General features: G+C 44.8%; 1 long non-coding RNA gene across 1 annotated transcript; it reads right to left on the bottom strand.

Moving 5' to 3' along the window:
* Positions 1-19,295: 19,295 nt before the first annotated feature.
* LOC129525772 (uncharacterized) lies at positions 19,296-35,843 on the bottom strand. The gene is made up of 3 exons (XR_008670241.2): positions 35,748-35,843; positions 35,488-35,610; positions 19,296-19,426 (listed from the first exon to the last, which is right to left on the bottom strand). It is a non-coding gene; the product is annotated as an uncharacterized lncRNA (long non-coding RNA).
* Positions 35,844-72,089: the final 36,246 nt, after the last annotated feature.

Raw genomic sequence — 72,089 nt, 5'->3', positions numbered from 1 at the left:
TAGCTGGGATTACAGGTGCCCACCACCACACCTGGCTAATTTTTTTTGGTATTTTTAGTAGAGACGGGGTTTCACCATGCTGGCCAGGCTGGTCTCGAACTCCGACCTCAAGTGATCCACCTGCCTTGGCCTCCCAAAGTGCTGGGATTACAGGCATGAGCCACTGCACCCGGCCAACTGTACAAATCGTAAGTGTTCAGCTGAACGAATCCCTGCATCTGTATGCATTCACAGAAGTACCACCCAGTTCCAGAGAGAGCAGGGGTTTCCAACCCCTGGGCATGGACTGGTACTGGTCCGTGGCCTGTTAGGAACCAGGCTGCACAGCAGGAGGTGAGTGGTGGGCAAACAAGCATTACTGCCTGAGCTCCACCTGCTGTCAGATCGGCAGTGGCACTAGATTCTCATAGGAGTGCGAACCCTATTGTGAACTGCACGCTCCATAATTCTTTGCTGTGGGGCAGTCCTGTGTACTGTGGCATGCTATCAGCAACCGTGGTCTCTACCTACTAGATGCCAGTGGAACCCTCCCAAGTTGTAACAACCAGTAATATCTCCAGGCATTGCCAATTGTCCCCAAGAGAAATTGTCCCCAAGAGAAATGGACCCCAGTTGAGAGCCACTGACATAAGCAATATGAAAAACCAGAAAAGTCAAAGATCCATGCATTATCTGCCTGACATTCACTCCATGTTTGTGGTTTACCATCCTGGACTCCAGTGGGTCCTTATGAGAATCTAATGCCTGATGATCTGAGGTGCAAGTTTCATCCCAAAGCCATCCCCCCACCTCCACCTCAGCCTATAAAAAAAGTTTCTTCCACAAAACCAGGCCCTGATACCAGAAAGGAACACTGAGATATAGGACATTTCCAGCATCCAGAAGTCTCCCCTGAGCCTACCCCCCAGGGGAATCACAAATCCGACCCCCGAGACCCTGAGTTCATTTTGCCTGTTCTCCAATGTCACATAGGTGGAATCGAATACTCTGTGCTCCTTTGAGTCTTCTCCAGGACTGCCTGCTAGGTTCATACACATTGTTGCTTGTATTAGCAGCCCAGTCTTTTAAATAAAGGAAATATTAAAACTTAAAATGAGGAAGACTAACAGAATTCTAATTCTCCCAGTGGTGTCTACTTGGGTGCTGTACTCATCTGTTTTCATGCTGCTGATAAGGACATACTTGAGACTGGGCAATTTACCGAAGAAAAATATTTAATGGACTTATAGTTCCATGTGGCTGGGGAGGCCTCACAATCATGGCGGAAGGCAAGGAGGGGCAAGTCATGTCTTACGTGGACGGTGGCAGGCAAAGAGAGAGCTTGTGCGGGGAAACTCCAGTTTTTAAAACCATCAGATCTCATGAGACTTATTCACTGTCACAAGAACAGCATGGGAAAGACCTACCCCCATGACTTGATTACCTCCTGCTGGGTTCCTCCCATGATATGTGGGAATTGTGGGAGCTACAATTCAGAATGAGATTTGGGTAGGGACACAGCAAAACTATATCAGGTGCCTTTTTTCAATGTGAAATTTTTTCTTTTCAAATAAATGTATGCATTTGTTGGCACCCCAAGCCTGTGTTTTCTCTGCCTTCAGAGAGGGAGACCTGTCTCCAAAGCCCACCGGAGTCCAGGATGGTAAACCACAGATGTGGAGTGAATGTCATTCCGATAACGCATGGATCTTTGACTTTTCTGGTTTTTCATCTTTGTTTATGTCAGTGGTTCTCCACTGGGGTCCATTTCTTTTCCCAGGGACAACTGGCAATATCCGGAGATATTACTGGCTGTTACATCTTGGGAGGGTTCCACGGGCATCTAATGGGTAGAGACCAGGTTTGCTCATAGCATGCCACAGAACACAGGAGTGCCCCCACAGCACACAGGAGCGCCTCCACAGCAAAGAATTATGATGCAAAATGTTAGAATGGTGCAAAATGTTGAGAAACCTGGCTTATGCCTTTTATCCATCTCTAATGGATCTCTTTGAACCTCTATCTCTTTGAGCTTGATGTGCACCGAAGTCTGGCTCAAGCCCTGGTCTACCCTGGAAAGCCTCCTCTGAAGGCCGATTGGTGGCTCTTAGCCCCTCCCAATGGGTGAGACAATAAGACCCTTATCATTTACCATGGCCAAGATGCTAAATCAGTAGTTCTCAACCCTTGATGTTCATTAGAACCACCAGGAAGGGGCCCCAGCATCTGAGATTGGTAAAAGTTCTCTAGGTGACTCTAGCGAGGCTGAGGTCAAAAACCAAATCTCTGGCCCTTGCTACTCTAGGCATGGTTGAAAGTGTGGCAGCCCCATCACCTTGTTCCAAATGCAGAATCTCATCCCCCAACCCGTGCACGCACTTTTGGAACCAGAATCTGCATTTTGACTCCCATGCCCGTCAGACACGGGAAACTCCATGCTGGATGATGTAGCCCTGCCTCTCTCCAGCCTCGCCCTCAGCCCTCTTCCAGCCTGTTCCCAGCCTCAGACATCCTCCCTGGGGCTTCAGTGCCATCTTTCCAGAGGTGCTGGCATATCACCCCCACCCGCCCCTCCCACCTCATTGCTCTGTTTGCTCCATAGCTCATGTCACTGTCTGAAATTACATTTTTTTTCTGGGTTTTTTTTTTTTTTTTTTTTTTTTTTTAGATGGAGTCTCACTCTGTCACCCAGGCTGGAGTGCAGTGGTGTGATCTCGGCTCACTGCAACCTCCGCCTCCCAGGCTCAAGTGATTCTTCTGCCTCAGCCTCCTGAGTAGCTGGGACTACAGGCACCTGCCACCATACCCAGCTAATTTTTGTATCTTTAAGTAGAGACAGGGTTTCGCCATGTTGGCCAGGCTGGTCTCAAACTCCTGACCTCAAGTGATCTGCCCGCCTCGGCCTCCCAGAGTGCTGCGATTACAGGCGAGAGCCCCCGCGCCCAGCCTGAAATTACATTTTTATTTGTTTGCATGTTTGCTTTCTGTCCTCCATCTCCTCCCAGGTAGCCTTCACTATAGCAGAGACTTTGCTTGTCTTAGGAATTATATTCCTAACATGAGGAATAACTTTGCTGTTTAATTTCTGAATAAATGCTGCTGCAACTCTTTGACATTTAATGATTAATATCCTTTTCTTCTTATACACCTCGTCTCCCCAACTTGATTAGGATCTTACCTCCAGGAAACATCTTTCTATTGATGGGCGTTGCTCTTGAGTGCCTGGCCTGGAGGCTTCCTGTAGGCAGTAGATACACAATAAGTATGTATGGATGGTGAGCAAGATTTTGTTGATTCAGGTCATTTTTTAAATAGTAAATACATTCAACGACCAATCTTCCACGGTGAGGGAGAGCATGTGCTGTGACTGAAAGCCGCATGTCACCACCAGTCCCATTCGAATACTGATCGTCAGCGCTGTGAACTAAAGCAGAACTAATACTTTTACCTTTCACTCTTCTCCTGACCCCATTTGCCAAGATAAAGATGGAAAGACCCCGGCATTGTCCAGTGGGAGGGAAAAATCAAGCTCCGCAGAACTTTTCTAAATTGGATTAGCATCTCCTGCCTTATGCGCTTATTTATTCAGGGAATTTCCAAGTCAGTGTTGCAGACATGAACGTGGCAGGGGATTGCACGCTTTCAGGATGAAAGTATTTGGGCTTCCTAAGTGCGTCGACGAGAAGAGACCAGTTACCTCACGTTTCTTCTTATTTTATCTTTAGCCTCTAAACATAGCACACAGTAAATCACCTTGGACATCTAGGGATCCCTTTCTTCAGATGATTATAAAGACTCAGCTGAAATTGTCGTATCCTTATTTCACGGGGAGGAAAACAGAACTGTTAAGCTCTGCCTCTTGCTGCTGATCAGCCAACAGAAGCCAGGTGGTGGGTGTGGCCCAGGAGGCACGACGACTCCACGGTTCTCTAGCTATGTGGCCATCCCCAAGAATCACACGGTTTCCAGACACTTAAGCGTGTGTTCCATTCCCCACCTTACAGCCCATCTCTCATCTCATCAATGCTTGGAGGAAACAAGGAAAAAATTGGTGCAAGAAGTCCAGAGAAGGAATCTCAACTTTTCACTCTTTGCTCAAGCCCCGGATTACGTCTCTGAACAGCCTGAGCCTTAAACAAGGGTTTAAAATAGCAGAAAGACAGATGGTAAATGCAACCCCGCCCGTTAGGTGCTATTCAAAACAAAAATGCCGGGGGTGGGAGGTTTGCCTATGAAAAAGCCATCCAGGGCGGTGTCCGTTCAAGGAGCCCCTCCAGAGGGAGGAAGGGGGTGAGAAACTTTGTGAAAAGTGTTTGGGGGTGGGGGAATAAAGAGACCTTAAAAGGAAGCTGAACGCTTTGCTGCCTGGCGGTGGCGGTGAGCAGCGGCTCCCCCCTGCCGGGGGAGTTGATGAATAGCGCTGCAGCGTCAAGCTGGGCCCAGGCTCGCGGGCTGGGAGGCCAGGCTAAGGCAGCGCACGCGGGGCTCAGCCATTCTAAACGCAAATGAAGGGGACCCTTTCCACCCAGGCCCAAAGGGGGAGGATTAGAACAGGGAGTTCAAAGCTCTAAAATGGCTTGTTCGTTCTTTCTTTTTTCCTCCCCCCCTTTATTTTTTAAAGGGGCCAGAAATATGGCTGGTTATTATCCCAAGTTATTGCTACAAAGAATTTCGAAATTAAAAGATAAGCACGCCGAGGAAGCTCAGTAATTTTCATAAAAGGGGACTTAAAACAGATGTGCCCTCTTTAATCGAAGCATGCTTGAAAAAATAGGAATGCATTTTTAACATAGCAGGGGGAAAATCACATGGCTTCGCATTTGTCCCCTGAGAGTTGCTGTGTGTGGATATCTGTGGGCACGGGAGATGGTACTAACGCGCTAGGGCAGCCGCAAATGGCGGGTCAACGTGCTTTCATCTTCCTGGCCCTGGGGTAAATGACCAGCCTCTGTGCTCCAGACCTTTTGCTAACTAGATAATTTATTTATTTTTTTGAATTTCTTAAACAATCTGCCATCCAAAATGTGACGATGGCATACAAGCAACAGACCATTATTTGCAAGGAAACCCAGATTTTGTCAACAACGTAACCCTTTTCTTCCTCTTTGCAGGAGACGGCTTTTCCATGTTTTCTTTTTGACAATTTGCACAAAGCAAATTCACTCTTAAACAAGGTTGGTTTGTTTTTATTTCAGGTTGTTGACATGTCAGCCGTTCAGCTTTAGCCCCAATTCGTCCGTTCACCAGATGAGGGTAGCTGTGTGTCAATTCTTACCAAAACAGGAGTGTCACGTCTACTCATTTCCTGCATGGTGAGAAGGAAATGAAAGTGCTCGGTCTGAGATTCCCTGAGAAGAGAAACCAAAGACCGTCAGACCAACAACAGTGCTTTTAACCAGTGAAAGAGGCAAACGTTGAAGCACATTTAGGAGTAGCAGGGCACTAAAGCCAGCAGTTGCTTGATTCTCTGTTGTCGTTTAGCTGAGCGTGTGTCCCACACTCCCTAGCGGCTTCCCTAGTGATGCAGAGACTATTGGTGGATACTTTTGGTTGTTGTTACTTTAAATGTTTCCTTTTTATTTTCCATAAAAACGATTTAGCTCATCTTTCTCACGGAAAGTAGGCAAATAAAACCCCAACTCCATGCCTTGGCTATAGTAGATAATAAATATCGGCTGACTTTTATTGCTTGAATACTTTTAGAATTATTTCTTTTCCTTTTTTTTTTTTTTTGAGATGGAGTGTTGCTCTGTCGCCCAGGCTGGAGCTGGAGTGCAGTGGCACAATCTCTGCTCACTGCAACCTCCGCCTTCCAGGTTCAAGCAATTCTGTCTCAGACTCCCAGGTGGCTAGGACGACAGGTGCGTGCCACCATGCCCAGCTAATTTCTGTGTTTTTAGTAGAGACCGGGTTTCACCATGTTGGCCAGGCTGGCCTGGAACTCCTGACCTCAGGTGATCCCCCTGCCTCAGCCTCCCAAAGTGCTGGGATTACAGGCATGAGCCACCCCGCCCAGCCTCTTTTCCTCTTTTAACTTGGAAATTAGGCTATTCAAATCCATTTCCACCAGACCTCATAGTGAGACATTTTACAATGTCGGGTTTGTGGAGACTTTCTTTGAATCACCTCCTTTCTTCACCTCTTCATCCACACTTCACCTAAAACTGAGCTAAAGAAACAGCCATGGTCAAAGGGAACGTAACCTTACCTGGGATGCTTCGGGTCTGTGTTTATTTTGGTTTTACAAGCATTAATTTATTCTTTGGGCATCTAAATTTTTCTATTATTTATTTTAACATGTAAGTAATTATCCTTAAATAGATACTACATTGACAAGATAGCAAATTTAAAATGTAACAATTTCACCCCAGAACAGTAACAGCTTATGGACTGCCATTCTCATCAGTGGCTAGGCCTACTTCTGGAGATTATTTTCGTCCATATAAGAAGATATGTCTGGGCCGGGCATGGTGGCTCACGCCTGTAATCCCACCACTTTGGGAGGCTGAGGCAGGCGGATCATTTGAGGTCAGGAGTTTGAGACCAGCCTGGCCAACATGGTGAAACCCTGTCTCTACTAAAAATACAAAAATTAGCCGGGTATGGTGGCACATGCCTGTAATCCCAGCTACCTGGGAGGCTGAGGCAGGAGAATCGCTTGAACCCAGGAGGTGGAGGTTGCAGCGAGCCAAGATCATACCACTGCACTCCAGCCTGGGTGACAGACTAAGACTCTGTCTTAAAAAAACAACAAAAAAAAGAAGATATGTCTGTCTGTCTGCATATATATCTTTTAAAAAATTACTCCAATAGTGGCACACTGTAACACATATACCTTCACCCTAATTTTACTCTGCATTAAAAAATTTTTATTTCTATAGGTTATTGGGGAACAGGTGGTATTTGGTTATACAAATAAGTTCTTTAGTGTTTTGTGAGATCTTGGTGCACCCATCACCCAAGCAATATACACTGAATCTGATTTGTAGTGTTTTATCCCTCACTACATTTTTTATCATGCCACACTCTGAAATTATAATTTTTAGGAATTGTTTTGAACATGTAAAAAATATTGCATAGGTGACAGAGGAATTAATGCTCATTGTAAAAAATGTGAACAATATACAGGGTATAAACCCTGGAGGCCTCCCTGCTCTCTCCCTTCCATCCCCACAGCAGGTCTTCTTCCCAAGGGGCTGGTGGTCAACACCCTGCTGTTTATCCATATCCACCCCTGCGCCTTTTCCTCTCCATTTACTTGGATTTGTGTAAATGTATCCATAGAGAGCAATCATCTGTGATTTTTATTTTCTTATGTAACAATTTGTTCTATGGATCATTTCTTGGTGGTGCAGGTGGATCTCACTCCATCTTTTTGCTTAACTTTTATTTTAGGTTCAGGTTGCTAGGCCTTTTTCTGGAGATTAGTGTACGGGTTTGTTATAGAGGTAAACTGATGTCACAGGGTATTGTACGGATTATTTCATCACCCAGAGACTAAGCATAGTACCCTACCCAGTACTTATTTTTTCTGTTCCTCTCCCTACTCCTACCCTTCACTCTCGGGTAGGCCCTGGTGTCTGTTGTTCCCCTCTTTGTGTCCATGAGTTTTCATCATTTAGCTCCCACTTATAAATGAGAACACGTGGTATTTGGTTTTCTGCTCCTGCATGAGTTTGCTTAGGTTAATGGCCTCCAGCTCCATTAATGTTCCTGCAAAGGACATGACCTCACTCTTTTTTATGGCAGCATAGTATTCCATGGTGTATATGTACTGCGTTTTCTCTATCCAGTCTACTGTTGATGGGCATTTAGGTTGATTCCATGTCTTTGCCATTGTGAATCTCACTCCATCTTCCTAATGCCCCAGTGTATTTAGCTATGGGAGGTTGTTCTGTCTGGGGACTTGCAAACCAGCATCTAACATTCCCAAGGCAATTACCAAGAGTCACCTGAGTCCAGCTCCTTCCTAATCATGGTTTGTATGTGTATATGTTTGATCATTCCTGTTTAATTCATAGTTAACCAAAACGGTTATTCAGTTCATCTACAATGCAGTAGCAAAAGAGAGCTAGGCATTTCTCTTGGTATTAAGAGTGAATCATTATAGTTGCCATTTATTAAGCAATTATGATGTTCTGGGATTTTTAGCTACATTCTCTTGGTTCCTCACCATAAACCTTCATGATAATATTAATGTTCGCATTTTATAGAGGTGGGGGCTGATATGAGGAGTGATTAAGCAACTACCCTGTGTTGACCCAGCTGGTGACCGGACTTGAGTTCAGGCACCTCTGACATTCCAGTCCAGGCTTTCTTCACCATTATCCAGTGACTCTTAAAATTTTCAGGAAAGAATGTTACTCAATGTCCTTGGGTCGAGTCTTTAGTATTTTAACTTTCACAGTTGAAACACATCTCTTTTTTTGAAAGTTTTTCCTGATATGTAACGTAAGGCTCCCTGCATCCAGCTGAACTTTTCTCAGCAGGGAGAAGGATCAGCTGAGCGTACAACATCATCACAGCCATCACTGTCCATCACGACACCGAGTGTCTTGTACATTCCCTTATCTGCTATGTGGCATACTTGGACTTACTGCAATTTGACGAACTTCCAGACAGAAGCTGGTCCCGACGGCTAACACTTGCAGTCTACCGAAAATGAGAAGAGGCCCCTCCAGTGTTTTGGGTGGGAGAGGTGCTCACTGAACCCAGGCCACAGCGTTATCCTGGGATGCCTGGCGAGCAGCTAGGAGGAAGTTAAAGTGGCAAACCACGTGCAAGGCAGCACCAGAGAGTGGATGACCAAGAGGCTGGATTTGGGGGCTGGATTCCTGGGCTCTATTTGGGCAAAGGACTTCCAGTCTCTAAGCTGTTTCTCTTACTGCCTTGGAGGTAGTAGAAGGAATTTATGAAGCAGCCAGGTATAGTGAGCTTTTACATATTAAGAAGTTCATCAATATATTCAATTTTGTAGCTTACATTTCATGAAAATTGATAAATTTTAATAGTTTTAAACTGATGGGGTCCTGGTTTAGAGATGGTTTCATGCATGAGCCCCACATTACAGCCTCCTCCCCTCTGGGGAGGTGTGAAAAGTGTCATGAAGAGGGTGATTCAGTGTGCTCAGGGCCAGTCAGGGTGGAAACAGAGGGTCGAAGAAATAAAAACATCAATCAAGGACTGCATTCAATCCTATGCTTCAAATTCAGCAAGTTCAGAAACATGGACCTATATTTACTCCTGTCCAAAGCAAGTCCTGTGTGGGTAAAATGCATGAAAGGGCAGAAGGGACCGGTCATCGGACTCAGCATGAACTGTGTATGATGTCGTCCTTCATCCAAATCTATGTATGTGAGGCACACTTTGATTGTGTTTTAGGCAGTGTGTGTGCTCAAGATCTCCAATTCTCAGAGAAAAAGCAGGTGTATTTGCAATTCCTTACCTGAATGCAAGCTCAAAAAACATGTGTTTTTGACCTCTGGAACCCAGTGGCTAGGGCTGAGCTGGACCCACAGTGGGGGCTCAGGAGAACTTGGTAAGACACGTGCAGGTCAGCTTCCTCCATGGGAAGGGTTTCATCTCTTTCTTGCTTTCTGATGTTGTGGGTTGACTTTGGTAATTGCCAACTTCTCAGAAGAAATGGGATGCTTAGAAATGATGGTTTTTATCTGGAGGGGGTGAGGATGCTCCTTTCTGTTGAAATGGCCGTAAAGTAAACGCTATAAAGGATGTGTCTTCTCTCAGATTTCCAAGGACCAATGGCTAGTTGGCTTTGGTGCTTTGACTATGTCACCAAAGTGACTCATGATCTATTCATGAAGTTCAGCAAGTTGAATAATGATAAAGCACAGTTGCTATGCACCTGCTGTATGCGTATCCCCTATTTAATCCACACCATGAGCAAGGTACCATTATCATCCCATTTTATAGAAAGGCATAACCTGCCCAAGAAGGATGGGGAGAACTTGACCCCAGTGGTCTGGCACCACTGTACACACCTAACCACAGAACCCTACAGCCATTCTGTAGCAGAGATACAGCACAATTTGTCTCCACCGTTGAAAATTGTATCATAAAATATCAAATAAGAAATAAATAAATGGATGTTCATGGACAGGAGGGCTCAATATTGTAAAGATGTCAGTTATTCTAGACTTGATCTATATATTTAATGCAATACCAGTCAAAATCTCAGCAAGTTATCTTGTGGCTATCAACAGACTGATTCTAAATTTTATATGGAGATGCCAAAGACCCAGAACAATCAACGCAACCAATATTGAAGGAGAAAAACAAAGTGAGAGGACTGACGCTACCCAACCTGAAGACTTACTACAAAGCTACAGTAATCAAAGCTGTGCAGCATTGGTGAAAGAACAGACAAACAGATCAATGGAATAGAATAGAGAGTGCAGAAATCAGCCCACGTAATTATAGTTGACTGATCTTTGACAAAGGAGCAAAAGCAGTGCAATGGAACAAGATCATCTTTTCAACAGATGGTGCTGAAACAATGGGTCATCCACTGTGAAAAATGAAGCCAGCCACAAACCTTACACCCTTAATTCAACACACATCACAGACATTTATAAACACAAAATGCAAAACTGTAAAACACCCGGAAGAAAAAGCAAGAGGAAACCTAGATGGCCATGGGTTTGCTGATGACTTTCATATATAACGCCAAAGGTGCAATCCATGAAAGAAATAATTGATAAGCTGAATTTACTAAAATTAAATTTCTAGGCCAGGTGTGGTGGCTCATGCCTGTAATCTCAGTATGTTGGGAGGCTGAGGAGGGCGGATCATTTGAGGTCAGGAGTTTGAGACCAGCCTGTCCAACATGGTGAAAACCCATCTCTACTAAAAATACAAAAATTAGCTGGGTGCGGTGGCAGGCACCTGTAATCCTAGCTACTCAAGAGGCTGAGGCAGGAGAATCACTTGAAACCAGGAAGCGGAGGTTGCAGTGAGCTGGGATCCCACTCCTGCCCTCCAGCCTGGGCGACAGAGTGAGACCCCATCTCAAAAAACATAATAAATTAAATTAAATTTCTGCCTTGCAAAAACAATGTCAAGAGAATGAGAAGATATGCCACAGACTAGGAGAAAACATTTGCAGAAGAAACATTTGATAAAGAATGTTATCTAAAATATACAAATAACTCTTAAAATTCAACAATAAAAAATGAATAACCCAATTTTAAAATGGAAAAAAAAATCCTGAATAGGTATCTCACCAAAGAAGATAGGCAGATGGTAAATAAGCACCTGAAAAGATGCTCCACATCATGTCATTAGGGAACTGCAAACTACAACAACGAGATAGTACACACCTATTATTATAAAATGGCGCAAATCCAAAACATTCACAACGCAACGTGCTTGCAAGGATATGGAGCTCTCATTCATTGCATGTATTTTCACCTGGGAAGACCATCATGCTTCTTGGTATTTACCCAAATAAACTAAAGACTTAGGTGCACACAGATGTTTATAGCAGCTTTATTCATAACTGCCAAAACTCGAAAGCAAAAGCCACCAAGACATCCTTCAGTAGGTGAATGGATAAACTGTGCTACATTGAAAAGATGGAACATGATTTTGTGCTAAAAAGAAATGAGCTATCATGTTATGAAAATATGTGGAAGAAACTTACATTCATATTACTAAGTAAAAGAAGTCAATCTGAAAAGGCTACGTGCTGTATGATTCCGACTATGTGACACTCTGGAGAAGGTAAAATTATGGAGATAGTAAAACATTCGGTGGCTGCCAGAGGTTGCAGGGGAGGGAAAGATGGATGAGCAGAACACAGAAAGCTTTTAGGGCAGTGAAAGTACTCTGTATGATAATAGAATGGCAGATACACATCATTATACACTTGTGAAAACCCATAGGATGTGCAACACCAAGAGTGAACCCTAATGTGAACTATGGACTGTGGGTGATACTGATGTGTCAGTGTAGGGGAAGTGATTGTAACAAATGGACCGCTCTGGTGTAGAATATTGATGGTGCCTCTGTGGATACAGAGGGTACATGGGACCCATCTGTACTTTCTGCTCAATTTTGCTGGGAACCCAAAACTGCCCTAAAAAATAAAGCCTATTAATTTAGAAGGAGGAGGAGGAGGAGGAGGAGGAGGAGGAGGAGGAGGAGGAGGAGGAAAGAAGGAGGAAAGAAGGAAGAAAGAAGAAAGGAAGAAGAAAAGAAAGAAGAAAGAGGAGAGGAGGAGGAGGAGGAAGGGGAATGGGAAGGGGAAGTGGGAGGAGAAAGAGAAGGGGAGGAGGGGGAGAAGGAAGAAGAAGAAGGAGAAGGAGAGGAAGACGAAGAAGGAGGAGGAGGAGGAGAAAAGAGGAGGAGGGGTAAGGGGAGGAGGAGGAAGAGGGGGAGGAGGAAGAGGGGGAGGAGGAGAGGAAGGAGGAGAGGAAGGAGGAGGGGAAGGAGGGGAAAAGGGAGTGGAGCAGGAAGAAGAACAAAAATCACAATTTATTGCAGATTTCAAAAATCTCAACACAGCCTTCAGGGTCAGCCACGTCTGAATTTAAATGAGGCTCTCCCCGACACTTTGTCTCCATGAATCTTTATTAGAAGAAAGGGAAGGGGGCCTACACTAACACTTTGCATTTCTGTTGCATGGATTCACCATAATGTAGATGGGATTCTGGGTACGGTGGCTGGATTCTGCAGGCATCAGTCAATACCTACAATATTGGAGTCACCAGGTGAAAGCACTCACACCCTGGCCCATTCATGGTCAGCCCTAGTTTTGAACTCACTCAGCAACGACCTGCTCTAACCTGCCTACCTGCCCAAATCTAAACTGCTGGATAAATCGCTTTGCTAAAAAATTCTCATAGTTGAGCAATTTGACCATTAAAGGTCTCTGATCTATGTGTTCTTGAAAGAATTTTTTTAAAAGAGCTTTTTCATGTATCTACTATATTATTCAACTGTATGAATATATTTTCACAATAATGTTAGGCCATTATTTTAAACATGTATGCCTTTTTTCTGGTCTGACCAACATCATGGAAGGAATATAAGGGTTTAACTATATGGCAATCACTAGAATTATGAAAATGTTAGTCATGCTCTAATTAAGATGGATATAATCTTCAATAGTATAAGATCTGTAAACAAATTTCAAGATCTATCACTTTGATAACTGTGGTTACTTATTTATTCTGTGTTCATACTTTATGAAATTTTGAAAAGACTTCAAATTATGTCAACGAGTGATCATTAAAAACAAGAAAGCTTTCTGTAGCTTAGATTACTAGGATTTTACGGTCAATTTATATGAAGTTACATTATGCAGAAGATGAAAATGTTTTGAGACTGTTTATCTGTAACAGATTGCTTTATAATAACTATTTCTAAAGGAGAGTAAGCTTCATAAATCACAGCAAGCATGTGATATAACACAAATCAAAGGAAAACAGAAATAAGAATACTAGCATTTCGTTCCAGCTCTTAACGACTCTTTGACCTCTGGCAAGGCAATTAATATTTTTGAACCTCAGTTTTCTTATCTGTAAATAATAGTGTCTGTCTGGTTTCCAAACTCTGAGGATGAAATGAGACAATATTAATAAAACCCTCAACAAGTATAAAGCATTTTATATGGGTAGAGTATTATTATAATTAATGCAGGAAAATACCTAAGCTGTGTGAACAAATATGAACTTAGCCTTTGGATGAATCCTGAGTGGCTAACGGAGCCCAACTTTAAGACTGAGCCCAGCGTCCATTTGCTGGCTAGAGGCCACACACGTGTTCTAGTGTGACAGGGCTGATGACAGTTCTGCTGAGTTTCATGGCCTTTCATGATCACTCATTTTTATCTCCTGAGTTACCCTACAATTTTTTTTTATCTTTGGGACTTTCAGAGCTCAGATGAACCAACCAACCAGAGTTCACCTGCCTTGGCCGATCAGGGCTCAACTGTATCAACCAATCAGGGCTCAAATGCATCAACCAATCAGAACTAAGCAAGTTTCAATTCTTCATTTGCATAAACAGATCTGATTGGGAACCTGGGCAGGACATTTCGCTTTAAAACCTGAGCCTTCCTTTTTTTCTTTGCAACACACCTTCATTTTATAGGAAAGACTCCATCTCCCCAGTTTGCAAACTATTCACTGGAATAAAGTCTCTTTCCTCCAAATTCCTTTTCAGAGAACTTTTGTTCACAGCTGTTTAGCAAACCAATTCATTTTCTTTCTGGGCTTCACTGCATCTCAGTGGTGCCTTGTTGCCCTTCTAGCCGATGGAATGTGAGCAAACAGACACAGACACTTCCAGGTGAGGTTGACAAAGCTTCCAGGAGATCTTCCAAATTGGCTGTGCCCTGCCACCACCAAGATGTGGAGAGTCAAGGGAGCACTGCCATTCAAGAAGATAAGGAGCCACTGGACTCTGGGAGCCAGTCCTTGAGGACAGCTGTCCAGGAGGGCTGCCCAACCAGCCACCTTCGCAGCACTTCCATGAACAAAAAGTACACATCGACTGTGTCCAGCCACCGAGGTTCTGGGCTGTTCTATCCTAACACAAGCAATGTGAATTCTATATTATACACAAATTGCATAATTAAAACATTTTTAACTTTCCTTTGTCAAGAAGAAAATAAGCTGCAAGTATCTGGTCTTTATATTTTACATATGTGATTTTTTTAAAAGACCATAAAAATAGAAATTCCTGGCCAGATGTGGTGGCTTATGCCTGTAATCCCAGCACTTTAGGAGGCTGAGGAGGGTGGATCACCTGAGGTCAGGAGTTCGAAACCAGCCTGGCCAACATGGTGAAACCCCGTCTCTACTAAAAATACAAAAATTAGTTGGGCGTGGTGGCAGGCGCCTGTAGTCCCAGCTACTTGGGAGGCTGAGGCAGGAGAATCGCTTGAACCTGGGAGGCGGAGGTTGCAGTGGGCCGAGACTGTGCCACTGCCTGGATGACAGAGTGAGACTCTGTCTAAAAAAGAAAGAAAGAAAGAAAGAAGAAATTCCCCATGGGCATTGTAATTTAGATTCTGAGAAGGAGACAGACAAAAAAAGAGTTCATTTACCTTTGCTATTTGTAAATCTCTTTTCATTTATGGGTTGTTTTTCCCAATGGAGTAGCTGAGAATGCATTTTTTTTTTTTTTTTTTTTTTTTGCTTATGATCTAAAATCTTAGAAATGTAAACTACTTAGTAAACTCAGCCAATGCTTGTAATTCTGACACTCAATTCTTACTTCGTAATTTTGAAATTACTTGAGTGCTCAAAGATTGCGGCTAGTTAGTTAGTTGGTTGAAGAGTTGGGTGGTTGTATTCAGATTGGCCCGGTAATTGTCTACATATCAGACGAACTCTGTGCTCATATTTTCATAGCTAAAAACAGGGATTGGAGCAAATCTTATCTGTTGAATGCTCTGGCCAACCACTGAGATGTCTGTGTGTGTGTGTGTGCATGTGTGTGTGTTGTGTGAACAAGAGAGTTAATGGAATCCACTCCTAGTTTCCATTTCAAACAGGGTGAGAACATCTGACCTTATTTGATAAATAATGGCACCTTTAAACATTTCTATTATCGACTGTCTGCAGTAACAAAGGGAATACTGTTAGAAATGTTTAAATAGTTTAGAGCGATAAATATAATATGCACCTACAAATGTGCAGATAAATAAGGTTTTAACTAAAAAATTTCTATCATGACTTTGAAAAGAAATGAAACAGCCTGTACTAGAAATCTCCCAATTCAATTAAATATTTTATTATTAACGGAAAGCCCATGCTGGGAGTGTGAGAATGGGTATTATTTGAGTATGAAAGTTCATAGACATTTTGGATGTCCAATTTCCCTTTCGGTGTAAGGGCAGGCATTAAGAAACTGGATCCTCACTGAGCAATGATGGTTGAAGAGGGGAACCTGTGCCAGGTTACGCCAATAATTGCCAGCCCCCCAGGATTCTAGCTCAGAAATTTTTGTATGTTCTCAGGAGACAAAAATGAGTGATCATCAAAGGCAGTCGAACTCAGCAGGACTGTCATAAGCCTGAAGTTACAACTTAGACATGCAATAGAAAATATCATCGGTACCTCTCCAGTGCATCGCCTGTAGTAATTAAAAACTTGATCCCTGCTGTTTTATCATCTCATTAGCAATGGGGGCACACGACTTTTATCCTTGTTTGTCAGGAATCAAACATACCAGAGGAACTCTGATTATAAATTGATGAAAGTAAAGTTAAACTTTTAAATAAGAGAAGTGACTGTTCACAATGTTTTTTTTAAAGCTGATTAAAGGGATCTAGTTTTTTCTCTTAAGAGTAATCTCTCTGTCCAGCCTAGAATTGTAGAGGTCATCTCCAGGATTGCTACATGTGACACATTTTATAAAGGGGGTTTGCTTTGTAAGCCGTTCTGATTTAAAATAAATATCAGCTCTGAAAAACTTCCTGAAAGCACAGATGCAAAGAGTGTCATCCTTTTCAAGCCTTTTGATGAAGTTGAAACACCTTCTATCCCTCTCAGTTATGTGTATTATAACGCCTTTTATTCAGGGCAACTGACTGGCCTCATCGTTTAAAAGCCCAGGCAAGCTTTCTGCTTGTTTTAATAACTTGTTTTTCACAGAGGACAGGTGAAGGACCTGGGGACCCTTTTATGCAGCTAATTTCTCCAACATTTGCCTCCAAAATGGAAGTTTTTCATCCTAACCTACATTGTTTCCTTTGGGTCCAAAAAAAAAAAAAACCCCAAACAGGTAGAGCTGTATTTCTCTATGGTACTCGAATTCTAATCTACACTGTAGAACAATTGGGAGGTTCAGATTTGAAGACAGAACAGCTTACTGTACCTTTCATCTTATGTTAAATGCCCTTCACCCATAATTAACAAATTGCCTATGCATTTAAAGCATACTGCCGGAGAGACTTCTAAGAACCGTGTTCTCTGGCAGGTGCTAGGATATCGAGAAATAAAATAGAGCTCCGGTTCACCTGCAACTTTAAAACTTTCTTCTCATCCTGCCAAGTTGCTTGAGGAATCATAGTCCAAACAACTTAAGGAGTTAAAGATAAATAAAAGCGAGATATTCTTAACCTCAGGACTAATGTCATTTTGGGTCAGACGGTGCTGTGTGGTGGGGGCCGTCCTGTGCACTGCGGGACGGTGAGCAGCCTCCCTGGCCTCCACCTACCAGGTGCCTGTGGCCCCCCACCTCCAGTGTGACAACCAAAAATGTCTCCAGACATGGCGAAATGGCACCGGGAGTCAAAACTGTCCCCAGCTGAGAATGACTAGAACAATGTGTATATAGCATATTACATGTGTGTGACACACACGTGATTGTGAACACGGAAGCCATCCTGAAAACCAACGTGCTTTCTGATATCATCAAAAGTCATTGCCTCTCCTAGGTCAAGGAGAAGAACACGGGAGAAATGGCAACTTATTTTCTCGTTATACTCTTTTGTACCTTCTAAATCCTGTGGCCTGTGTGGATATTACCCATCCCAAGCAAACACCCAAACAAATGAACACATAATTCAAGCCAGGAGTTCCCACTGAGGTCAATAAGTAGAGAGCTAAATTAATAAGTAAACCAAGTGCATGAATGGGTAAGTCAAGATACTATGCCGAGGCATCCTACAGATGAATGAACTAATTGAACCTGATGGCCCAGTATAGAACTCATCAGAATTATTCTGTAATAGTGAAATGAAAGTGTATGCTTATATACAGTGACTTAGATAGGTGTTTCTGATTTTATTATTATCAGCAACACCAATAAAGAACTATTCTCTCATTCCTTCCAGAAAATGAAAGGTTTCTCAGCCTTCAAAAGCCCTGCAAAGTCACTTAAGACTTTTAAGCCTCAAGACTTCCTTGAAGGAGAAGGGTTTGCCTCATTGTACGGGTTTGTGTTTATAATGCCAACATTTGCTCTGATGAGCAAAAAGAACTCTTCTCATGGGGCAGCTGCCCCCATGCCCCAGTGAGGGTGAGGCCAGTGTCCTGTCCCAGGTAGAAAGCAGGTCCTGGCTGCCCCATCAGGGGCATCACAGAATGCCTGGAAGCTTTCAAAAAGCTGCCACCAAACTGGAGGTCACGATGTAAGTGAAATAAGCCAGGCACAGAAAGACAAATATCACTTATTCTCTCTCATGTGTGGGAGCTAAAAGAAGTGGATCCATGGAGGTAGAGAATAGAATGATAGATACCAGAGTGGGGAGTGTGTGTGTGTTCGGGGGCGGTGGGGAGATGAAGAGAGGTTGGGTAATGGGTATAACACCCATTCGATATTGGATGGGTATTGGATGCATATTAGGTTAGTTATTGTATCCATTACTAATGGGTACAGTACTCACTGGGAATTGGTATGGGTACAATTACCCAACAGTTAGAAGGAATAAGTTCTCATGTTTGATGGTACAATACGGTAACCATAGTTGGCAGCAATGTATTGTACATTTCAGGATACCTAGAAGAGAGGACTTTTAACATTCACAGTACGTAGAAATGATAAGTGCTCAAGGGGATGTGCAGCCTAAAACCCTGACTTGATCATTACACATTCCGTGCATGTCGCAAACTACCACAGGTACCCCATCAGTATGTGCACATATTAGTATTCAAAAAAAAGTCATAACTGTTCCTGCTATCCCTCCCCGTCTTAAAAGCTGCCTAGTGTGAACACCATCCTGCGGTCATGGGCGGGCCTGGCTCTGGATCAGACGCGGAGAGCCAGCCTGGTGTTGTAGGAAGAGCTGTGAACTAGGAGCCCGGAGACTTGGCTCTGTCACCAGCGGAGGGCGATCTTGGTAAGAAGGTTCATTTCCTAGGGCCACGTGGATTCATCTCTAAAGCAGAGACAAGCAGGAAATTCTACACGTGCCATCCAAGGTCCAAAGTGCTACATCCCTTCCTCTTTCCTTTTAATAGGTGCTCAATAAATCTTCATTTAAATGAACGGAAAAATGAATGAATGAATGAATGAATGAATGAATGAGTCCATTGTCATCAACTTTTTAAAAATAATTGCAACTTTTACTTAAAATTCAGGGGGTCCACGTGCATGTTTGTTTCATGGGTCTATTGGGTGATCCTGAGGTTTGGGGTACAGTTGATCCCTTCACCGAGGCAGTGAGCACAGCTCCCAACAGGTGGTTTTTTCAACCCTCGCCCCCTCCCCTCCCCGGTAGTCTCCAGCACCTACTGCTTCCATCTTTATGTCCCCGAGTGCCCAGTGTTTAGCTCCCACTGATAGGTGGGAACATATGGCATTTAGTTTTCTGCTCCTGCATTAATTATCTTAGGATAATGGCCACCAGCTGCATCCATGTTGCTGCAAAAGACATGATCTTGCTCTTTTATAGGACAGTGTAGTATTCCTTAAGGTGTCTTCTTAAAAGAAGATTTCAATAACCAGAAAAAAAAGTGTCTTCTTCCTAAAGCTAAATTGAAAAATACCTAATTAAGTCAATAACATGACTTAAAATTCATTATCATACTGAAAACACTTTATCGCACAGGAAGTGCCTTTTTCATTTTTGTAAGGCCATCTTTCAGAATATAGCCTTTCACCTCAATGATTTATGGATATGCAGTATTAGAGTCTCATCAAAATCACGGGTAACATGAGGATTAGAAATGTCAGATGTTAGGAATAACAGAATCAGAATCAAAATATTCTGAGAGTCCATAAAACTTAACAGAGAATTGCAGTCAGCTCTGCTTTAACGCGACATGTGCGCACCTGAGAATGTCGGTGCTATGCAAAATCATGCAACGCAAATCACAGGGCTGGTAAGAAAAGCGGGATTGGGGCACAGCGCTCAAAAGCACGTCAGTGACACATTTGAGAAAAAGACGGAAAGCTAATAAAAATTCCAGCGTGGTTTTACACGTGTTAAGTGGTTAAGAAATAACATAAATACCACCATGAATATGGCTCTTCACCCAGAGGGAACCCCAAAGATTGCTCACGGGAGTGGGTACTGGAAGGACTATAGTCCATGGGTTATTGTGAAGTGGTGGAAATGGCATTATCTGCAATTGGAAGAACCGAGTATCGGCAGGTGTGGATGGAGTAGTTCCTAAAATCTCAGTGAACTGAAATCGTTGGTAGATGTTTGAGGCGTGGACATGTGTGGGTTTTGTACATTTCTTTGTTGCTCTGTTCAGCCCATGCAATTTTCTGTATTCAGCTAGTGTTTATCACAGATGAAATTGCCCACGAGCAAATACGACTTTGGGGCCGAGCTCAAATCGTTCCCTACTATCTCAACTGCATTGGAACAAACGTGTATCTTCAAAACAAGAGTTACAGCAGAACTGCGTAATATTCTGCACTTAGGATAAAATAATATTGTTAGAATAATAGGCTGGGCGCAGTGGCTCATTCCTGTAATTCCAGCACTTTGGGAGGCGGAGGCGGGTGGATCACCTGAGGTCAGGAGTTTGAGGCCAGCCTGCCGACATGGCAAAACCCCATCTCTACTAAAAATACAAAAATTAGCCGGGTGTGGTGGTGGGCACCTGTAATCCCAGCTACTCAGAAGGCTGAGGTGGGAGAATAGCTTGAACCCAGGAGGCGGAGGTTGCAGCGAGCCGCGTTCACACCATTGTACTCCAGCCTGAGGGACACAGCAAGACTCCATCTCAATAATAATAATAATAATAATAATAATAATAATAATAATACTGCTAGGTAACATTAGTATCAGGCATCAGGCTTACTCTCTGCTGGGCACACTGCCCAGCACTGACATACATTAAACCTTCTTCATCCTCACTCCCTCTGTGAGACAGGCATGGTTATCATGATATCATTTCATCACGGGGAAAATAAGGCACACAGAGGTTGGTGGGATGAGCTGGGAGGTGACACAGGGAGTTTTTCCACAGAATCGTCACTCCACTGCGGATAGGCAGTGTTGCTTCAGGGACTGTCGTGTATTCCACATGCTTTAGCCATGGGCTGGGACCGTAACAACGAAAAAGCAACGGTGTTCTTAGGCAGCTCTAGCGAAACTTCAACATAAGGAAAACAGGAAGCAATAAGCCCTCTCTCTGTCTCTCAGGACATACCATCCTGGAGTACTCAGTCCTGTTCCGGGCACCACACTGCTAAGGGGAGGGGTATAAATAAATGGGATTTAAGGGGATATAAATAAAACCATGTTCAAAGGAGTGTAAACAAGATGGCGAAGGAATTTAAATTCATGTCAGATGAGACGCTGTGAAGGAACTTAGGATATTTAGAAGAGAAAAATGCAGCCACATGAGAATTTTCTTGAAATGTTTGAAGGGTTAGAACATGTCGAGACTATTAGATGTCCCTGGTGTGTTTGTTTTCCCTTCATGCACCCATGGAGTTGAACAGGATGGGTGTGATAATGGCTAATGCTCACCGAGTGCTGAGTCCCAGGTGCTTTGCATGTAGCACCCAGGTTACTCCTGGCAGGGGCCTTGTGACGTCGCCTCTGATCGTCATCCCCGCTGTACAGATGGATACATGGAGACAACAGAGATAGGAGACTCGCCCATGTCACATGATGTGTTAGTGGCAGAGCAGGGGTTTGAACCCAGGAAGTTTGACCTGAAAAGTTACATTCATCACCCCTAAGCAGAAGAAGGTATAGGGAAGCCAATTTCAATTCGACATAAGGGAGAACTTTCTAGAAATCAGAAGTGCTTTAGGACAGAGCAAGCCACTTCTGAAATTTGTCAATACCTGGTCCGCAGAGCTTTTCAAGCACAGGTTGAATGACCTCTTGATGGGGATACATAAAGGAGATGCAAGAACAAATCAGATAAGATTAGCTTTAAAGGCTCTTTCCAGTGGGTTTCTGTGGTTCTAATAGGGAGTGTTCAATGCATGGTCTAACAGTGTAAATGTAAAAACAAACAAACCCACAGCAGCCACGCCCAGGGACCATGCTGGGTTTGCTAACATCTTCATTACTCAGATATTTCTGCATAGGGTTTTGCAGTCACTGAATCTGAATTTAAAAAAAAGATCAATTTCCATTTTGAGAGATGTAAATTCATTGTGTGGCTCTGTAAATATATAATCTAAAGTGCAGTGAGTATTAAATGTATGTTTACAATATCTTTGCCCTGTGGAATCTTGCAGGTATCAGTTGAAGGACCTTTAAAATAGTCCCTCCCATCTTAAAACAAAGCACTCCCGCCAAGTGATTTCCCTTCAGCCATCGCATAATCGCTTTTCTGCCTTCGCAGTTCACTCCTTGAAGACGCTGTGTAGATTCCCGCCTCGGCTCCCTCTCTCACCAGTCTTCACTCAACCCGCCTCTGTCAGTGAACCTCTGGCTTTCTCCCCACCCATCCTCTCCCGTCACTGAACCCAATGGACAGTCTTTAGTCCCTGTCCTTCCTGGTCACGCTGCCGTATGGGAACCATTCTTCTTTTTAAGGCGCTCGGTTTTTGAGTTTTTGTTTGGCATCACACACTCTTGGTTTTCTTCTCACCTCTCTGGCTACTCATTCCTAGTTTGTTTTGCTGACTCATTTCTTTCACCTATCTGCTAACATTGTCTATCTTCACAGTTCCACCATTTTTATCTTGTTGACTTATTTGACACTCTCCCCATCTCAGTGTTCTTTGAGTGTTCTTCTGTTAACCTTTAAACAACAGGTGCCAAAGGGTCCTCTTTGGTTCTTACTATAGCAAACGGGACGATGTGGTCTCCTTCCACAGCCCCAGACACCAGTCATTGAGGATGACTCTCAACTCATGGACTCATATGACTCTGAGCTCCAAAGTCATGTATCCAGCTGAGAACTGTACATCTTCTCTCAGACATCTCTGGATAACTCAGCAAGTCCAAAAGGGAGCTCTTTCCTTCCCTGCCACCTCCCTCCCCTTTGTTCCTTATCCTGGTCCATCCTAAAATCTGTGAATCATCTCCACTCTTCCCCCAGCCCCTCTACTGACCCAAGCATCTGGTTCTGTTTATTCTATTATCAGACCCAAAGGCCTCTCAAGCTGGTGCACGTTTTCCTTCCTTATCGCCATTGTTCCAGCTACAAATCTCTTCACTTCTTTATTGCCTGTTCTCTGCTTCTCTCTCCAAGGTTATCTTTGCTACCAGATGCACAGACTCTTCACTCCAATCACTTCATACTGACATTTTTTTCGGTCCCTGAAATTTGTTCTTCTCACGTGCATGCCAGCTTTTGCACATATGGCTTCCTTTGTCCGGAATAGTTAAAGTGACTTTTACTTTTTGCTTGGCTAAGTCATGTTTACTCCTCAGGTACCAGTTTAAATGTCATTTCTATGTTAAACTTTCCAACTTCCCTATAACATGCTCTTTTACACATTCCCATCATACCCTATTCTTTCGCCCAATAAAAAGAATTTAATGTTGGACCTTCTTGTTATGCCTGTTTATTCATTTGTATGTCCGCTGCAATTGCTAATTTCATGAGAACAGAGACAGTCTTATGGCTAGCACGCAGTAGGTTCTCAGTAAGTGTTTGTTGGATAAATATGAAAATTGAGATTCTATGCTGTGTTTTCCAGCCAATCAACTTTTGCTTACCATTAGCTATTGTACATGACTTCATGGCTACATATACAGAAGTCACGATATTCAGAGTTTAGGCATGAAACTAGTCCTTCATACATCTTCTCTATGTTTCATAAACTTCATCTCAGACTTGCATGATGTTTTGGTTCATTAGCTTTGCATTTTAGATTTGTTTTTATGGAGCACGTAATAAGACTTCATGGCAGTGAATTTGTTGAGAAGTTGTTGAAAAAGTAATTACATCCCGAAGAGTTTATTTTCTAAAGCCATGAATCAATGGAATTTATTCATAGCTTAACAATGGGGAGATGAACCTATTTATAATTACAAAGGATCTTTCCATTTTAAAGGAAATACTGCACAGCCTTTTACTCAAGAAACATTTTGCATGTATTAAAAAGTCATAAAAATACGGTACTAACAGAAGACAGGTAGACTATTTCGGGAATTTAGTCAATGAACAGTTTCCTTTTAAAATTGAATCATACATAGTGCCCATTCACCTGTGGGGAATGCCAGTTAAATTCTTCAGTAGTGGTGTAGCTTTCTAGGTTAGAGTGGTTTTAGTCGACAAAGAAAATCGAGATATGACTTCCGTGTCACAGGCAGTTGCTGTATTAAAGAGCTCCTTTGTATATGTAATAAAATAGAAGACGTTTTAAGCACTTAGAGAGTTCCACATCTAAGATAGCAGTCCCTGTAAGACTAGATCTAACTTACCCTATTGTAATGGAGCAGAAATACATGAGACATGATTTTGTTTGAAATATTGGATCATTTTCCTTTGATTCTGTGATTTCTAAGCTACCCCCACCCTCCTGTGTGACTTTAATGCAGTCTCCCTTCTGTATCCTGGTGCCTTTCCAAACCAGGCAGGTGTGAGAACAGTTCTGCATGCGTAAGTCAGCTCCCCAAGGAGACCGTTTCAAAGCAAAGTTACTTTCTTGATCCCAGGGAAGATAATATTAAAGAATACAGTGACCAGACCAGGAAATAAAGATACACTGAATTTTGAATCAATTTGCAGACCTAAACATTTGTAAGAAGAAAAAGAAAACATCGAAAGTGAGTAAAATGGGCTATGGGAGAAATTTAAAAGTAGATAAATCCACCGATAAGAGCATACATTTCCTTTGCTCTGCCTTCCAAAGGAGCTTCTGATGCAAAACTTCACGCCGGTCAAGAAAAGGAGGCCAAGAAAAGCTTGTGCTAAAACTCTTACAAGGCTGCCTTTTAAAAGAAACTTTACTGGCCAGGTGTGGTGGCTCATGCTTGTAATCCCAGCACTTTGAGAGGCCAAGGTGGGTGGATCACCTGAGGTCAGGAGTTTGAGACCAGCCTAACATGGTGAAACCCAATCTCTACTAAAAAAAAAAAAAAAAAAAAAAAAAAATTAGCCAGGCGTGGTGGTGCATGCCTGTGATCCCAGCTACTTGGGAGGCTGAGGCAGGAGAACTCGGGTGGCAGAGGTTTCAGTGAGCCAAGATCATGCCATTGCACTTCCAGCCTGGATGACAGAGTGAGACTCCATCTCAAAAAAAGCAAAACCAAAACAAACAATAACAAAAACAAAAAATACTTTACCATATTGCCTCTTTTCATCTGCTAATATAAAAAAGACAAATGATCTCTCTACTGCTCCAAAAATATGTGTGCTTAATACAATCTCTCTCAATGCAAGTGTTTACACTTTCCTATCCAACTGCCTCCCTCTTGTAGAGTCCCATTCTTGACTCAACCGTGAGCATGAAAAGGCGAACGCTCCCCCTGCCCTGAACACAGCATTGACGCAGTTAGGATACAGGCTGAACTGCTCCAAGAGAGAGCATAAAATAGAGGCTGCCCCAAACAAGAGACAAGAAAAACACTTATTTCTATCTCTCCCTATGGGACAGAAGGGCGATCTGGGGTGGGTCCTTGTCTTCTATCCCTGGGCCACCAGCTGCACCAGCTCTTGCCATTCCTGGCCAGGGCTAAAGGGAGAGCTCCAAAATAGAGTTTCTAGCTGGGTGCACGTGTCGAACCTAGGGATAACTGAGGATAAATCCCCTTGGCTGCCCTGCACTCCATGCTTTGGGTGAAGCCCACTCAGCCCCACCCTGACAAATGTGCCTCTCAGGAGGAACAATCGTTTGTCCCCTTCCAGGGCACTACTGGCCAATATCTACCGCTTTTCCAAAGATTTTAGTGTTTGTAATCCTTACTTACAAAATTACAGGTCACATGGCCCAGGCGTCAACTACTAGTGAATATACAGCTATTCATTCATTCATCAAATGTTTACTGACCACTGGAAGGCAGTGAAGGACAGAACACACAGGTAGCTGGAGGAGCAGGGGCCAGGCAGAGGGAGCTGCTTGTAGAGCCTCTGGATGGCGGTGCCTGGAGGGTGGAGGAACAGAGTGGCCTGGAGGAGCAGGTGATGGAGAGAAGGGAAGCAGACGCCCTCAAGAAGGTGGTGGGAGATCAGGGCACTGGGAACCTTGAAGGCCATTGTCAACTCAAAATCCTCTACACTGGTGGCCCTGGGAAGCCTTTGGAAGGTTTGAGCAGAGGTGTGTCTTGATTTATCTTTAAAAAAACATCTCATGTTGCCATGTTGAGAATTAGACTAAAGGTTGCAAAGATGGCAATAGAGAAGCTGGTTAGGATGCAATTGTGAACATCTGGGAGGAGAGATGGTGGCTTGTACCAGGGCAGTAAGCAGCAGCAGGGGAAGGTCACATTCTGGGTCTTTTGAAGGTGGAGCTTATAGGATTTGCTGATTGTTTGGATGTGGGTTTTGAGCAAGAGAGATGAGTCTAAGAGTTTTAGTCCAAGCAACTAACTAGAAGGATAGAATTAACCACCAACTGAATTGGGGGCATTGTAGGAGAAGCATGTTTGGGAGAAAGACCAAAAGTTTGGGTTTGAATATGTTAGATTTTTCTTAGATTTCCAAACAGAAGTGTTAAGGAAATAGTTGAATACGTGGGTCTGGAGTTCAGGGAAGTAGTCCAGCCTGGAGAAGAAAATTTGGGTCTGGAGTTCAGGGAAGTGGTCCAGCCTGGAGAAGGAAATTTGGATGGATTGGGGAGTAGCTCGCATATTGGTGGTAATCCAGGTCTTGACATTGGACATGTCCAGTGAGTGCCCGATGTGGGGCACAACTGTGCTTCCCCTTTGCTGCGAGGTGGGGTCCTGGGTCCAGTTCTGACCAGGCTCACACCGTGGTCAGGTCCTGTTACACTTCCTTTCCCTCTGGCATGGAGCCTGGCCACGTGTCAGCAGTTCTGTTAACCTACATCCCCCCCTCCCCGGGGGCAACATGGGGCAGAACTCCCCCGGAGATCCGTGAGGAGTCTGGAACCTCAGCAAGAAAGGAACCTTGTTTTTTCAGTCATGTTGGGTTTCAGTTGTTTATGATCTCAACTCACCGAGTCTGCCCTGGCTCTGGACATGGGTATGGTTCAGATGCTAGGTATAGTAGTCAAATTATAATGTAGGGAAATGGATAATTAGGGATTTATTTTTGTGATTTCTTTGACATACAGTTTGAGCCAGGAAATATTTTCATTTTCCAAACTGAGATGGAAAGAAGTTAACTGGAAGTTAAGAAAGTTGGTTATGGCTGGGTGCAGTGGCTTACGCCTATAATCCCAACATTTTGGGAGGCCGAAACAGGGGGATTGCTTGACCTCAGGAGTTTGAGACCAACCTGGGCAACGTAGTGAGACCCCATCTCCACAAAAATAAAAAGAAAATTAGCCAGACGTGGTAGTGCACACCTGTAGTCCCAGCTACTCAAAGAGGCTGAGAGAGGAGAATCGCTTGAGCACGGAGATTGAGGCTCCAGTGAACTACCATTGCACCACTGCACTCCAGCCTGGGCAACAGAGCAAGACCCTGTCTCAGTGAACTACCATTGTGCCACTGCACTCCAGCCTGGGCAATAGAGCAAGACCCTGTCTCAAAAAAACAGTTATATATCATGACTATTTCACTAGTAGCACGGAATGGCTTATCCATAAGATCCTTGAAGGTTCGGTGCTGTCTGAGTGCCTGCCTCAGTCTCCCCCAGCTTTGGAAAGCAACTGGCCCCTCTTCTAGTGGCCTGCTTTGAAACACATTCTATTATCTATATCTGTATCTATATATCTACATCTATGTTTACATCTATCTCTATATATCTATATTCATAGATTTTCTTACTAAATGCAGCAATGATGTCAACAGCTCACTTTAACTGAGTGTGTACTATGTGCTGGCCCCGTTCTCTATTTTGCACATTCACAGAAGCCCTGCAAAGAAACTACCACATGCTTTAGAGTTCCCACGTGCTGGAAGAAGGCACCCCAGAGCTGCACCCCCAAACCCCGTGGCAGGCCCTCAGCAGGCGAGGTTTGCCTGGCACCACCACTCCCTCCTCCTAACTTATTTTTGTTTTGTGGTTCTCTCCACAGAGGTAAGCTATTAGAAACATTTATTTCAGCCTACATACATGATGTTTTCTAAAAACCATAACATTCTTCTTTCTAAACTCAATGCTTTGGACAAGCTAACATTCCCTGCCACTGTTCCCCATTGTGTTTTACGGAGGCAGCAGATGTTTGTGACATGCAGATGGGGTCTTGTACTCTCTCTCAATTAGTCCCCACAATAACCCAGGAAGAATGTTATTCTCACCATGGGCCAAGTGGAAGCAGAGGTTCTCAGACTGTGAGCAGCCTGCCCAGAACTCACCAGGGATGACGATGGAGCCAGGACCCGACCTGAGTTAATCCCACTCAAAATATTCAGTAGATTGAATGACGATACTTGCAAAGCAGTGAAAGTCGAGGGTTTCAGAGGCTGTTAACTCAGCGATTCTAGAGCCATCTGGGGATGCTGGTGAGAGGTGACAGCGTGCTGGCAGTCCTCAGAGCCCTCGTTTGCTCTCAGCACCTCCCCTGCCTGGGCTCCCACTTTGGCGGCATTTGAGGAGCCCTTCAGCCCCCCACTGCACTGTGGGAGCCCCTTTCTGGGCTGGCCAAGGCCGGAGCCCACTCCCTCAGCTTGCAGGGAGGTGCGGAGGGAGAGGCGCGAGCGGGAACTGGGGCTGCGTGCCGCGCTTGCGGGCCAGCTGGAGTTCCGGGTGGGCGTGGGCTTGGCGGGCCCCGCACTCGGAGCAGCCGGCCAGCCCTGCTGGCCCCGGGCAGTGAAGGGCTTAGCACCCGGGCCAGCGGCTGTGGAGGGTGTACTGGGTCCCCCAGCAGTGCCAGCCCACCAGCGCTGCTCTCGATTTCTCACCGAGCCTTAGCTGCCTTCCCGCGGGGCAGGGCTGGGGACCTGCAGCCCGCCATGCCTGAGCCTCCCACCCACTCCATGGGCTCCTGTGCGGCCCGAGCCTCCCCGACGAGCACCACCCCCTGCTCCACGGCGCCCAGTCCCATCGACCGCCCAAGGGCTGAGGATATGCGAGCACAAGGCGCAGGACTGGCAGGCAGCTCCACCTGCAGCCCCGGTGCGGGATCCACTAGGTGAAGCCAGCTGGGCTCCTGAGTCTGGTGGGGACGTGGAGAGTCTTTATATCTAGCTCAGGGATTGTAAACACACCAATCAGCACCCTGTGTTTAGCTCAAGGTTTATGAGTGCACCAATCAACACTGTATCTAGCTGCCCTGGTGGGGCCTTGGAGAACCTGTATGTGGAAACTCTGTATCTAACTAATCTGATGGGGACGTGGAGAACCTTTGTATCTAGCTCAGGGATTGTAAACGAACCAATCAGCGCCCTGTTAAAACAGGCCACTCGGCTCTACCAATCAGCAGGAGGTGGGTGGGGCCAGATAAGAGAATAAAAGCAGGCTGCCCTAGCCAGCATTAGCAACCCGCTCGGGTCCCCTTCCACAGTGTGGAAGCTTTGTTCTTTCACTCTTTGCAATAAATCTTGCTACTGCTCACTCTTTGGGTTCACGCTGCTTTTATGAGCTGTAACACTCACCGCAAAGATCTGCAGCTTCACTCCGGAGCCCAGTGAGACCACGAGCCCACCGGGAGGAACGAACAACTCCAGACGCACTGCCTTAAGAGCTGTAACGCTCACCGCGAAGGCCTGCAGCTCCACTCCTGAGCCAGCGAGACCACGAACCCACCAGAAGGAAGAAACTCCGAACACATCTGAACATCAGAAGGGACAGACTGCAGATGTGCCACCTTAAGAGCTGTAACACTCACCGCGAGGGTCCGCGGCTTCATTCTTGAAGTCAGTGAGACCAAGAACCCACCAATTCTGGACACACTGGGACCTCTGGTCACCCTATCTCTGGATCTGAAGTACTTAACACTGACTTGTTATGGCACCAATAGGCAAGGCCAAGCACCCACTTACTTTAGGAAATCACATTTATGGCGTGTTTCCTAAAAGGCAAACGTGTCTTTTTTCCCCAATCTCTGCCTTCGTCATTAAAAGTAAACCAAAGCTGGGCATGGTGGCTCATGCCTGTAATCCCTTCCAGCACGTTGGGAGGCTGAAGCAAGAGGATCACTTGAGGTCAAGAGTTCAAGGCCAACCTGGGTAACATAGTGAGGCCCCATCTCTACAAAAAAAAAAAAAAAGTAGTTGGGTATGGTGGTACCGAAGAACCACTTGAGCCCAGGAGTTGAAGGCTGCAGTAAGCTATGATCAAACCACTGCATTCCACCCTGGACGACACAGTGAGACCCTGTCTCTTAAGAAAATGAAAATAATGAAGTACAAAAAAAAAAAAAAACCAAGGAATGGACACGGAAAAACGGCCTTTCAATATGGCGGGACATTGATAATGGCCTTCAGAAACCTCTGCTGGGCTTCCAGCTCTGGCCTCCTCCGCAGGTCACCACACCCTCCCAACAAACACAGACCTTGCCAGGAGGGACAGCTTGCCCTGCCCCTGCAGCCACAGCAACACAGAGCCAAGGCCTAGCCACAAAGCCCTGCCACTCACTGCCAATTAGTTCTGTTTTCAGTATAAACAGCACTGCCTTAAAGAAAAATACAGCCTCCCAGAGCGCAGAACTGTTTATCCCCCCATTCGCAAACAGGTGAGGGATTGTCCGCTCACTCACTCTGCAGGAAAAGTGGGACACTTGGCTTGCTTTCCTGCAAACTGCATTTTGAGGAAGGCCACCAGGAGCCCTGATGCCGAGTCACAGAACAGGCCTGACTCTACAGAGGCGGAAGGCAGAGAATGAACAGAACAATGATCCTATTCTCTACCCTCTTTCTGGCAGATTTTTTTTTTCCTGTGATGGTTGTTGGAGTCTGTGACAAATAGTCCACAAACACCGCGGATTGGCAGAGCCGCCGCGAAAGGCCTCTGCGCCCAACACAAAGGCATCTGTTACAGGTTGCACCTCCCATCAATGAGCGTCCGACCCTTATGCTGTCTTTGTTTAAAAGGAAAAAAAAGATCCTACTTAAGCAAAAGTAAACCACAGCCTGATACTGTGCCAACTATATTAACCAACTTCTCTTCGCAGCCTTTGAAGTTGGCAGGGGGCAACATGCTTGTGGTGCGAGGAGAGAATGATACTTTAAGCGATTCCTTTTCATCCCTTTAACTTAATGAAAGATTAATGGCCTTGTTATTTTTGTTTCTGCTCTTTTTTTTTTCCTCTTTAATATCCACCCCCACCACCCCTACCACCCCTGCCATTGAAATTGAAAATCCTTCCCGATCGTGGTTTTCTGGATCAGTGGGTTTTGTGAATACAACTCCTGCCCCTTCGTTACCATCCGCAAACTGGGTCAATGACTCCAAGTCCAAAACATCCAGGTGTCTTCAAGGAGGAAGTCCCTGGTGGATGAACAGGTGGGTGGCAGCCCAGGAGAGCTGGATTTTCTTCAAACAAACCCCACCTCCTTTGAGTCAGGCTGGAATGCCTTGGCAGGGATTTATTTATGTTTTTCCTTGAAGATGCAGTGCGGTGTTTTTGGCACCATCTTGGGAGGCGGGCCGTGGACTGATCAGGAGGTGGTCACACGTCACAGGCCCAGTGAATCCTGCTGGCGGGGAGGCAGGAGGGCACCAACACAAAGTTGTTCAGTCAGCAAGAGCCTTCCTCTCCCCCCTCAGCCACTCCATTTTCCAGGCTTGTTCTCCTCCCCGTCTTTCTCTTGCTGCTGAACGCTAACTCCATCCACCAACCGTAGGTGCCAAAAAACATAGGTGTCGTTCCGGATACCAACTCACACTACCCTCCCCACCCATATTCAGCCGATTAGCAAGACCTGTTGGTTCAGTCTCCAAACATATTTCAAGGACAGCCCTTGCTATTCATGCCCTCTTCCACCCAAGCACACACCACCTCACACCTTGCCTGGAGGACATTTGGAGTCAGCATCTTCTTTCTTACTCTGCAGCCAGTGGGACCCCTCTAAAATAAACATCGTGCTACTCTCTTGCTTAAAACCATCTGTGGACCCAGGATTCTCTTAGAGGAAGATGCCAACTCCCTCCTGGGGGCTGGAAAGTCCTGTGTGACCTGGTTCCTGCCCAGCTCTCCTGGGCTCCACACAGTCCTCTGTCTTCCCTGGGCCCCGTGGGGGCTTCAGCATCAATGCCATCCTCACCTCCTCACAGGATGGGCTTCTGTGGTCATCCCAGCCTCAGGAAAGTGCACCCTCTGAGACTCACAGCATCCACACACCATCTACAGCATCCTCCTCACCCTGCCTCCTTGTGCTGGTGTTACCTCTATCCCTTTACCCCTGTTTTATTTTCTTCTAAACATTCATCTTTATTGGAATGTATTTGCGACGGATGGCCCAGCCCCTTCTATGGGAATGCCAGAGCCGTGGAAGCAGTCACGGTAAGTTGGACTTACCTGCCCCCTGGTGACTGATGAGTGCCCTCCTTGTGCCGGGCATGCTGCTGGGTGGTGATCTGGGCCACCTCCCTCTATTCATGGGGAACAAATGGCATTTGCCTTCATGGTGGCCCCAGTATTCAAAGCACCATGTGAAAAGAACAATTCAGTAGCCGAGCCCCATTGAAGACTCCAGAAATGGTCTCAACTATTTGGCCAGCTACATCCAAGAAAAGTGGATGCCCATATGAAGACACCAAGGAGATATTTAGAACATGGCCAGAAGTCCCAAGCTCATTCAGTTGGATAGAGTCGCACATTTAGTTTGTACCTGGCCAGCTTCTGCAAACTCAGAGATTGATTACCAAGTGAAACTCAACACAACAACCTAGAAATTATGTTACCTAGAATGGGGTAGTACCTGGTTACTCACCGGTTCTGCTAATTCAAGAAAAATCTAATGATATCTCATTATGCAAGGCAGTAAGAGGCTGCATTTATTCAAAATTTCTATTGCAGATAAATTCCATAAAACCCGGGAAGGCTCAGCTCCTGGTGAGACCCCCCAGGTGGGGTGGAGCTGATGAGACCCCCCAGGTGGGGTGGAGTATATGCCTCTCTGCACCTTCTCAGATCTGACTTGTACATCCCGTATTTCTTGTGGATCTTCGATAGATAATTGTCTTCCAGAATATTTTAAAACCTCCTCTAGGGCTGAAAATGAGTCTTACTCATAACATAGTAAGAACTTGGTGAGTGCTTGTTTATTCTAAGATCTGTGAAATCCTGTAACTCAGGGTAAGACCCTCCCAGCAGCAGAGGGATAAGCAAAAGGCAGCCAGGCACAGTTGTTTTGCTCCTTCGTGGGCACAAATATTGCTCACGTAATTATAATTTCATGTATGTGATTGAAAGTTTCTGACACATACCATGCTTACCCCAGTTCTAGCTACATCAATGATTCTCACGTTTTGGTCAATTGTATTTTAAAAACTCTTAATTCCAGTGAAAATGTATGGTAGAGAATTATTTGGGTTCTATGATTCTTTAGCTTGGGATTTTCAGACCCATTTTTAGCATTTTATGGCTGACTTTCCTGCCAATCACTAAAATGGAAGAGTATTGGGCTGTGCACACCTGACACAGACTGTCCTAAGAAAGGGCTGTTGTCTCGTTTCCAAGCAAACAACAGCCATGTTGCATAAATGCTTAAACCCTGTAGTTGGAAGAATTTAATGAAGACAGACCCTGATGCACGACATTAAATACATTCCGTTCTTTTAATAACTCAAGTAGATTTCAGATCGGGAATCACAGTCGTCTAATACTATGAAAATTAAACAGAAATTTTCTGCCATTACACCAAGCAGCCTGCTTAATAAATCAGTAATGAAAAAGAATAATTTATTACGGCTTGTGAATTCTGACAGCTCTAAAAAGATGTCCTTCCTCTTCCCCCAGAGGGAGAACGGAATTTTCTTTTTACCTTCAATACACTGGCATTAAGCATAATTTCTCTGTCTGTAGGACTTTACTATTGAAGAGTAGAAGGGATTAGATTTTTACATCACAACCTATTTTAAGCAATTATAATCCACAAGTAATCTTCCTCATTCATCCCCCCTGGGGCGAGGAAGATGTAAGAGACTGTGCTGGGGCCTCAATTTAGATCAGTGTTTGCATTCCTACTCGCTGAATTAGCTGGGATTCTGGAGTGTGGAGCCCATTTATCTCAGACGCTGTGGGAATGTAGGCCTCACTCACAAAAGGAGGTTTTTGCCAATTGAGTGCCATTAGTGCAGTCAAATAACATATGACCCCCATCCTTTGCCCTCAGACATGTCTTTTGGTCTTTGGCCTCCTTGTGCCAGTGCAGGAAGAAACTTCTCGCTTTGTGGGAAGCCATTTGGGAGTTAACGACCTGGCTTTCCTTCAATCCACTTACATTTCTGGTCATTCTCAGCATCAGGGAGTTGTGCACTGGAGTCTGTTCATACAGGCTTTTTTTTTTTTTTTCCAGGAATTTTGTGAGCCAGTTGTAAACACAGAATTATTAAAAATTAAATTACATAAATGTACATTTAAAGAAATTGTATTGGAAATAAAGGTAGAAGAGAACTCAGCTTCAATGCACTCCATGATGACCTGTGCTCCTGAGGCTCACTGCGTGGAGGAAATGCTCGCCGGGGGCTGCGTGCATCTCTTCCCATCTCCGTCTGGTGAGTCATGTTGGTAACTTGACGTTGCCCACGATGGGAGTATTTACACCATGGAAATTGGCAAACATGACAAATCAAGTGTGTTTATTGTATTTATTGTATTCTGGTCATTTTGTTTTCCTGAAGAGTTGATTGTTAAACTTTTACTAGCACACTGCTGGCAAAGGGGGAGGGGATGGATGAGAGCAAAGACATTCCTAGGCTTAAAATTAGCCGTGGGAGGCCAGCACCTGCCTCTGAGAGCCACTAAAAGTCACTTATTTATTTACAATCTCTTTTATTTGTCCAACAGCTATTGTGTCTACAGCACTGGGGACATGGCCATAAGCAAGGCAGATGAGGGCTCTGCTCTTAGAGAGCTGACATTCTCATGGATTAAGCTCAATGGGTCTGATAAATTGACCAACGTGTTAGAGAATAGGGGTCCAGGTTAGATCAGACAGCCAAGGAAGGCCTCCCTGAAGAAAACTTGTTTTATTTCCTTCGTAATGCTTATCAAAATTAAAATATGCTTCTTTCTGTGTCATCCTATTGATGATCTGCTCCCCATGCCCCCAAGCCTTGAGTGTGTGCCCCATGAGGACAGGGACTTGTCTGTCTCACTCTGTATCCACAGCGTCTGCTGAGTCAAAGTGAGAACACGAGGCACGATAGATATTTGTTGAATGCATTAAATGGGACTTGAGCTGACACCTATGAAATGAAAATTACTCCTGGTAAGAGGCAGGATAGGAGAGGCCCAGGCAGTGGGAATGGCACCTAGGAACCTCTGAGGTGGCAGAGGTGGCCACAGCAAAATCGAAAAGGAAGAGTGAGGTTAGACCAAGCACTCCCCCCCAGGGGAATGGTTGGCAGAGCCCACGGTTCTCCTCTTCCTTTCCCGTTCCTTCATCTCTATGTGGTTCATGGGGGAAAAGGCCATCAGCTTTACCTTCCAGTCCAATAGTTCTTTCTTCCGCTGTATCTGATCTGATCTTCAATCCGTCTGAAGCAGGGCAGGCGAACCCCACACTGGGCTTAGCCCGGGAAGGATTTGGCTGTGCTTAGGAGCGAGCTGGTGGTAGGAGGAAGCAGCTTTATGGAGGTGCAGGGTAGCAGCCCCGTGACCACCACACCACAGCAGAGCAGGGCCCACAGGCAGTGCCTGAGAGCAGCAACCCAGGGCAGTTCTGCATCCATATTTATACCTACTTTTAATTCCATCCCAGACAAGGGTGAGCTTATTCAGAAATTTCTAGAAAAAGGGTAGGAACTTCTGGGTCGTTGTCTTGCAAAAGGGGCAGTAACTTCTGGGTGTTGCCATGGCAATGGTAAACTGACATAACACTGGTGGGCGTGTCTTATGGGTGTTCCCATGGCAATGGTAAACTGACATTGCACTGGTGGGCGTGTCTTATGAAGGGCTGCTTTCACCTCCTTCCTGTTTTTCAGCCAGTCTTTAATCTGGTCTGGAGTGCGGACCCTGCCTCCAGAGCTATGCACCGCCTCCTACTTCACATCCGTTGACTGTTTTGTTTCCAACACTATTTTTTTAATCTTAGAATTTCTACATGCTTCTTTTGCAAATCCACACATTTTTAAGGTGTTCTATTCTTTTATAGTTTTCCATCCCTTTCTTTATGATCATTCTAAAGACTTCTGGGATACATAAGTTCAACTTTGACATGATATATTATCCTTTTAATGTGTTACTAGACTCAGTATGCTAATATTTTGTCTATTTATAATTATATATAAGATTAGCCCATAACTTTTGGGCATAAGACTTTGCGATTGTCATATTTTTTCAATGATTATACCTCTGGTAATCTGAATATTCTTCTTTGGCTTTTTGCTTTGAATTCACTGGTCTAAATTAATATTGCATTTTTATATCCCTTCCCTTTTAAACTTACTTCATCCTTGATATCCCTTTTGTAAACAGCATGTAGCTGAGTTTCTATTTGTACCCAAGTTGAAGGTGTCTTTCCTTTTATAGGGGAATTGGGTGAATAGTGTTTATTATCTCATGATGTCCTTACGTGCCTGTATTTCTGTTTATTTTATGTTGTTTCTTTTCCACGTTTTGTTTTTTAAAAGTTGAGCTAAGCAAGTCTCATTTATTCCATTTACCTTTTTATAAACAACTACTTTAGTAGTTATACATACTAGTTATATTTTTCTAGAGGTAATTTAAATTTTTAACCGTCATATTCAATTTTAAATTTTTATTAATGTCTAATATTAATCAATAGCTTCACCCCACCAAACAAGAGTCTGGGCACACATTCAGTTCCGTCTCTACCACCTGTGGGCTCTCTGGGGTGCGATCTCCTTCACCATCTTCATAGCCAGTAGCTCCTGGTGGAGCACTGGACACCAGCCCAGACTTTGATCTGATTCACCCAATCCCAACTGCTCATTTTCAGGTGTTTCTGGAAGTTTTCTCTTCTACTGATGGCATCGTTATTGTTTTCTACAGATATTTAGATATTTTTAAATATATATTATATTTTCCTGTAGTTTCTGGGGATTTGGAGCAAGAAAGGGAGGCACGTGTTAACATGTTTTTTTTGATCAAACATCCTTTTTGAGAGCACTTTGTTGGTTTTAAAATATTTAGATAATTAATCTCTCTACTGTTTCTTTATCGATGGCCTTGAAAAATAGGTGTTAGAATCTCAATTTTAGAGACAAGAAAATTAAGGAGCAGGGACATTCACTAATTTGTGTAAAGATATCCCTCTTGGTAAGGAGAAAAACGAGGGCTGGAAAACAGATTTTTCTGATATTTAAGCTCATGTTCATTCTGCTCTGAAAGGTGTGGCAGTTTTCTTTCCCCTTCCTCTTCCTCCTTCTTTTTCTCTTTTTCCTCCCCCTCCACTTCCTTCTGCCATTATCATTACCATCATCACCATCACTACCACCATCATTATTACCATCATCACCATCACCATCATCATCATCACCATCATCACCATCACCATCATCGCCACCATCGCCATCATCCTATCATCACCATCACCATCATCACATCATCATCACCACCCCATCACCACCATCACCATCATCACTATCATCATCACCATCACCATCATCACATCATCATCACCATCACCATCATCATCACATCACTATCATCACCACCATCACCATCAGCATCATCACCACCATCACCATCGTCACCACCATCATCACATCACCATCACCATCATCATCACCATCTTCACCATCATCACCATCATGATCACCATCATCACCATCATCATCACCATCATCACTACCATCATCACTACTAGTTTCTTTACCCCTAAGGAACCCGTGAGTCTCTTGGAGGGCAGGGACCACTTTTTACCACCTTGGCATTTCCTGTACCTACTGCCTGGCCTGATGCCCACATTTGTAAATCCTTCCTCAATGTTTGTTTCTGCCTTTTGAATTTTAGCTTTCTGTGAGCAGATTTGTCTGGTTTACTAACATTTCCCATAGTGTCCAATAGATGCCAGGGACAGAGTGAGTATTCAGTAAATATTTATTCAATAAACAAATCAGTGTTTCATAGATGCTGCAAAGTACTATGATATAAAAATGAGAATGCAATTTGAAGACAGAAGGTAAGAAAAAAAGCTCAATTAGAAATTGGGTTGTTATGTAAACCTAAAATATAAAAATTTGGTTTCACTAGTATAACACCATGACAGGATGATTTAGTTAGTGAGCTCTAAAATCATCACAGCTGAAAAAAATCTTGCTCTATATTCACTACGTGGTATACTATGAAGCCTCCTTCTGTGCATTTAAAAAAAATAAAGACCTATCCCTTGGACTTAACTTTTCCACAGCATTTCATCATCTTAAATGTCTGGCCACTGCATTACTAGAACAATGGGAATTGTTACTAGGAAGCTTAGATTCAAATTAAGGTAGTTCCAAGGACTTTATTAATTAGCACGTTCAAAAAGTATCCGTTGAGTTTCTCCAGGATACCAAATACTATGGGCAGTGCAAGACTGATAAATAAATAAGATATAGTTCCTATTATTAACATCTTTACATGTCATCGGTGAGGAAAATGTGGCACCCTTCATGACTGTGTAAGTCCTCTTATTGGGGAAGTTCTCGGCTTGATGGGGGAGTCTTGTTTGCCCAGCTCTTCACAGGAAAAGGGCTTGGCATTAACATGACCTCACTGGGTTTCTCTCCAGGTTTCAACTTGTGCCTCCTGGGAGTAAAGCTGTACACCTTCATTATGCAACCTCGTCCTGCACCCATCAGCCCCCACCCTTCATACCTACCCTTTTAATCTTTCAAGAAGTGAAAAAAGTTGGCTTAACCTCAAACATCCTTTACACCAGGAGAAATGTAACGATGACTGATGGTTATTCTAAATGATCTGGGGTCAAGGATAATATTTAATTCTGCTTTGTGTCCTCTTTGGCGGGTGGCAAATGTTGGTTACATGAAAAATATCGCCCTTGTCTCCAGGTGGGGACCATGAGATTTCTCTAATGCAAAGTGACTATTTTTCCCTTTGTGAGTTTTGAGTATCTTGCAGGGAAACACTTTGAGACTCTGCAAGTATCCTGTTTCTCATCGAGCTTTCGCCCACTAGTTTCAGCATCCCTTGATGATTATTGTAGGAAACAATTATGACGGTAGTATTGTTGAATGGTGATTTGGCAAATCACCTTTACATGTACATGTAGGGTAATCTCAAAACAAAATTAAATCTAGAGGGATTCTGTGCAGGAAGAACATGCATAGAACATTCATCCAAATTCCTAGATGGGCTAATTAATAAAGTCCTTGGAACTATCTCAATTTGAATCTAAGCATCTTAATAACATTGTGGTAGCAATGCAGTTGGCAGACATTTAGGACAAAAGAATGATGCAGAAAAGTTAAATCCAGGCAATAGGTTTTTATTTTTAAAAAATGCACAGAAAAAGTCTTCACAGTTATCCAGGTAGTGAATACAGAGCAAGACGTTTTTCAACTGTGATGATTTGGGAGATCACTAAGTCATCCTGTCATGGTATTTTACTAGTGGAATTAAATTTTTATACTTTAACTTCATATGACAGTTTCTTTTACATGTGACTATGCATTGAAAAAAACCTTACCTTCATGACTCTTGTGCCTTTTAGCTGTATGACCTTTTCATGTTCCTTATATTCTCTGAACTTTATTTTACTTATTTGTAGATTGGGAATAATAATAGTAATTGACTCATAGGGGCTGTCTGAAAATTAAGTTAAACAATATGTGTAAAGCTCCCAGATGAGTTTGTGATAAACAGCAGATATTCCATCAAAGTTTGCTATGAATATCGTTGTATTAATCAATATTTCTCAACACTGATGGGATCTTAAAACAAAATTCTGAGCACGAAGAAAGAAGATGTTGCAATGCCATCTTGAAGTGAGCAGTAAAGTTGTTCACAAAGGCAAAGACCGCAAATCCCTGCCTGGGAGCGGCAGGCTGTTCCTGAAAGGGCTTAAAGGCCGCTGGGAAAGCCGAGGGACTCCAGCTTACATTTTTTCCAGCTCCTCAAAGCACACATCTGTGGGCCCTGATAGAGGAACCCTGCTTGCTTTCTTCTGTAGAGATAAGAGATATGCCAGAAATCACCCCTGTGGAATTATTCTGTGAAATTGGGAATTAGGCCATCTGACGACTTTCTTGTGAAATGAGAGTATCCCGAGGAATACCATTATTTAGGAACATCTTCCTGTCTGCGTTTGGGTTGGAGTGTATTACTGAACGGGGTGTTTACGCGTGTGACAGTGGATGGAGCCGCAGAAGGTCAAGTGAAGGTGTTTACTTCTGGGTAAGAGGGAGATACAAGATCCTCACAAAACCACATCATGAAGCTTCTCTTCCGGATCATGGCTGCAAGTAAGTCACTTCAGTTTCTGGTGAGTAAAATCCATCTCTGCCCAGCATGCTCTTGCAGAATGAGAACCCTTTGGACTGTCGCTGTTTTTAAGACAAGCAGCGGAAGACCGGACCATGGGTTAGAAAGCCTTGGCTTCAGTCCATGTGTCAGTTGGGCAAAGCAACTTTGTAAAAGTCCAGCTCCTCTAATTCTCCTGATCTATGAAATGGGGATAATTGGAGGTATAATAATTGTGCTGGGTTGAAAATTCATGCTCACCAGGAAACACAGAATGGACCTTGTTTGGAAAGAGGGTCTTTCCAGATGTGATTCGTAAAGATGAGGTCATGCTGGAAGAGGGTGGGCCCTAATCCAGTGATCGGGGTCCTTAGAAGAAGAGAAGAATTTGGACACAAAGAGACACAGAGGCCAGCATCATGTGAAGAGGGAGACAGATGGAAGTGAGGTGTCTACCGGCCAAGGAGCACTGAGGATTGCTGGAAATTCCAGGCACTAGAGAGAGGTGTGGGACAGACTGTCTCTCAGAGTCTCCAGAGAAACCAACTCCAGTGGCACCTCAATCTTGGACTTCTGGTCTCCATAAATATGAGAAATAAATTTCTGTTCTTTTAAGTCACTGCATTTGTGCTACCTTATTACAGAAGCATGAGGAAACACGAGACATTAAACAGCCACCGCATGGTGTCTTTCTGAGGCTCAGTTTGAATCATACACAGAAGACCTTCAAAGGTTAGTGGTATGTTCATATATGGGTTGTGACCATGACCCTGGGAGACAGAGTCCAGGTTCACGCTTGCAGCTCTTGCACTCAACTGCTGAGGGCTTTGGGTAGCTCCCAGGTTCTTCCGAGCCTGAGATTCCTGGTCTATAATCAGGAGCCACCTCTACCTCGTGTTGTCGGGAAGATGTAATGGGGACAGCATGTAGAGGGCCTGTCACCAAGGAGGCACCTGGGAGATAATAACAGCTGTTATTATTATTATTTATGGAGAATCCCTTGTGTTCGCTTTCACCCTGCATTTGCTGTTTGGGGCAGTTATTGGGATCACTGAGCAATACTTAGTGTGTACTTATGAAGCACCTCACTCTGCCAGTGGGTGTCAAGGAATTGTAACCAGGGCCCTCAGCCCTGGAACGGTAAACAGCATAGAGAGGGGAGAGAGGATGGGAGCTGGTGCTCTGTGGCCACGCCCATCTGCACTGCACCGTGGAAAATGCATGCTCCCATCCAAATGGGCAACAGTCTCCCTTCTTATGAATGGGCAATACTCTCCCTTCTTTTGAAAGATCTAAGTGAGACCGTCCTAGACTCCTGAGATTGGAAATGGGTGACTGTCAAGTGGAGTGGGAGCTGGAAGTGGCAGGACTCCTGTCCCCTTCTGAGATGGAAGGGAGCACACATCGGAGTGGGTGGGTCTGTTGCGCATATTCGAACCCAGTAGTGCTGAACTTATGTGCTCTCAAAATCCTGCAAATGCTATTTTCTTCCAAATGAACAAAACCTGCTCCTTGGACGAACCCATTGAAGTCTGCAGGATGCACTTCTGTGAGATTTGGGCTTTTACAGTGGAAGTTTAGGTGGGGGAGGCTTTGCTTTCTAATCAGGTACATCAAACACAGTCAAAATCCCTTCTAAGGTTCTTCTTGAAAAGTCAATGAATGGATCATGATCAAAGTGTTTGAATTTTCCTGTGTCCCCAAATAACACAATTCCTGATGATACATTAAAAGAGGACTGTATGTAAAGGAATAAGGACGCTTCTTTATTTGGGTTTTCAGCACGCTGTGGTACTAAGCTCGCCAAAGTCCATTGAGTATATCATCTCTTTCTTCTTTTATCCTAAAAAAGAACCTTCTAATCTATTGTCATGACCATACTGTGTTTATAATAAACGCAGTTGATAAATTATAATTTTATTCATTCATTCAGCAAGTGTCTCCTGTGCCCCTACTGTGTGCCAGGTGCTGCTCAAGGCACTGAGATGCCAACGCAGAATGAGACACACAGACCCCTGCCTCCCTGACCCACCCTTGCAGGCACGGACACAGGTGTTCAGTGTGATCCCAGTTAGCGTCTCTCATGTGCTAGATGAGGACAGGGTTCTGGAGACATAAAAGCAATGAAGACAGGGAGCTGGGGTCACAGGCTGAAATTCTGGACAGCGATTGCAGAAGAGGCCTCCTGGGGAAGGTGACACGAGAGCAGGGTTTAAGGAGGAAAGGGGACCAGCTGGGCAAAGGTTGGAGGGAGGAGCATCCCAGCTGAGGAGACAGCACCTGCCGAGGCCCCAAGGTAGGCCAACCTGGCCCTGGAAGGATCTTTGGAAACTAGATCAGAATTAGCCAAGAAGAAAGCAGGAGGGGCTGAGGCCCGGATCACAGGACTCTGCGTGGACCCTGCCGGTGCCACGGCCTCTACTCTAAGTCAGGTGGGGAGTTATTGGAAGTGAGGAGCAGAGGCGTGACAGGAAATGATGGGGCTGTTACAGGACCACCAGGGCTGCTGTGTGGACAGGCAGCTGCGGCAGCTACCAAGAGCAGAAGCAATGATGCCGGCCTGGAGGCTGCATGTGTGTCCGTATCTACAACTTGGTCTACACCACACCTGCATTTCCATCGCTGTCACTTCTATCGTCATCTATATCCAGGTAGGAGGCTGTATGTCCATATCTACAACCTGGTCTACACCACACCCACACCTACATCTCCATCACTATTACCTCTATCATCATCTCCATCCAGCCTGGAGGCCGCACATGTGTTCATATCTACAACCCAGTCTACACACCCACACCTATGTCTCCATCGTTGTCACCTCTATCATCATCTCCATCCAGCCTGGAGGCCACACGTGTGTTCATATGTACAACACAGTCTACACCCACACCTATGTCTCCATCACTGTCACCTCTATCATCATCTCCATCCAGCCTGGAGGCCACACGTGTGTTCATATGTACAACCCAGTCTACACCCACACCTATGTCTCCATCACTATCACCTCTATCATCATCTCCATCCAGCCTGGAGGCTGCATGTGTGTCCATATCTACAACTCGGTCTACACCACACCTGCATCTCCATCACTATCACCTCTATCATCATCTCTATCTATATTAATATCTGTCTATCTATCACCTATCATCTATCCAGCTCTACCTACCTACCTGTCATCTATCATCTATCTATCCATCTATCATGTATCACCTATCTGTCTATAAGTTATCTATGTCTATTTATTCATCTATCATCTATCTACCTACCTTCATCTATCTTCTACCTATCTATCCAGCTCTATCCATTCATGTATCTATGTATGTATCTGTCATCTATCTATTCATCTACCTATCATCTACCTATCTATCCATTTATCTACCTATGTATAATTTATCTGTATCTATCTATCTATCTCCTCATTGATCATCTATCAACCTGTTATCTAGCTACCTGTCTATCATCTATCTTCCTATCATCTATCTATTCATCTGTCATCTACCTATTGTCTATCTATCTATTCATCTCTCTACCTATCATTCATCTATCTATCTATCTCCCTTTATAATCTCCTTATCTATAATTTTTAACCAGCTGCAGAGGAGTCGGTGAGTTGTACCCTCCACTCATGACATGTGGACATCATGAGCACTGTTTGTTTCCTGCTGCTGTTGTAATAAATGACTGCAAATGTCATGGTGATTAAAACGCCACCAGCTCACGCTCTCACAAAGTCTGAAATGGGTCTCCCTGGGCTGTCTGCATCTCCTGCCCCGACCCCATGCCCACCGGCTTTGCTGCCGTCAAGGTCCCCATGGGCCTCTGCCTGCAGAACCTAATGCTGGTCCTCAGTCTTCTCCCTGCTGGAGCGTTCAGCCCTCTGTGGCCCTGGGAAGAATTTCCTTGTCCTTAGACGTGATTTCCCCTTGGCTTCAGGACCCACCCTTTGCTTTTCCTTCTGCTCCATAAGCTGCTCTCTCCCAGGGCCTACTGGGCCCTCCTCTTCCCCTGGACCAGAGGACCCTGGAGCACCCAGAGCCCAGGCCAGCCCTCTCATGTCCACCTCCACCCCCAATTGGGGGGTCCATCTCTTCTCACGGTTTTAATGACCACCTCTCTGGCAACGACTCCCAAGTGGATATCATCAGCCTGAACCTCAGCCTAAACCCCAGACTTGCCAGTCCCCATGGCTCCCTGACAGCTCCTGGCAGAGGTCCAATGGGCATGCAGAGGGAGGGCTTTGACTGGAGGAATAAGGACAGGAAGTAGGAGGCAGCCGGCGTGGGCAGTGCTTCCCAGGAGCTTTCCTGAGCAGGGAAGTGGAAGTGGTGCAGCAGCTGGACGGGAGAGCAAGGTCCAAGAAGGTGTGAGATTTATTTTTATTGTTATTACTTTTGTTTGAGGTTCAGGGGTACATGTGCAGGTTTGTTATATAGGAAAATTGTGTGTCACGGGGATTTGGTGTACAGATTCTTTCATCACCCAGGTTATAAGCATAGTACCTGACAGGTCGTTTTTTCATCCTCACCCTCTTCCCTCCCTTCACCCGGTGTCTGCTGGTTTCTTCTTTACGTCCATAGGTATTCAGTGTTTAGCTCCCACTTACGAGTGAGAACACGCAGTATTTGCTTTTCTGTTCCTGTGTTACTTTGCTTAGGATAACATCCTCCAGCTCCATCCATGTTGCTGCAAAGGACATGATCTTGTTATTTTTATGGCTGCATAGTATTCCGTGGTGTATATGTACCACGTTTTCTTTTCTTTCCACTTTTTCTTATTTTTTAGGCTGTTTCTTTTTTATTATTTCAATTGTTTGGGGGTATAGGTGGTTTTCAGTTACATGAATAGATTCTTTAGTGGTGATTTCTCAGATTCTAGGGCACTCATCATCTGAGCAGTTGTACTGCATTTTCTTTATCCAGTCTATCATTGGTGGCATTTAGGTTGATTCCATGTCTTTGCTATTGTGAATAGTGCTGTGATGAACATATGTGTGTATGTGTCTTTATGGTAGAACAATTTATACTGCTTGGGGATATACCCACTAAGGGGATTACTGGGTCAAATGGTAATTCGGTATTAAGTCCTTTAAGAAAGCGCCACACTGCTTTCCACAGTGGCTAAACTAACTTGCATTCCCACCAGCAGTGGCTAAGTGTTCCCTTTTCTCTGTAACCTCATGAGCATCTGTTATTTTTTGACTTCTTAGTAATAGCCATTCTGACTGGAGTTAGATGGTATCTCATTGTGGTTTTCATTTGCATTTCTCTAATGATTAATGATGTGGAGCATTTTTTTCGTATGCTTATTGGCCACAAGTATGTTTCTTGTGAAAAGTGTCTGTTCAACAGTTTCTCAGACTTTCCTTACGTTTGATGACATTGACAGTTTTGAGAAGTATTGGTCTGGTATATTGCAGAATGTCCCTCAACTGGAATTTGTCTGAAGTTTTCCTCATGCTGAGACTAGAGTTATGGGTTGTGAGGAGGAAGATCACAGAGGTAGAGTGCCATTTCCATCACATTATATCAAGGGTGTATAATATCAACATGATAAATGCCTGCTGATGTTGACATTCATCATCTGTCTAAAGTAGCGTTTGTCAGGTATCTCCATTGTCAAATGTGTTCCTTCTGTCCCTACTGTCTTTGGACGGATGTTAATATGATCATGCCACACTTAGGGAATAGGGAGTTATGCTTCCTCTCCTCACTGGTGGAGTGTCTACATAATTGATGTGCAATTCTGCACACATTTGTCTCTTCTCCTCTATTTACTAGGTTTTCTCAAATATTTATTTTATATTTATAAACAAATATCATGGATATTTGTTTTATACTTTGGGTTTTATTCCAACACTATTTTCTTGCTCAGATTGTTCCATATTTGGACATTGGAAGCTCTTTTACCACATGGATCACTCTAGCCTTTCCCCTTTGCTTGTCTGTAACCTCCAGTTCCAACAATAAGAAGCCTGGCTCCCACCATAGGCCATTTACTTCATTGTTCAATTCAAAGTATATGTGTATAGTGGTATCAGAATTGTTAGCCTGTACCTTCAATAGGAAACAATTCTGTCAACAAGAATAAAGTGCTTATCTGTAGTTAGTTTTGCCTTTAGTCTTACAAATTCCATTTATTTCTAAAGTTACACAGGTTAGCACCTTTTCTACATCCTCTTCAGTGAGGTTGTTTCATATATTTATAATACAGTTAGATTTTCTGGTCATGGTCTACTAGTCTTTACTAGGATCACCTGACCTCTTCAATAACTTTTTAAAATTTTTCTTACTTTAAGGTTCACTCTCTGTGTTGCATAGCATTCGTGTTTTGGCAAATGCATGATGTCTTGCATCCCATATTACAATATCATACGGAGCAGTTTCATTGCCATAAAAATCCCTGTGCTTCATCTATTCCTCGCCACCACCTGCCATCCAACCCCCAAACCCCTGGCAACCACTGATCTTTTTTCTATCTCTATAAATTCACCATTTCCCAGCATGTAATGTAATGGGAATAATACAGCATATAAGTATATGGCCTTTTGAGACTGGGATTTTTTACTTAGCTATGTACCTTTAAGTTTCTTTCATATCTTTTCATGTCTTGATAACTCACTTCTTTTGATTGCTGAACAATATTCCATCATGTGAATTTGTCATAGTTCATTTCCCATTCACATATTAAAAGGTGTATGAATTACTTCCAGTTTTGGGTGATTATAAAGCTTCTATAAACATTTATGTCCAGGAATTTGTATGGACTTAAGTTTTAAACTCAACTGGGTCAATATTTAGGAGCACAATCACTTGATTGTATGATAAGACTATGCTTAAAAAAACAAAAGACAACAACAAAAAAACCTGCCAAACTGTCTTCTAAGTTGCTGACTTCTGTTGCGTTCTTACCAGTAATGAATGAGGGTTCGCGTTCCTCTGCATCCTCCCCAGGATTTCATATTGCCAGGTTTGGGGATTTTTAAGCATTGTAATAGACGGACAGTGGTATCTCGTTGTTTTATTTTGCAATTCCCTAATGATGTCTGACAATAAGACTTTTTAAAATGTTTATTCCCCATTTGTATATTCTCTTTGGTGAGGTATCTGTCCACATCTTTTGCCCATTTTTTAATAGGGTGGTTTACTTTTCTGTTGTTGAGTTTTAAAAGTTCTTTGTCTATTTTTGGATACAAGTCCTTGATCAGATATGTATTTTGCAAATATTTTATCTCAGTCTGTTTCTTGTCTTTTCTTCCTCTTAACAGTATATCAAAGAATAACATATTTTAATTGTAATGGAAAAAAAGTGTCTGTTCATGTCCTTTACCCACCTTTTAATGGGGTTGTTTTTGCTTGTTGTTTGTTCCTATGGGTTCTGGATATTAGACCTTAATCGGACGCATAGTTTGCAAATATTCTCTCCCATTCTGTAAGTTGCCTGTTTACTCTGTTGGTAGTTTCTTTTGCTGTGCAGAAGCTCTTTAATTAGATCCCATTATTTTTATTTTTTTAAGATTGCCTAAGAACACATCTGAAGGCTGATGGGAAAGATGGAGAAAAAAGGGAAAGATGGGTGAGAGAGAGAGGAGAATGGTGGGAGGGAGTCCTTGAGTAGGCCAGAGAGATTAGCATCCAGGCACTAATGGAAGTGTTGGAGGATTCTTGGAGTGTCAAGAAAGAAATGGGAGAAATGACTCTGTTCCCCAGATACCCTGGGAGACTGCTCCAGAGGCAGCACCATCCATCTGCGGCTCATGGGAAGGGTGGAGTTTGGTTATGGTTTAATTAATAAAATAAATGCTGTCCTATCATCCACGGTTACCAGGAGTTGGTGAAAATAGACATCAGGCATGGTGTGTCTTCTGGGAATAAGTGCTGGGCATTCTCCTCCCCCAGGAGATCCATCCCAAGGCCCCTGTGTATCATCTGATGCTGACCTTCTGTCTCCTCATCCAGGAGGAGGGGAGGGCGTCAAGGATTGTGAGGTGGTCTTTCTCTCACACCATGGTGCCCACCATGTCTGCAGTGGGTTCATGCCCAGGTTCACTGGAAGGCCCGGCTGAAACCACAAACCCCCTTCACTAGGAAATCGGGCTCCTTCTGGAATCTAGGAGAGAGGTCAGAATCCACTGATTCTACTGGTGGGGACTCCTTTGGAAATATGGATCTGAGAGCGTCCCAATGACGCAGGTGCGATGAGGCCAGGTGATCTCCGGAAGTGTTAACAGCTCCTCCAAACAGACTGAATTTGAATGGTGACGAGCTGCTTTCTCTCCTCTTTGAGAAAAAGAAGCCAAACCACCAAATTCCCTCATGTGACCCCAGGTTTTTATACAAGAGCTCCTGGATTTTTCACTTCTCCTTTCTAGCCACTCCCTGTGTCTGCTACAGAACATGATCTGTATGGAGAGAAAGGTTTAGTGCAGAGGAAACATGAAATCAGGCCAGACCAGAGGCACAGAAGAGGAGAATCCTGAGTTCCTAACAGTTCCGTTTTGCTACGAATGAGACCTGCAAAATGCATCCTTGTCCTTTGGGGTTCCTCCAGAGACTGATTTTAATCAGCGAGGCATTTTCACAGGTGGCTGTCACCCGTCTGCATGGGCATCTCTGCTTGGTGCTCAGAACTGAAAGGGCCCATCTCCATCTGGACTGTGTTTCCACCACCTCCATCACCTGCCCTGTTTAGATTTTCCAGGAAGGCAGTGAGTGTCTCCGGCATAAAACCCGCTCGCCTTTCAGTGGTGAAGGGTCAAGGCCAGGGAGCTTTCTGACTGCGAAATTGCCAGTTGCTGCTCTCACCTTCCTCCTTCGTGCAGCTCGGCGGCCCTTTCTCTTTCTCGTTGGTCCAATTTCTCACCCTCTCTTCTTTTTGTAGAAATACTGAGTCCGTTTCGTGTCCTCCCAGGAGCTGTTAGACACTGAAATCTGCAGCTGAGCTGAATTCAGGTTGGAATGCTGCACCCTTTTCTAGTTGCAAAGACGCACAGGGTTAAAAGAAGGAAGAGCATCCCAAATAGGCTTAACGGAAAGGAAGCCGGGATCCCCAGACCACAAAACCAGTGCGGGCGGGGAGGCCGTGCAGAAATGTGTGTGTCCTTCTCATGTCAGAATCTTAAAAACGTTTTATGAGCAAAGTTAATGGAGGAGGCAAGATGTTTAATGAATAATAAAGTCGGGCCATATGCTTTATCCAGAGAGAAGAGAGAAAGAAGTACATGTGTGCATGCACACACACACACCACACACTCATGCGCACACACACACACACACACACACACAGAGAGAGAGAGAGAAGCTGCAACGCATTCTTTGTTAACCCAACCACAATCCAATTAATGATGAAAGCATTTTAGCCTTGTTCCAGAACATAGGGGAGATGTTTCAGATCTGTTTCTATTACCTCTTAGGGGACCTGAAAGGAAATCCCTACTCCAAAATATTTTCCAAATTAAAGTGTCTAACAATCAGCTCTGTCAACAAACGCCTTTTCCTCTCCCTGAGTTCAGTGCTGGCATATTTTCAGAGGTGGAATTTGTAGTTATGTCTATAAAGCACCGACTGCCCCTAGGGTGAGAAGCCCTCATGGTGCCAGCCCATCTTCTTTAAGCCTGTTTTCTCCAAAGAGTTCTTAAAAGGCATTTTCCCAAATCTGGAGGTGAAAGGCCCCCAGGGCCATAATATCCATCCTCATCTTCTAAGCAAGAACACACATGGCTTATCCTGAAGATGAATTCACACGGCTAAACTTCTCTGTATGTTTCTGGGTGGCTGCTCCAGATTTGTACAAATTTCCCACCCATTAAATCCAAGATTTCTGCTCTCTCCTCCACAAGAAAAAATAAAGAACATAAGCCAAAATGCCCCCAACATCCACACTCTCTGATTATAAACAATATCCACAGTGATTCCCATCTCTTCTTTGGAACAAAATCCTTCTTCCTTCCCAAAGAGTCACCTCTACTGGACGCTTGGTACTCATTCCTTCCTCTTAATTCTTGCAGCCAGGACTTCTCTGTAGGAGCCGAATGACCCCCACCCCCTTCACTGCCCTTCCCTCCAAGGTTTCTCAAGCTATGACTACCCTCCTACCAGGTGGCCCAAGTGCTCTTTCCCCCACCCCACCCCCCCCCAAAACCTGCAACCAGTCTGTGTCTCAAATCCCCAGCGTTCTCTAATGGAACTGATGTCTAAAAAGTCACCTTGGACCGTCCATGGTCAAATGGCTGGGCTAACTGCCCCTCCTATCCTGTTTGATGTCCTAGGAGCGTGTCACACTGTTGCCCACTCTCCTCCAGAAATTCCTCCTTCCTGGATTTCTGTGCATGGAGGACTCCTCCCTTCTCTGCTTTCTGCTGACCCAGATGTTGTTGCCCTGAGTCCCCTTCTGGGTCAGCCCCTCCTTCCCTGACAGACATCCTCTCCCATGGCTCCTACCACACTCTGAGCTCTAACTCTGGTGCTCCCCCAGACCTGTCCCCTGAGCTGGTGCCTCATTTCCCAAGGGCTCCCTGACACACTGCCTACTCACCTTCAAGCAGCTGCGATGAAACATATCTAAAATTAAACTCACTGTGGCGCCCTCACACACACCTGGCTCTGGTCCGGATGTCATTCTCCATGTCAATGACTTCCTTCCACCTGCCCTTCCTACCCTTCCATAACCGGTTGTCCTGTCCCATCTCTTTGAGCTCTCAGAGCTGGGTCTTCCTCTGACTGAACTATGGCAGCAACCCCTACGCTACTCCCAGTGGCAATTTCTTCACCCTCCAGCTTTTCTTTTGTTTTGGAAACATGCATCAGACTCTCCAGTGATTTCCAAAGGCATCATCTTATTTAATCCTCAAAATAACCTTTCAAGGCAAGAGGACGACTTGAGCCCAGGAGTTTGAGATAAGCTTGGGCAACATAATGAGACCCTGTCTCTACAAAAATAAAAATTTAAAAATTAGCCAGGCACGGTGGGGCACACCTGTAGTCCCAGCTACTTGGGAGGCTGAGGTGGGAGGATTGCTTGAGCCTGGGAGGTGGAGGTTGCAGTGAGCTGAGATCACACCACTGCACTCCAGCCTGGGCAACAGAACAAGATGCTATCCCCCCCCCCAAAAAAAAACAAAAAAAAACCTTTTAAGGTTGGTACTCATATCTTCCCATTTTACAGCCAAGATGAGGGAACAACTTGCCTAAGGTCCCATAGATATTACTGGAAATGCCCCAGTTAACATTCACAACATTTATTCAGCCTCACTTATTTACATCTACAGATTGTGTTTCCAGTTATACTACTATTCCCAAAGCTGTTTATATATTGATTTAAATAAAGGGTTCTTCTTTTGGTACATGAAGCTGCGTAAATTTTACATTTGTGTTTGATATTAACAGTTCTTTCCCTATGCACCAGGAAACCGGGCTCATCACATATGCTCATGTGATCAAGACAAAACACCTTAAATAAATAAATAGTCTTGAGACTGTGGAAATACATGTAGCACAGTAGTTAATTGTCCCCTCCTGCTGTGTGGGCTTTAGCTGGAATTATTATACACATGCATACACACACATGTGCACTCTTACTGGCAGACATGCATGTTCACATATGCATTCACACATGTTCACATATGCATTCACATGTGAACACATGCCCCACACATGCACATATATGCACATGCTTACATGCACACACATCCCACACACATATGCATGCATGCATACACACACACACACACACATACACACCCCTTACCTTTCCTCACTTCAAAATTTACAGCTCTATTCATTCTACATTACTTAGATTTCCTCTTTATCATCCTCACTTGCAAAGCTGTCTATTTTTACATTCATTCCAAGGGCATCATCTAATGATACACAGTAGGGAGTCACGGGCTTTTTTAAAAAGCACAGCTCTAAAGTTTGTGGAATAAATGTAAATGTGTTCACTTGTATGGAATTTTTTTCATAGTAATATATATTTTGATACTCTTTATTATATATAGGACAGTATATAGTATAGTACAGATGCAGAAAATTGTATTAAGAAAGTGTACTGCCTAGTGAAATAATATAACCAAAACTTTCATAGCTGCCATCCAAGTCAAGAATTAGGACATCGTCAGCCCCTCGCCGCTCCCCACTCCCAGATGCTGTTCCAGGCACCACCCTGCACTCCACTTTGGAAGTCACCGCCACTCTTATTTCTTGATCATCAATCCCTGGTTTTCCTTTAGAGTTTCATCATTCAAGTGTGCATTCTAAGCACTGTAGCTTGGTTCTGTCCACTTTAGCATGTCTCGTCTCTTTTAATTGACATTGCTTTTGTCTCTTTTTTCTTTTATGCATAATTTATTTGTTGAAGATACCAGCCTGTTTGACATGCTGAGGTCCCGTGGTTAGGATTCTACTGAAAGCATCCCCATGGTGTAGTTTAACCTGTTCCTCTGTTCCTCATCTTTCCTGTAAACTGGGAGTTGGACTGATATATTCAATCAGATTTAGTGGGGCAGCTTCTTAGGTGGTGTGGTGTTTACCCACCAGGAAGCACATGGTGATCCACTGTCTCCCTTTTTATGATGTTAGCAGTCATGGGTCCTCAGTGCTTAGAACCAAGACCTTCCTAGAAGTAGTGAAATGATGACACTGTAATTCTACCATATGTTCCTTACTAGCTGGAATAATTTCATAAAAAGGCCATTTCTTTAATGTTTTATTTGATTTTGTAGTGATACAGTTCATATCGGACAGTTCATATAGTACAGTTATTTCTCTTTTGCTACCAATTTTTGAAATAATGAGTGAGTTTAACATTCAAAGGCCATCAATTCCATTTTTGCAGCAACATCATGAGCTTGTGGGTTTAACATGTTCCATGTGTTTTCACTCATTGCTGTTGCTGTTTGTGGCAGTCTGTTCTTGCATTGATATAAAGGAATGCCTGAGACTGTAATTTATTAAAAAAAAAAGAGAGAGAGAGAGAAGTTTATTTGGCTCATGGTTCTGCAGGCTATACAGGAAGCATGGTGCTGGCATCTGCTTCTAGTGAGGGCCGCAGGGAGATTCAATCATAGTGGCAGGTGAAAGGAGAGCAGGTGTGTCACAGGGTGAGACAGAAAGAGCAAGGGGAGGGGAGGTGCCAGGATCTTTTATATTTTTGTTTGAGACAGAGCCTCTGTTGCCCAGGCTGGAGTACAGTGGCATGATCATGGCTCAGTGCAGCCTTCAACTCCTGGGCTCAGATGATTCTTCCACCTTGGCCACCCAAATAACTGGGACTACAGGCATGTGCCACCATGCCCAGCTAATTATATTTTTTGTAGAGATGGGGGTCTCACTATATTGCCCAGGCTGGACATGAACTCCTGAGCTCCAGTGATCCTTCTGCCTTGGCATCTCACAGGGCTAGGATTACAGGCATGAGCCACTGTGCCCAGCCACCAGGTTCTTTTAAACAAATGGATCTTTTGTGAACTAATGGAGTGAGAACTTGCTCATCATCACCAAGGGAATGGCACCAAGACATTCATGAGGTATCTTTCCCCATGAACCAAACACCTCGTTCCAGGCCTCACCTCCAACATTGGGAATTACCTTTCAACAGGAGATTTGGAGGGGACAAACATCCAAACTGTAGCATTATTCTTGATCTGATTTTCTCAACTTTGCACAATGGGATCCTCTTTCCATTGGCTCTAGAGAGTCTCTTCTTCACTCTGTAAATCTTTGATAACATAGTTATATGGCATGACAGGAGGCTCCAGGCTCATCATATATCTATTATATATCATAGATAGATAGATAGATAGATAGATAGATAGATAGATAGATAGATAGATAGATCTGCTATATCTCTTCACTCAGATCTAGGATCAGCCATTTCTCAGTAAAGTCCCATTTTGTTCATTTGTCTTTGTTTGTTCATTTTAGTTGGGGAACGGATTTCAAGATCACAGTAGGGAGGCTGGCATTGCCCATGTCTGTTTGTCTCTTGTGAATTCTAGGCCTTTTCAGGGGACAGAGCTAAACAATATATGTTTCCATATCTAAAGCTGTAACAAAAGAAAATCTCCCAGGTTCATACTGTTCCTTCCAGTTTCACTTGGGCCCTGCAAGTTTTTCAACTTGATATTTCCTGTTTTATACTGGTTTGGGTGGTTTTCCATGCTAGCAATCCTGGTTCTCAAGACCACAGAGCTTGATAGAATCCTAGATAAAGCAGCTTCATATAATTATTCATTTGCTGCAATCCACCACCACACACATAGCTGTCTCAGAATAACAATACCAATACTACTTCCACTGAAAATAGTAAGAAATCAAAACAAAACAAAACGTGTGCAGATGTTTCCCCACCAGCTTTCCTGTTGCAGGTAGTCTTCCTCTATTTCCCTTGTCAGGGCACACAGTGATTCCACACCAAACTTTCCTTACTATGGCACTGAATTAGACTTATCTACAAATAACTGCGTGTTTAGAGCACACCATTAGTTCTTATGTCCACAGCTCTCTGGTCATTTTTGTTGTCTAAGCTCATTCTATGATAGATTCTCAAGAAGGACTCTTGAAAGCAATACTGCCTGAGTTCTCACAGGTGATAACAGTTGACGGCAACCTTTATTCTCAAAAGTCAGTTGCGCTGGGTATAAAATCCCTGGCAACATTTTCTTTTTTTTTGAATTAGAAATGCTGGCATTGAAAATTTTATGACAATTTAATTTTCTTTTTTAAGTGACATCATAATTTTGATTTTATTCTTAAAATATTTTATCCTTCTTTTGAAAATAAGTACTTTTATTGACCATTTGTCATTGTTAGTTGTTTGGGGTCAAATTACTTAGGTATGTGATATACCCTATTAATACAGAGATCAGTTTATTTTTTTATCTCAGAAAAGTTTTTATTGAATGTTAGTGTTTATGCTTTTCCCTTGCTTGGATTTTCTTCTTTAGAGACTTAGATTTTAGGTTTATGGGATCTGCATTGCCTTATCTTCTAAATTTGTCACTTCTCTAAAATCTTTTTCACACTTATTCATTTCTTTTTAGTTTTCAAAATGTCCTCCTTTTCAACTTCTGTAACTATTAAAAGATTCTGTTGTGTTTATTCACTCTTGTTTTTCTTTTAGTTTAGTTTTCATTACTGAAAGAAAAGTCTTTTATTTATAATTCTTTCCTGAATTATATCATCTCATTTCTGACTTTTTCTAATTCTGAGTTATATTTTTCTTTTTCATCTTGCACTTTAAAAAAAAAAAAAGAGCAACATTTTCTTCTGATCGATGCATATGTTTTTCTGGTGTGCTCTCCCTCTCTTCAGGTATGTTTTTCTGCTTCTAGCTTATTTTATGTGATTATGTGTATGGGTTTATATCTCAGTTGCTTCTGTCGTTTATCTCACATGGAGTTGGTTTTTCTAGAATTGGATAAGGAGGCATGTTTCCAAGCTCACCTTCGGAGGTCCACATTACAGACCTCTCATGTAGTTAGGCTTTGTGTCCCCACCAAAATCTCATCTTGAATTATAATCCCCATAGTCCCCATCATTCTTATGTCAAGGTAGACACCAGGTGAAGGTGATTGAATCATGGGGCAGATTCCTTCATGCTGTTCCTGTGGTAGTGAGTGGGTTCTCACGAGATCTAATGGTTTCATTAGGGGCTCTTTCGCCTTTGCTCAACATTTATCCTTCTTGTCGCCTTGTGAAGAAAGTACCTTGCTTCGCCTTCACCTTACACCATGATTCTAAGTTTCCTGGGGCCTCCCCAGCCATGCGGAACTGTGAGCCAATTAAACCTCTTTCCTTCATAAATTACCCAGTCTAGGGCAGTTCTTTATGGCAGTGTGAAAACAGACTAATACAACCTCCCTCTTCAATTTTTTCATGTTATGCTTAAAGACATGGTGGCCTATTTCTGAGATTTCTTATCTCTTGTTTTACAATATGCTTTTACCTGTCTTTGTGTCCTCTCCCCAGTTTAGATTCCCAGTGCAAAGCTTTGTCCTGGTGGGAAGTTCTGGCTGGTGAGTTTGGGAGTCTGTAGGGCCCAGTATCCTTTTCCCTTCTGAACTTGCTTGGGCCCCTTGACTCTCCAACTCTTGGAGCAAAGTCTCTCCCAGCTTCAGCTTCTGTTCTCACCTGGCCAGTGCTCCAGGCTTACCAGTAAACACCTGCTGGTTCTGCTGAGATGCTCAGGCCTGGCAGGTGCCACTGCTCTCTGCTTGCTCCTGACGGGGGATGTTTCCACACAGGTATGCTGACTTCGGGTAGTTTGCTCCCTCCTCCCACGTGTATTTCCCATTTGTGTTTTGAGGTTCATGGGGGACGCCTTGTCATCAGTTTTGTTGCAGGTTTTTGTCATGAGTTTTCAGTTTTATTTTTGTCTCTATTTTTATGGGACAATTATGAGAGTGAATAACCATGCCATTGCCATTTGGGGATGGTATAGACTGAGAAGAGAGAGGAGACAGGACAAGACCTGGGAGCTCTAAGGTTTAGAGTTGAGAGGAGATGTTGCAGTGTGAGAACAGCAGCATTGCAGGTGCCAGGAGGGTTTGCCAGAGGGTGTGGGGATTGTGGGAAATGCTCCAAGAATGTAGGAGACTGAGATGTCCCTTGGATTTGGAAATAGGAGGTCCTTGATTATCTTAAGCAATTTTATTGGGGACTGAAGCCAGGTAGAACAGAAAGCAGAGAGGAAGAAATGGTGAAGAAGGGAATACAGGACACATGGGCGATCTAGTAGTCCCACAGTTAAACATAGAAAGTGACCCTTCTGGTCTTCAAGCTTGAACCTTACATTCACTGTATCTGAGCTTCTTCCTCAGGAAAGACCTTCAGGCCCTCAAAAAACATATCAAAGAACTGAAACTCCCCAGATCATTGTATCCAGAAAATGAGATGCGGGACCCCTCATTCATCATGATTGCTTCCTTGCCCCTCCTGGGTTCCTGTTTTCTTACACACTGATTCATTTCTTCCCTGCTACATAAACCTCTAATATTAGTTGGTCAGGAAGATGGACTTGAGACTGATCTTCCATCTCCTTGGCTGCAGCACCCAATTAAAGCCTTCTTCCCTGGCAATACTCATCATCTCAGTGATTGGCTTTCTGTGTGGTGAGCAGCAGGACCTGGACCAGCCCCTCGTGTTTTGGTATCACTGGCTTTCAAGGAGCTGGCATGGGAGGGAGGCGAGTGCGCTCGTCCCTGTGGTCCTTTTCTCCCAGGCATGTTCCACACTGTCGTCCAGTTGCCTGGGGCCTTCCATGCAAGGTACCTTCCATACCAGAAGGACTGAGGCAAACCCAGAGGGAGATTAGGAGTTAAGAGAAGCCTTGTAAAGGAACAGAGATCAATTCTGTCCTTCAATGTCCTGCCCAGGCTTGTTTGGATCCGGAATCAGCACCAAGACTGAGACTGGCCAGCAGCCAGCAGTGGGATTGATGTTGCCCAGTCGGGTTTTGCTACGCTGGGAGAATGCAGGGAGCCAACCTGCTTCTCTCTTTTTGGGAGTTAGAGTGTGAAATGCACAGAGCCAGTCTCCACAGGTTTGCAGGCCAGGAAAAGCAAGCTGATGGAAGGCACAGGGATGACCAGTTGAGACACAAGCCTGGCTGCTGTGGTATTCTTTGCTCAGACTGTCCTCAAAATCAGTTCCATTTGTTTCTGTTCCAAGCAAACCAAAGTAAGCATTATAACAATAGTCAGGAAAGAAGATGGATGTAATTGCCAAAGTCATGTTTTGTGCAGTTTTACTCCTGGGATGTATTTATAAGGACCCTTCTCCAAAAGATAAACAATTTTATTCAGGTGACAAGGTTCAACTTTTAAAGCCCTCCACTACATATATGGACATTTGAAAATGGAAGTTAAGCACTTCCCATATGCTGTCTGATTAACGGAGAGTGACTGATCACTTCCACATGAAACGGTGAGTGCAAACGGGGAACGTTTCACAACGAGCCACTTCTCTCAATCGGAGAGTCGTTTCAATGCAAGTTTTGTAGAAATGCACATTGTGCCAAGAGAACAAGACCAAATATTCTCTTCGGAGGCTGCCCTCTGGTTTTTCCTTTTAGGTGGCAAGTGGGTCCTTCAAGTAGTGGGGGTGCCTATGTCACCGCGAGTAGGTCCTTCGTGTCGTGGGGTCCTGTGTTGCGAGGTGTGCTCTCAGGTCACTCTCCTGTTGTACTGACATTTTCCCAAATGCTTTGATGATGTGCTTGAGCTTCAAGCAATGCTGGCAGTGGGGTTCAGCCCACAGGCTGGCTAATCTGCCCTCTCATTCCATACCATCTGCTTTCTCTGCGTCTGGACCTTGACCGGCTCTCAGAGCTCCTGTCTTCTGTGCCCCTCCCTGCTGGGCCAACATGTAGCATCTTCATGTGGTACTTGGCCAAGGACAGCGCTGTGATGTGGAATTCAGAAACAAAATTCGGGTACTGCGAGGTCAACAGACTTCTTGCCTGGCACAGCCGACGTTTCAAAGTAGCTGTTGTTTGAAGGCTCCAAGAGTTATGAAATAATCATCAGTGTAATTCCACTTTCAAAAAAAAAAACTGCTTCATTAGCACTGGGACTGTGTTACCTTTGTTTGACAATGGTGAGGTGAGTTGTCAAACTGAGACTCGTCCTTTAATTTAATCCATTTCAAGGAGCAAAGAATAGGCTTGTAGTTGGGATGATTGTACTTCTGACGTTCCTGTTTCTAAACCTCAGGATTTAGATCTTAATCTTGAAAGCCCTGCAGACTTTAGCCAGGGCGTCTGCCCTCCGTTAAAATACAATGCGGAGTTTCTAAAATAATTGTGTAGCTATGACCGTTTTTTTCCCATAAAGCATTTTCCACGTGAAGAACATCCTTTGAAGTGAGAAGCCGTGAAGATGGCTGGGGCAAAGGTGAAGCGTGTGTGACAGAAGCTTACATTCCAGGCAGAGGGTGGGTTGCAGGGCTCAGGAAAGAGTCTATTGATATTCAGCGCTTTGACCCGCTCACAATAACTGTTGGCCCTGGGGTCACCGCAGAGACACATCCCTGCATTATGTGGCAATGGAGGCAGACAGACCTGATGGGTTTTCATTTGCTTTGCTGGGGGACCAGCAGGACGTGGGCCATGTGGTCACCAGTTACTCTTGGGGTGGGAACAGGGTGCGAGGCCCATGGTTCAGGGAGCTCTGGGTGAAGGAATTCCTGCCCATTCCACATCCCAAAGAGCAAACCATCCTAAAATAATTCGCCCAGAGATTTACAGCAGGATGGGTATTTTTCGAAATCTCATCCAGAAGAGAAAGGAGAAAATTAATAGCATATCCTGAAGCTGGAATTTTAAAGGGCACAGACAGAGGAAGGGAACACCCTGCTGTTGCTATTTCTTTCTTTGTGTTAAAAAAAAAATTGCCTCTCCTGACTTTGAAAGTAGCTACTGCTTTTTTTAAAGGAAAAAAAAAAAATCAAAGCTCTACCAACCATTTCTTTTTGACAATGGAGAGCACGTTTTCCCCTGGTACTCAACTCATTTTGAATACAGTTCTACCAGTCTTGTAGAATACACACCATGCATGGACTATTTTTATTATGGAAAAGCTAAGCAGACTCCCACCAGGGAGAGTGGGTGTGTGTGTGCTGGGGGAGGGGCGGAGGAAGAACGCCATACACTTGTTTATTCCAGGAATGAAGGCGTCCTCCCTTGGAGGCCCTAAGCCTGCAATCCCACGAGCTTTGTCGTCCTCACGACCTCAGTGGTAGCCCCTGTCTGAAACAGCACCCAAGAGTGCCTATGCAGGGTGGCCCTTACTGTTTAAGTCCCTCCCACAGGCAAAAAGCAAATCCCAGGAAGGACCACGAAGGCTCACCCAGCTCCTCCCACTAAGCAGACAAAGGCCAAAACCTGCTGTTGTCGGAGCACCCATTCCTTTTCTCCTGCCTGTCTGGTCCATTACTGTAGCCACCACTCAGGTCTTGTCTCAATCATGTACAAAGGGTGACTGTTTAAAGAAAAAGAGGTCCTTCTGTCTACTCCTGATCAACTACCCTCTACCTGTGTGTCTCTATACAAAGAATGTATTTTTGTTATTCTTTATGTATTATTGAATACGTATTTATATTTTTTATTATGGCAAATCAGATCACTGTGTGATGGAGGGCGTGTTGAGCTTTGAAGGAAGAAGCTGAGCGTCGTGGCCATTGTGTAAGGTGGGCACTCACAGATGCAGGGGTGCCACCCAGACAAAAGATTCTCATTGAGGACATGGTCCTTTCTGAAAGGGGCACCCCCTTCTCCCTTTCTGCGTGGAGCTTAGACCACCTGTAACCCAGCTGGCCCTCGCGCGTTATCCTGGTGGTGAGCTGCTTGGCTTTCTCTCAAGGGCAGAGACTAGATACACACTTACACTTGTACATGTGAGATTACAGGTATCTTCCCAAGGCATGTATGACGCCAGCTCACGCTGCCTCCGGACATTCGTAGGAACGGACTTGGGCGCTTGCCCAGCCATTTCCCCGCTCTTTCCCTGGCTCTTATCTCAGCGCTCCTGCCATCTGGTCCACCCACTAATCATATATATTTGATCCCCCAAAGAGTGGGAATCCCGCAGGCAGATGGGACACACTTCCATGAACAACATGTAGTCATGATCCAAGTTTACTAAGTGAAAGGAATAAAGACTATCCCAGCCTCGAGGAAGACCAGAGGATGTTTCACAGCTGCCAAGGCCTTCAGTTCAGCCAGGCTCTGGCACAGTCAGCTCACAGAGGAATCTGTTGAATGGATCAGCGTGACAGTGGAGGTGGGGAGAGCCTCCTGTCCTTCCTCCTCAACATGCACACGTGCACACATACATACATAGGCACACACGTGCAATCTCATACACACACTCGCTCATACACACACAACTCTCTCATACACATGTACATAGATGTATTCACATACACACTCACATGTAGACACAAACTCATGCACACACACGCATACACTCACAAACTCATGCATACACGCACATGCACACACAAACTCATGCACACACAAACTTATGCACACACACAAACATGCACACACACTCACAAACTTATGCACACACACAAACTCCTGCACACACACACAAACTCATGCACACACGCACACACAAACTCGTGCACACACTCACAAACTCATACACTCACAAACTCATGCACACATGTGCACACACTCACAAACTCCTGCACACACAAACTCATACACACGCGCACACACTCACAAACTCATGCACACACATGCATAACTCAAACTCATGCACACATGCACACTCACAAACTCATACACACACTCATAAACTCATGCACACACGCACACACAAACTCATGCACACACGCACTCACAAACTCATGCACACACGCACACACGAACTCATGCACACACGCACACACTCACAAACTCATGCACACACACTCACAAACTTATGCACACACACAAACTCATGCACACACATGCACACACAAACTCGTGCACACAAACACAAACTCATACACACACTCACAAACTCATGCACACATGTCCACACACTCAAACTCCTGCACACACTCACAAACTCATACACATGCGCACACACTCACAAACTCATGCACACACATGCATACACTCACAAACTCATGCACACACACGCACACACAAACTCATGCACACACATGTACACACAAACCCATGCACACAAACTCATGCACACACATGCACACACTCACAAACTCATACACACACCCACAAACTCATACATATGCAAACAGATGCACACGTGTATACATACTGACCCACCTACACAAACATGTACATGCCACTCTCCCATACAAACGTGCGCACACATGCTCTCCTGTTAACCACCTTCCCTGCCCAATACGTTTCATGTCTCTAATTTTAGGGGCCTTGTCCCCATCACATGCTCTTCTGGAGGGGGAAACTACTCAGGGAGAAGGTTACAGTCACAGTGGCATTTGACAGGCACGTTATTTGCTTTGGCCATGACTTGATTTGAGGTCTCCATCACTGACCCTCCAGTTGGGTTGCTTCTGCCTGGAGGCTGGACCACCCGACGTCGGGACAGAGCTCCTAGCTGTCCTCTCCTATGAGTTTACACTGATTTTTAAATAGAAAAATGGAAGCAGAGCCGACTTTTCTGAAGAGCAGCCTAATAAATTATTAAATAAAAGAGAGTCCTTCAACTCACCACCCCCATTTCCTTATCATCTGATGTTTTTTGTTTTTTCAAATTTCAAAAAAGAAGATTAAGGTCTTGTTTCTCTTCTTCCTCATGCTAGGGTTTTTTTTAAACACCATTTAGAGCTAGGACGGCCACTGCCTCTGAGGGGCAGCCCTTGAGTGGAGGGTGGCCGCCACCGTCTTGGCTGCCTTTGTGTCCCTGGCCTCTCCCCAGAATTTCTTCTGCGTGTTCTTTTTAATTTTCCTTGTTGAAAGGAATGAGTGATCCTTGTGCTCAGATGGCGTTACTGACACCCCCAGCTGAGAATGAGTAATTATTCCCACTCCGCTGTGGCTTTGATAAGGTTCTGAGGGCTGCCTTTGGCGCAGTTGCCCAGCCTTTGTTCCGCAGAAGTTATTTTCCTCCTTAGGAAATGAAAAAAGATGGAAGATGACAACGCCATCAAGGGAATGGGGAAACACCAACAAGTTATTAACCTCTAAAAAACCATTAATTCCCCTGCCAAAGGAGGCAGACGCCAGGATGACGCGGGGCGCATGGCAAGCTTTGCGGCAGGTTTTCAGGAGCAAGGGAGAACAAAGTGTCAAACACGCGGAAGTTATTAGCATAACTCAACTTGCAGGGAGCTCGGTTACCGAGGTGGTAGAGAGCAGTGGCACCACTCGGTGGCTGATTTTCAGGGGCTTCTGGCTTCTCTGTGGCTGCAGAGACTGGATTTCCCCACTGGAAGGCCTGGGGTTCGGCGTACCAAGGGGGCTTCTAGATCAGGGAAGGACCTGGTTCTCCTGCTGGTGGGGCAACAGGTTGGATCTTGCAGGATGGTTTGCAGAGCGGGTGCTATGGGCTGAATTTGTCTCTCCCGAGATTAATACCTTAGTCTCAATACTCAGTAATTCAGAGTGTGACTGTACTTGAATATAGGGCTTTAAAACAGGTGATTAACTTAAAATGAGGCCTTTAGGGTGAGCCCTAATCGGATTTGAGTGATGTCTTTACAAGAGGAGATTAGGACATACATGTGCAGGGGAACAACCACGTGAGGATACAGGGAGGAGGCAGCATCTACAAGCCAGGTAGAGAGGTCTCTGCAGGAACCAGCCCTGCTGACACTTTGAGCTTGGACTTCCAGCCTCCAGAACTGAGGGAGAGTACATTTCTGTTTAAGCCACATGGTCTATGGTACTTTGGGATGCCACCCAAGTTCCCTAATACGGCAGATGACGAGAATAATTTAGATTTAAATGTCCCTTCCACTTTAAAGAATATAAAGGTCTTTCATCTCCAAAACCCTCCTTTGAACTCTTCAACGTTGGCTGTAAAATAATTGCCTATAAGCACCATACGACAACTCCTAAAATTCCAGGGAAGGAAACTTACAGGCAAATCAATTGGTGGCCAGAGGACAATGGCTGGAAGCTTCTGTTCTTCGCACTTTACCCTTTTCCTTGTTGATTATGAGAAAGAAAACATGAAGATAAACCATGGTCAGTGAAAATGGTCCATCATTTATGTCTTGGTGGCAAATTTGGGTTTATAATATGCAAACCTAACTCCCTTCCTTGGGTCACTCCAACTCTTGCGTGTGCATGCTGAAAATGTTTTCCACGTAATTTTCCCCTGCATTCTAGCTGCATGAAGACCCACTTGTTCTTTCCCTCTGATTTCTGATTCTGCCACAGGCACTGTTAGAATTAGAGCACTGATAAGGAAAAAAACTGGGCCAGGATTTAAATTAATGCTTTTAGACAAATATCCGTTCCATCTCCAATTCTAATGCTAATTACATTTGTGGATCAAAGACCATTCGTTAAAGTTTTGCTTTTGAAAAACAGGGAGAGATTTTACTTTCTTGTTTGATATTTTTATGGGACTTGATGGGAATGGTGGGGGGTGGGCGGTGGGGGGAGACAAGAATCTAGGGAAGCTGGCCTCATGCAGAGAGGGTTTGTGGGTGTGTGTGTGTTGGGGGGGGGGGGGTTGGGCGAGTTTCCCAGGGTTCCCAAAGCACTCTTTGGAGGCTCGGAGTCTGAAGCTCCGAGGTTGTGCCTTCACCTCTCTTTCTCCTGCTGTGGTGGCTGTCTTGGTTACACGAGAGGACAGTCAATAAGGGGTAAAAAAAAAAAAAAAAAAATGGGAAGAACTGATTCAGGAAAAGCCATGGATATGGCTTACATGCATATGACTAAAGGAAAGAAGTGAGTCTGAAAGACTACATGCGGAATGACTCCAGCTAGATGACATTCTGGAAAAGGCGAAACTTTGGAGACAATAAAAAGATCAGAGGATGCCAGGGGTGAGGGGGAGGGAGGGAGGGATGGTCAGAGCACGGAGGATTTTTAGGGCAGTGGAACTCTTCTGTATGATGCTCTAATGGTGGGTACGTGTCATTATAAATTTGTCAAAACTCATAGAATGTACAGCACCGAGAGTAAACCCTCACGTGAACTATGGACTTTGGGCGATAATGACGTGTCACTGCAGGTTCATCAAGTGTAATTAATGGACCCTCTGGTGGACGATGCTGATGGCGGGGGAGGCTGTGCCTGTGTGGGGCGGGGGGAGGATAAGAAAACTCTGTTCTGCTCAATTTCGCTGTGAACTGCTCTTTAAAAGTCTATTTAAAAGAGGGGAAAAAATTGATAGAATTTTTAAAACCTAAGCAAAGTTACTTTTTGGTCTGGGACCCGCATCATAGCTACATAGAACCCAAGTCGTTCGAGGAGCAGAGGAGGAAATCAAAGCAAATATGACACGGAGTTGACCCCAAGAATCCGCAGAGCATGGAGGGATTAGCTGGGCAGAGAGATGGGTTTGCCAGCAGGAGGTAGCAGAATAAGAAAGGGACGGAGGGAGGGATGGAAAATGCAGTCCAGGGACAGAATCACAAAAAAGCCAGTTTCTGAAACGAAGATGTAATAGCATTAAAAGCCAGGAAGAAGCTTAAACGGGGAAACGGGCAGCCTGCAGTTAGAGATGGGTTTCCAGGAACAAATAGGACATGCACACACTTAAAGGCCTTCCCTCCTCTCCAGCCCAGCCACCCAGCTTGAGTTTACATAGTCACACTTGTGGGTGTGCCTTTAGGTGCGGGATGCCACAAGGGACCCCTCCTCTCCACCCCAGCCACCCGGCTTGAGTTTACATAGTCACACTTGTGGGTGTGCCTTTAGGTGCAGGATGCCACAAGGGACCCCTCCTCTCCACCCCAGCCACCCGGCTTGAGTTTACATAGTCACACTTGTGGGTGTGCCTTTAGGTGCGGGATGCCACAAGGGACCCCTCCTCTCCAGCCCAGCCACCCGGCTTGAGTTTACATAGTCACACTTGTGGGTGTGCCTTTAGGTGCAGGATGCCACAGGGGACCCCTCCTCTCCAGCCCAGCCACCCGGCGTGAGTTTACGTAGTCACACCTGTAGGCGTGTGCCTCTAGGTGTGGGGTGCCACAGGGGACCCCTCTTCTCCACCCCAGCCACCTGGCATGAGTTTACGTAGTCACACCTGTAGGCGTGTGCCTCTAGGTGTGGGGTGCCACAGGGGACCCCTCTTCTCCACCCCAGCCACCTGGCATGAGTTTACGTAATCACACCTGTGGGCATGCCTCTAGGTGTGGGGTGCCACAGGGGACAAATGCAACTTGTGTTTGTGTGCTTGGGGTTTGTTTAGATCTTTCTTCCCCAATTCCCTTCTCCTGGCCTCAACACCAGCCATAAACTTAACTTCTGACTCATTCATTCGTTTATGGAATGAATATTCAAAGAGCTTGCCTCCTAAACAAAGACATTGAATAAGTAAACAAACTCCCAGATAAAGTTGTTCCCAGTAGTACACCAGGGTGAGAGGGCGGGATGTGGGTTGTTCAGAGGGGGTATTCCTGGCAGGCTTCCTAGAGGAGGCCACCTTGGAACTGAGGCCTGGATGGCAAGAGTTGGAAACCACGTGGAGAGCTGGGCAGAGTATTCTAGACAAAGGTGGGGACAAGAGTGAAAGCCCCGAGGCTGGAACGTTCTAGAAACACACCAGAAGCCCAGCATCCGAGCCTCAGCATAGAGAGCATGAAGGTCGTGGGGCGGTCGGGGGCGGGGTGGGGGGTGGTGCTCCAGCTTCTGTCGGCTCCTGTCCTGAGTTCAGGAAACCCCTGTCTTGAGCCAATGCGATGGCTGGTCACCTCTACCACACACAAAGATCAGATCCTACAGGAGCCTGGGCTCCGGTAAGGGGGGCTGTGTTTGACATTAACCAGGGAACCATGGGGCGCATGCATGAGCTGTGATCCGTGTTGTAGATGCTGGCTACAGGCAGCAACATTCCCAGGGTGGCCTGATGCTCCGAGCTGGATGTAGCATGAAACCCATGCACACTCTACCCATAGAATCCCCCTCCCGTGTCCCTGCCATGGGCCAGCCCCTGCCTGCATCTCCACTCCAGGCCTCAATTCCTGATGGTGTTCTCCCTTCTCTCTGAATTCCAGTGAAAGCCTCAGCTCTCCTGGCCCACCCAGCGCTGATCACATCCAGGAGACAGACTCTGTGGTTTTTGCCTGAGCCACGCATCCTGGTGGCCTTTGGAAAATGCCAGGCGGTCCCTGAGTTGACTGAAAGCTTCCACGAGTGGTTATGGAGATAAGAGGCTGCCTCCAGCGCCTTTCTAAGAATGGCGCTTGTAGCACCGGCCCTCACGGCTCCTTGCAAAAGTAAACACCTCAATCCCCCACCACCAAATGTATGGTCTTTCTGGTATCTGCACCCATCTCACTTCTTCCTGCATTGATGGAGAGAATGCTCTTTCCTGCAATCGACAGCCAGGTCCTCCTCCTATTTTCTGGAAACCTCTGCCCTCCACCACTCAATGGCTGTGCCTTCTGTTGACCCTTCATTTTCCGGAAAAATCAATCTCTCCTCCAGCGGGTCATTTCTTCAACACGCTGACTTGCCTCATCTACTCTACTGAGTCATAGACCTTCTTCTGTCTTGCACACCACCTGTCACCCCTGCCTGTGCCAGGCTTTTCTGCACAGCACAGCCCATGCAAGCTCAGCCTCACCTCCTCACACCCACACCCTCCGTCCGCTCCTCCAGCCTCTTCGTCTGGCCCCACCGCCACCCACCATGTCCAGCTCTCTGCAGGACGCTGGTTACTTCCAATCCAATGGTCACTTTTTTCTTCTGCTTTTCGTTAGTTTTTAAAATTGATACCTAATATTCGTACATATTTATCTGACCATGTGATACTCGGTTACATGCATAGAAGCTGTAATAATCAAGCCAGGGTACTTGGGGCGTCCATCGGCCCAGTTCCTATGTGTTGGGAACATCTGAAGCCCTTTCTTGTAGTTATTTTGAAATATCCCACACACTGGCGATTCCTCAAGGATCTAGAACCAGAAATACCATTTGACCCAGCCATCCCATTACTGGGTATATACCCAAAGGATTATAAATCATGCTGCTATAAAGACACATGCACACGTATGTTTATTGTGGCACTATTCACAATAGCAAAGACTTGGAACCAACCCAAATGTCCAACAATGATAGACTGGATTAAGAAAATGTGGCACATATACACCATGGAATACTATGCAGCCATAAAAGAGGATGAGTTCATGTCCTTTGTAGGGACATGGATGAAGCTGGAAACCATCATTCTGAGCAAACTATCGCAGGGACAAAAAACCAAACACCACACGTTCTCACTCATAGGTGGGAATTGAACAATGAGAACACTTGGACACAAGGTGTGGAACGTCACACACCAGGGACTGTCGTGGGGCGGGGGGAGGGGGGAGGGATAGCATTAGGAGATATACCTAATGTAAATGACGAGTTAATGGGTGCAGCACACCAACATGGCACATGTATACATACGTAACAAACCTGCATGTTGTGCACATGTACCCTAGAACTTAAAGTATAAAAAAAAAAAAAAAGAAATATGCTGTGCATTGTTGTTAACTCTAGTTGCCTTCCTCTGCCCTCAAACGCGAGAACTTCTTCCTTCTAACTGCATGTTTCAGTCGCTTGTGGGTCATCAAAGCTCAGTGACATTGCAGGCGACCGTCTCGCCTCCTACTCCTTGAAGCTCTCCTCTGCTTCAGTCTCCAGGCCCCCGATTTCCTGGTCTTCCCTCCCCTGCCCAGCGGCTCCCACGCCAGGTACCTTGCTGGGCCTCCCTTTCCTTCCAGTCTCTGTGCAGAATTTCTTCCAGGTGATTCCTGGCTCCTCCTCTCCTCTCCGACACCTTCCTGGAGATGAGATCATTCATTCCCATGGCTTTGTATGCTCTTTTTATGTTAAACAGGCCCACATGTATATCTCCAACCCAAACCTGAGCTCCAGACTCGTGTATCTTACTGTGTGTCTGTACCCCTACTCAGAAAATGAATTTTTGGGCTGAATTTTGAATTTGGAACTGTCTTCCTGAAATCAACCTCCGTAGAGTGGCACACACCTCAACCATCCACGTCTGTAAACACCACTGCCACCACCTGGTCTAAGCCCCACCTTATCCTGCCTGGCCCCTGCAATTACAGCCTCCTAAATGGTTTCCCTACTTCCACCCTCAGCCTTGTTTCCCAATCTGTTCTCCAAACAGTTGCTGAAAACCCTTTGTTGGGACTTTTCTTCTGAGGAAAATATGGTCGCGGGGGCTGTAGAGCCGTGGTCCGCCTGCTCTCACTCCTGACTCACCGCTGTTGGCTTTCGCCAACGAACAAGTTGGTCAGGAAGCCGCGCTGGACCATGGCTTTTAAAGACACCGGAAAACACCCACAGGGCCAGAGGTCGCAATTCACCGAGTTCAAGTCTCCCTAATGAGTCGCAACGTGCAATCCTTGGAGAAGGTGTGTACTGACTTGACCAGAGCCGCAAAGGAAGGTCATCTCCAAGTGAAAGGACTGGCCCAGCTGCCTCCCGAGCCTTTGAGAAGCACTACAGGAAAAACTCCTTGTGGCGAAGGCTCTTGACATGGGCTTCCTTCCAGAGGAGAATCCACCCGCAACCTACCCACCTGCACAGCCCTCCCGAGACTGCCAAGTGGATTATTCTCATCAGTGTGAGCCAGGAGTTGGGGTTGAAGTCACCATTGCAGATGGTGACATCAACTACCTTAATTCATTGATTAGCAGTTTAAAAACATCCCTTATTGGGCTGAGTGCAGTGGCTGGCACATGTAATCCCAGCACTTTGGGAAGCTGAGGCGGGTGGATCACTTGAAGTCAGGAGTTTAAGACCAGCCTGGCCAACATGGTGAAACCCCGTCTCTACCAAAAATACAAAAAATTAGCTAGGTGTGGTGGTGGGTACCTGTAATCCCAGGTCCTCAGGAGGCTGAGGCAGGAGAATTGCTTGAATCTGGGAGGCAGATGTTGCAGTGAGCTGAGATCGCACCACTGCACTCCAGCCTGGGCGACAGAACAAAACTCCGTCTCAAAACAAAAAACAAAAACACCCCTTATTGGTTTCTCATGGGTCTGAGAATGAACTCCTGCCCCTCCCCTGCCTGCGGGCTCCTCCAGGCCTGGCCCTGCCACATGGCCAACCTCATCTCCTGTCACGCTCCCTGCACCCCACTAGGCTCCAGGCGGCCTGAGTATTCCACACATGCATGCCCTTCCTGGGCAGGGCCATCACGCCTGTTCTTCCGTCTTTCTGGAATGTTCTTTTGGCATCTCTCCTCACAGTCGCATTCACTCTCACTTCTTCAGGCAGCCCTTCGTGATCACTCTGTAAAAAGCAGGTCACCCCGCCACTCCCTGTCACAGCACCCGGGGTATTGCCTGTGTGACGCGTACCAGAATGTGCTCCTGGATTCCTTATGAACGTGTTCACGTGCTCGTTGTCTATCACTGGGGAGCTCTAGTGGGGTCTTTCCTGTTCTTTTATTGCACCCCTAGCACACAGCTCATGGCTGTGTTCATGAACAAGTGTAAGTTGTAAATAAATTTCCTCTCTGTCCACCTCTCTCCACACACCCGTGCTGCATCTCATGCTTATACAGCATTTTGTGTCTACAAGTCATTCAACAATAATCATGCAACAAATATTTATTGAGGTCTCATGTCAGGTGCTGCTGAGGATTACAGATAAAAAGATGAAACGAGTCTTCACTCTGCCTCCATGTGGCTCATGATCCAGCTGGGAAAATAGACACATATGCAGATAAGTAGGATATTATGTGGTCACTCGGCAATTGATAGATATGCCTATCTATTGATTGATTGATTGATAGGTTGATAGATATGTGTGCACGAAGAGTGACTGCCCCAGCCTGGGGTGGAGGGTTTGGTGATTTGAGTGAGGGAGGATAAAGAAGAGGGAGGGGGTCAAGGCTCCAGGGTTGTAGCCCAGGTGTGTGGGGCAGAGGGGCCAGCCTCGATCTGGGGTCGTAGCCCAGGTGCGTGGGGCAGACAGAGGGGCCAGCCTTGAAGATGCCCCTGCGGGAGGAAAAGGGGCTCAGAGTCAGACTTGCTGAGCGGCAGTGCCTGCAGGACATCCAGGTGGCAGCCCGGCAGACACTTGGATAAATGAGCCCGAAGCTCGGGGGAAGTCCTGGGTGGGGCTGTGGAATGAGATCCGGGAGCCAAGGATGGAACCCCGGGGGACAAAACCTCTTCAGAGCGTTCTTTTAACTGAAGAATATATTAAGTCAGGGAGAAAAATGTCATTCAGATGATTCAACAACTTCCCTGTGGTTTCATGTATCAACTTGTCATCAGTAAAGGAAGAGAATACGAAATGCAACCCCGTAGCCTCTACAGCGCTCCTGAAATTGGAAGGGGAGCCAGCGGGGACCGCCTTCCTACATGAGTTACCTGGTTTTGCTTTTTGGTTCTGTCATATTCCTTTGCTGGGATTGGAGTCCTACATTAAGGAGCTTTATTTAGCCCCCTTATAATCTCCAGCCTCCCCACTCCACGAGAGCAATGACCTTTCTTTCCGTGCAAACACAACCTCAAGATAGGTCTCCTACGCCCTCCTCCTTCCAGATGCTCTCCTACAAGGACCTCCCACTGATAAATTTGGTAGCAGCGGAGGTTCACCACCAGGCTCAAATCAACAGCAGGGGAGCAGTACAGGGGAAGAACACGGGTTTTGGAAGTAGACAAGGCTGGAATTAGAATTTTGTTTGCATCACTCGCTAGCTCAGTTTCCGCATTTGTAAAGTGGAAATAAGCACATGTGTGTCATAGTCTTGTAATGAGTCTCATAAATTTGAGTCTCTGATTAGATTAGATTATGCTTAGTCTCACACCAATCCCTTCTGCCCCTATGTGTGCACTTGCCATCTCTCCCACCTCACTTCTTTTTTATTTACTAACAGTGGGATTAGGAGCACGATGCACAGCAGTACACAAAGCTCTGTGAACGCACACATTGATCTGAGATATTGGTTGACACACAAATGTGAAGCTCCCACATGAAATATCAAAAATAGCCCCCTTAACTGTTAATCAGAAAACACAAGCAGGTCTTAATTAGAGGGTTAT

The sequence above is a fragment of the Gorilla gorilla genome, chromosome 10 (assembly GCF_029281585.2).
Source record: "Gorilla gorilla gorilla isolate KB3781 chromosome 10, NHGRI_mGorGor1-v2.1_pri, whole genome shotgun sequence".
Taxonomy (NCBI): domain Eukaryota; kingdom Metazoa; phylum Chordata; class Mammalia; order Primates; family Hominidae; genus Gorilla; species Gorilla gorilla.
Note: the sequence above shows the minus strand (reverse complement) of the source record. Positions and strands in the feature narration are given on the sequence as shown.